Here is a 72,089-nt window from a genome sequence, read left to right on the forward strand (position 1 = left end):
CAAACTAGGACCAACACCAACTAAATTATCCCAGCCAAGGCTTTGTCAAGCCGGGCCTTAAAAACCCATAAGGATGGAGATTCCACCACCTTTCTAGGTAACCCATTCCAGTGTTTCAGCACCACCTAGTGAAATAGTGTTTCCTAATATCCAACCTAGACCTCCCTCACTGCAACTTGAGACCATTGCTTCTTGTTTTGTCATCTGCCACCACTGAGAACAGCCTAGCTCCATTGTCTTTGGAACCCCCCTTCAGGTAATTGAAGGCTGCTGTCAAATCCCTCCTCACTCCCAGTTCCCTCAGCCTCTCCTCGTAAATTCTGTGCCCCAGCCCCCTGATCATTTTCATTGCCCTCCACTGGACTCTCTCCAGTTTGTCCACATCCCTTCTGTAGTAGGGAAACCCAAACTGGACGCAAAAATAATCCAGGTGTGACCTCACCAGCGCTGAATAGAGGGGAATAATCACTGCCCTTGATCTGCAGTCAATGTTCCTACTACTGCAGCTCAGTATGCCGCTGGCCTTCTTGGCAACAAGGGCACACTGCGGACTCATATCCAGCTTCTCCTCCACTGTAATCCTCAGGTCCTTTTCTGCAGAACTGCTGCTTAGCCAGTCGGTTCCAGCCTGTAGCGGTGCATGGGATTCTTCCTTCCTAAGTGCAGAACTCTGCACTTGTCCTTGTTGAACCTCATCAGATTTCTTTTGGCCCAATCCTCCAATTTGTCTAGGTCACTCTGGACCCTATCCCTACCCTCCAGCATATCTACCTCTCCCCGCAGTTTAGTGTCATCTGCAAATTTGCTGAGTGTGCAATTAATCCCATCATCGAGATCATTGATAAAGATGCTGAACAAAACTGGCCCCAGGACTGACCCCTGGGGCACTCCTCTTGATCATAGAATCATAGAATATCAGGGTTGGAAGGGACCTCAGGAGGTCATCTAGTCCAACCCCCTGCCCAGAGCAGGACCAATCCCCAATGTTTGCCCCAGATCCCAAATGGCCCCCTCAAGAATTGAACTCACAACCCTGGGTTTAGCAGGCCAATGCTCAAACCACTGAGCTATCCCTCCCCCCCCAAATACCAAGATGATACCAGCTTCCAGCTAGACATCAAGCCACTGATCACTACCTGTTGAGCCCGACAATCTAGCCAGATTTCTATCCACCTTATAGTCCATTCATCCAATTCATACTTCTTTAACTTGCTGGCAAGAATACTGTGGGAGACTGTATCAAAAGCTTTGCTAAAGTCAAGATATATCACATCCACTGCTTTTTCCATATCCACAAAGCCAGTTATATCATCATAGAAGGCAATCAGGTTGGTTCTGCCCCATGAAATTTGGTTCCCACTCATTTGGAATTGGGCCCACAGCAGCAGCAGTACAGCTGGGTACAGGGGCAGTTCAGTTTTTTTGCCTTCCCCACAATGGGCTCAGGAAGGGCTTTGTTCATGCATGGCAAGAAGTGTGGTAGGCTGTATGTCGCAACTCTTTATATAAGTGTAGGGTGGCTGTTCAGTGCAGGTACTCCATAGCGAAGGTATACAGAGACAGAATAAATGACTTAGAAAAGGACTTAAAAAAGAGGTGGTGGTTAAAGGAATGAAGAGGGGTGGGGGTTGGGACACCTCTGATTGGTATGGCAGGGAGCAACCCCCCACTTTCTTATAGCCCACTTTGACCCTCCTACAATGAGCAGTGGATGGTAAGGTCCCAGCAATGGATTGGCTCAGAGGGAACCGGGATGGAAAAAGAGAGCGAACTGGTGGAAGACCCCCGGGTAATTATGGGGAAAAATGTGGGGTTACACTTGTACACAGCACTGTACACTTTTTTTGCCAGGTAGTCCCAGACATCTAATAATAAAGTTGCAGGCTGATAAAATCCATGTCAAATGTCTCGTACTTCTTTCAGTGTAGCTGGGAAATATATCTGTGACAGAAAAGGTGAGGCAGTAACCATTAAAAGTGGAGGTACTATTCTGGTTGGTTATAGTTCTGCAGATCCCTCAGGAGGAAAAAAAGACAGCAAAATAAAACTAAAGAATGTTAGAGTCAGAGCTAAACTGTTTCACTAGTGATCACTACACTGGCCCAATAACTGTGCACATAAGTTTAAGAGAAAGAGTTAAAAGTCCAGGCTTCTTACAATGTGACAATTAAAGACCAGCATCATTAGTTTAAGAAATTAAATTGTAATCAAAGTCACTATGTAACACCAACACAGCCTGGTTGTTGGCAGGCAGGATTGAACCTGAACTTCAGGAGCTAAATACACTAGCCTCTAATGTATGAGCTAAAGGCCATAGGCTACTTAGCTAAGGCTGTCGGGCAGACTCATTAATCTCTAAGTGGTCTCGTTGCCACTAGCTAGGACAAAATACTGCACCCAGGAGGTGGGTGGATTACATACTTCCCCTAGCTGAGGAAGTGTGTCCAGAGTTTCAAAGACTTCCCAGTTGAAATCCTGGACGAGCCAGGAGGTGTGTGGGTTACAACTAGTCACCATTCCCCCCCTGCCCCCCCCCCACATTCTTAGCACCTACATATTGCCTTCTGAAGACACAGACTGAAAGTACAATATTGTTTACAGAAAAAAAAAAGTTGTTTGCCTAATTTTATGACCAGCCATATGAGCTCTAAAAAGGGCTGCTAAAACTAAGCAAAATACAATACCAAGACATAAGATGGTTCTGTGATAATGGAAATAAATTCATGATTTGTGTTTCATAAGTTCTTTATGAATGTGCTGCCTCAATTTGCTAGACCCAATTCTGTAAGTTTTCTGCTCACAGAGGCCTTGCAGGATTAGGCCCTAAATTTACGAAATGGAACTTTAAAGACTTTTAATTTAGACCCATGGTTTTCAACCTTTTTTCATCAACAATAAATGTTGCATGTGCTCAGCATGGCATTTGACTCAGTGAACTGTGGGCTTTTATGGTAGAGACAACACTTCTGGGTTTTGACTGGTGTCGGGGTTTTCACATACTTTTGATTGATCAAAAAAACAGAATGCCTTTTCTGGGATCTGAAACTTTATTTTCATAGTCATCTTTTTCAGGCACCTTAGAGATAGTCTGCAGACTCACAGGGGTCCGCAGACCACAGTTTGAAAACCACTGATTTAGACCATTTAGCTAGTAAAAGTAAAATACGATTCAGATATTATACTGGCCAAGTAAGAGTTCCCTATGTTACATGCATGCAGAGCTAATAAAAGCACTATACAATATGTTTGAATTGTGAGATAGTAAAATCTTAAGCAACAAGAACAAAGCTTTTTTTTTTTTTTTTCATGAGGAACCAATGAATTACCACAAATTAGAGTTTAAAAGAAATCCAGGGGACAATGATGATGAGTTACATTTATATCGTGATAAGTCTTGACTCTGTTGCGGCCCCATAGTGCTAGTCACTGTACAAACATATAATAAATGAAAGTCCTTGCTAAAAGAGTTTATAACCTAAGAAATAAGATGGGACAGATGAATAAACATACAAGTGGCTCAGAGTCAGTTTGAGACAAAGTGGTAAACAAATATTACAGGATTTGTATTGTTTTTGGCTAGGATTAACAAACTCTTACACTGCTCTATTATAGATTCATAGAACCATAGGGTTATAAGGGACCACAAGGGTCCTTTAGTCTAACCCCTACCAAGATACAGGATTTGTTGTGTTTAAACCATCCAAGATAGAATGATAGAAAAAGCACGCATTCATGAGACTCAAACGTACCACTCCCTGGTTGAGGAAGCTAATGCTTTATCCATTAGGCACTTGTATTGGGGAATGCTCATAATTGTTTAAGAGTACATGAGGTTTTCTTAGGTAGATGTCATGAAACAGAATGTAGTAGTTTTGCACACGTCTAACCAACATCAAAATTAAAGTACCAGATTTTTACAAGTTCTTACCACCCATGATCCAGGCTATATTTTCAAGAGAGTTTGGCTCCAGTTAAAGGGCCAGATTACCTCAAAAGCTCAGCATCTGAAAATTTGGCTTTAGGTTTCACAGTTGGAGCTTCAGAGTCTGTGGGCTCCTTTGAAAATCAGTTCCTTATATAGTTGCCCATGCCAGAGCCAAGTTTTTCTGAAATTCTGATCCCAATTGTGGGAGCTAAGCATTTGGAAATCTGTCAGCTCTTTTGAAAATCTGGCCCTAAATGTCAGTTGAAACAAAACCCCAGAAGGCAAACAACCCACAATGTGAGCTATTTTGAATGTGGTTTGGATCAGAACTTTATGGCTCAAAACCATTCCTAAATAAAATGTCTCGATGATGAACCATGTCTATCCATTGCCAATAATGCTTGCTGCAATGTTTGACATATCTCTGATAAATGTTTTCCTCTCCTGCCTTCTATCACCTGTGGATGTTTAATGAATTTATATCTAAATAAATATAAGTAACACTAAATTATAAAACATGGTGTGTACTGGGACATTCATGCATTTAACATCTTCTAGCTGTGGTAATTCCACACTCAGGATCTATTCAAAGTGCAGCTGGGCCTTCAGACAGAGAAGGTAATATCCCATCGTTTGAAAAGTAGCATATTTCCCACACTGTTATAGTGAGACTAGTGTGGACCCATGCTTGAATCCATAGCACTTCACGTGGACAAGGAATGGAATTAAGGATGCTAAAAATGGCATATATTAAAAACAAACAAACAACTGACAATGTGTTGCCTGCCATTTGAAATTATATTTTAAGGTTTACAAAACTTCATTTGACATTTTCTGCTACTTTCCAATTTGTAGTTCTGCCTGGGATTAGACTCAGAAAATTGCAAATGGATTATTTAACTTTGATGTCTCAATCCTACTACTGGGAGAGGAGAGAGAAGGAGATGAGGTGTCAAGGTTCCTTCCCCACTCTGAACTCTAGGGTACAGATGTGGGGACCTGCATGAAAGACCTCCTAAGCTTATTCTTACCAGCTTAGGTTAAAACTTCCCCAAGGCACAGATTTCTCTCTTGCCTTGGGAACCAGCTTAGGTTAAAAACCTGGTATGCTGCCACCACCAAGCGATTTAAACAAAGAACAGGGAAAGAGCCCACTTGGAGACGCCTTCCCCCAAAATATCCCCCCAAGCCCTACACCCCCTTTCCTGGGGAAGGCTTGATAATAATATCCTCACCAATTGGTACAGGTGAACTGTCAAGGTTCCTTCCCCACTCTGAACTTTAGGGTACAGATGTGGGGAGCTGCATGAAAGATCCCCTAAGCTTATTCTTACCATCTTAGGTTAAAAACTTCCCCAAGGTACAAACTTTTACCTTTTGTCCTTGAACCTTTATGCTGCCACCACCAAGCATCTAACAAAAATAACAGGGGAAGTGCCCACTTGGAAACGTCTCCCCCCCTTCCAAAATATCCCCCCAGGCACTACACCCCCCTTTCCTGGGGAAGGCTTGATAAAAATCCTCACCAATTTACATAGATGAACACAGACCCAAACCCTTGGATCTTAAGAACAATAAAAAAGCAATCAGGTTCTTAAAAGAAGAATTTTAATTAAAGAAAAAGTAAAAGAATCACCTCTGTAAAATCAGGATGGTAAATACCTTACAAGGTAATCAGATTCAAAACATAGAGTATCTCTCTAGGCAAAACCTTAAGTTAGAAAAAGACACAAAAACAGGAATATACAGTCCATTCAGCACAGCTTATTTAACAGTCATTTAAACAAAACAGAATCTAACGCATATTTAACTAGATTGCTTACTAACTCTTTACAGGAGTTCTGACCTGAATTCCTGCTCTGGTCCCAGCAAAAGCATCACACGGAGAGAGAGAGGACCCTTTGTTCCCCCCCGCCCCCCCCCCCAGCTTTGAAAGTATCTTGTCTCCTCATTGGTCATTTTGGTCAGGTGCCAGCGAGGTTGTCTTAGCTTCTTAACCCTTTACAGGTGAAAGGGTTTTTCCTCTGGCCAGGAGGGATTTAAAGGTGTTTACCCTTCCCTTTATATTTGTGACATGAACACAGACCCAAACCCTTGGATCTTAAGAACAATGAAAAATAAATCAGGTTCTTAAAAGAAGAATTTTATTTAAAGAAAAGGTAAAAGAATCATCTCTGTAAAATCAGGATGGTAAATACCTTACAGGGTAATCAGATTCAAAACATAGAGAATCCCTCTGGGCAAAACCTTAAGTTACAAAAAGACAGAAAAACAGGAATATGCATTTTCTAGCTAGATTATTTTCTAACTTTACAGGAGTTGGAGAGCTTGCATCCTTGATCTGTTCCTGGCAAAGGTATCACACAGACAGCCAGACAAAAGCCTTTCCCCCTCCTCCAGATTTGAAAGAATCTTGTCCCATCATTGGCCATTTTGGTCAGGTGCCAGTGAGGTTACCTTAGCTTCTTAACGCTTTACAGGTGAAAGGATTTTGCCTCTGGCCAGGAGGGATTTTATAGCACAGCATACAGAAAGCTTGTTACCCTTCCCTTTATATTTATGACACGAGGGAAAGGGAGAAAAGATGTAAAGAGAAGGATGAGACAAGAATGGAAACTCCACCTTCACCAACCTATGAATTTTCCATGAGTACAAACTAACTCTTTCATACTGCCAGGAGGCAAATTCATATATAGGCATGGGAAGCAGATTTAGAGAAAGAAAAATCTAACCAATGAGGATGGGAGAGAGAGAAATATAGATTCTATTTCAAGGAAGAGAGCAGGCGTATTTGAAACTTGGCTAATGAGAATACTCTATGAAGCACGTACAAGTAGTTCCACTGCTACCCCTTCCATGGAGGGCGGGCTGACAGATCTAGCTGCTGGCTGATATCTGCCGGGAAAGCTGTTACGTTCTGAGTACAGCCTCCTCAGTGGGGCTGTGATTTTAAAGTTACTGTGTAATGGAGTGTATTACCATTTACCATATGATGCGATGGCCTTGTCTGTCAGCCAGAGAGCCATTTGAAGTTATATATGGTTCAAATGAGCCAAAAAGAGAGAGAAAAAAAGAAGATTCAAGAGCCTTGAGCCCTCTAGCAATCGGAGATGGTTCCCCTATGGCAAGAAGCCAGGTCATTTTTTAAAGATCTATTTGGTTCTGAAAATTGATTGAGCCACGTTAAAGAACTTAAGGAAACGGAATTCAAAGGGCATGGTGATTTTCTGCTGAATCAGCCATCGAGAAGCTGAGCCAATTTCCATGAGCTATTTTTATTTATTTATTTACCACTTTACTAATGAACAGACCCAGTGCTTGTAATATCTTGGATCTAAATGCCTTCCTGTGCTGCACAGATATTGCTGCCTCTTCCAATCCCCAAAACAGAACTTGCTTACTATTTAATTAGTCAACTTGCTAAATAAATCATCTATTTAAAATGATAAACATAAAAAACTTTTAATAGCTTGTGCAATTTCAACTTCCCTGAAACTACAGTTAGTGGACTAAATTCAAGTCTTTACCCTCAGACTTTCTGGGACCAAATTCTGTTCTCACATATTCCCTGGGAACTCCATGGATGCAACTGTTAGCAGAATGTGCCCCCACTCTGAGCTACTCACAGTCACTCTAATGGTGTGTGAAACATTGTAAGCTGGTGAAACCTTAAAATATTGCAACCTCTCATATGATGAAATAATAAAAATAATAATAATAATAACAATAATAAAAATAATAATAATAACGTAAATTTAGGTTGGGGAATATATATACAGAGGACCTGAAAAATTTATATCCACTTCTTATTACTAAGCTTGTATGTTACACTAGCTCAAAGTCCTTAGCCCTCTATTCATTTTTATTATATTACACAATCAAAGATAGTGAGTGGGTTTAAATAGGTAAAAGTGTCTAATATAAACGAAGGAGACGAAGTATAAGATATCTCTGCATTCAGCCCAATACCAATATAAATAAACAGTGGAGAAAGCCTTGCTGAGGCTGAAATACCCAGCCAACAAGGAGTGTACTAAGGAATTTAATAGGGATGAAATCGGTAGGGTTTCCTAGAAACATAATAGGAGTCTCTAGAAACTTTTTCTAAAAAAATATAGAATATAATAAACAATGATATTGCTTGGATATAATTTTTATTTGGTAGGATTTCCTAATAGGAGTCTATAGAAAATATTCTAAAAAAATATAGAATATAATAAATAATGATATTGCTTGGATATATAATTTTTAGTTTGTAGGTTGTTTGCCTACTGTTGACTATGTGCTATTCATAATGAGAGATTGGTCACGTTATTGTTTTCTGTTCACTGACTGGATAATTGAAACCTTTAAAAAGAAGCAGAACAGAGGGTTGCAAATGCTCGTGTTTCTGCAGACGAATCCATGAATATTTGCAAATACTGACATACAGAAGGGCCATTCTTGAAACATTTTTGCAAGCAAAAAGCTGTTCAAATGAATCTTTATGCATCGCAAATAAAAGGGACACTAACACAATCAAATCAAACAGTTGTTTAGCATTTGATTGCATATTCCCAAACTATGTTTTGCAATGATCTACTAGCTCTGTTTGACACTGTGAGATCATTCCCATTTTTTACCTGCCAGATCAGATGTAAAATAGAGCGGGTAAATGACCTACATAATTGCAGACACAGCTTCAGTAGTACAGTAGTTCAATGAACTAGTTTACCTCACCTCTGGCTTCAGGGCAGTAATTCTATTCATAGAGTATTTGGCAACTTTGATCTGAAATGCACCAAAAGTAAAACAGCCAGCAGAGTGGGATTCCTTTGCGAGAACAGCATAGTAAACTCAAATAGTACCAGATAGGCAAAACTGCAAGGCAATTAACTGTCTCTTTAGGCCCTAAGATCAATATTTAGGCACCAGTGACATTCACAAAACCACTATTCAGCTGCTACCTAACCCTGAAGGTAACTAAAATCCCTAGGCACCTAAGTTTCTAACAGTGAGCATGCACAAAAATCCTTAAATTCTGATACTGCTGAGCTGCTTGGTGCCCAAAGCCCAGGAGGTATTCTCAAACTAGGTGTTCCCCCACCTATCTCCTTTATGGGCCCGATCTAATAGGCATGCTTAGAGTGTGTCTCACCCACACAAAAGACAACTGGGAGCAAGGATTTTGGGGCTGCCAGGTGTGTGCATAATTACTCCCAGTAGCCCAAGGGTAAGGGAACTTATGTGGCATGTGAAAGAACCCAGCCTGAATGCCCACTTTGCCTGATTTGAAGCAGTTACTTCAATCCAGATCTCCCACATGACAGATAAGTGCCCTCACCAGCAGGGACTAGGTGTGTCTCAATCTCTCTTGTAGAAGCTGTTCAATTTTGTATGAATAATTAAATATTTTTTGGAACAGGAACTAGAACCTGACTCTCCACTGGACTATGGCTATAGTGGGGAAAGAATCTCTCCCTCTCTTTTCCTCTCCCTCTCCCTGAGAGAAAGACCTGACTTGGCTTAGGTACCTAACTCCAGGAGAAGGTTCACATCCGGGAAGCCCAAGCAGAGGGAGATGCCTCTCTCTGGCCCAGATTTACATGTCTAATTACCTTTGAGGGACAAGGCTTAGACTACGACTGCTTAGCACTCACAGCTTCCCACTCAACTTGCCTGGCTTCTGTGAATCCTTTCTTCGGAACCTAACTCTCCCCATGCGTTGTAGAGGGAGCCCAGGTGCCTAACTCGGGGCTGTGAATTCTGCTGGGTGGCAGGGAGACTAGGAGTTAGGCATTGCAACACCTAAATCCCATTTTTGAATCTAGTTCTAAGTATGCAAGCCTTTACTCTGACAAACACCCATGGAAATCACTGGGAGTTTGCCTGTGTAAAAACTTAGTGAGGACTTCAGGAACTGACCCATTATTTACATTAAAACAGTCTATCTGCAGTGTCAGAATACTTTTTGTACCTCTATGGATTCTATTCATAGCCTTTTTCAAATATCACACTAAATGCAGGATTCATCCAGAAGAAAACTATCCTTGTGAGTCAGGTCAGTAGCTCCCTCTTACTGAACGTTGGAATTGCAGCATAGACCAAATCTATACATTACTTTATTTAAATCAACAGAGTTGCACCAGGGATGGATTTGACCCCTAGCTCTAATGTATTTTGCTTTCTATACAGGCTTTTAAAATAGATGCAGGGTTGTATGAAGTATCTACAGTGACAAGTTCAGTAATGCCCTGCATATGTTGTTCTAAGCGGGCTCTCTATATGGTGAGATCTGCATTGTGTCTTATACATAATCCTGGTAGCTTTATCTCAAGCACACTTCTACTTCAAGTATAAAGAAGCCTCTAAACTTATGTTCTGAGCAGATCTAAAAATAACTTAAGACAATAAACAGGCCCTGGAGAAATCTGAAATAGACATGAACTGGAAACAAAACAAGCTGTACTTGCTAATTTCCAATGGATGTTTGCCAAAAGGACAACACACCTGCTTTCGTCCAAACCTGATTCAGTCAGTCTGGTGCAGAATTGCCTTCCTTAGTGAAACCCAATCATATTTCTAAAAAGAAAAGGAGTACTTGTGGCACCTTATCATATTTCTGTCAATCCACCAGCCAACCTGGCAATTCTCACTAAGACCAGAACTGCACCGAGGGGAAAATTGTGCGACATGACTCTCTCACTGGTGTGGGTTTGTCAATACCAAGTGAAAAGCAGACTACAGACCCCAAATCCATTGTGGTCCTGGGATTCACTGGAGGCCCAGGGCCATACACACAAAGATCCTGTGGATTCTGCAACCCCTGCCCTTCCCCCATCCCTCTGTTTTCCTGGGACAATGGCTCCTATTGTTAGGCAGGGAACTAGCTGTGCAGGTTCTACATCTCAAGCTGCAAGAATCCTATCCTGCTCACTTAGGGAAGCTCAATGAAAATGGTAATGATTAACTGAAACCAAACCTTTTGATGGGAAATGGTCCATTTCAATCACATTTTTGAGAAAAAATATTTTTGAACAAAAGGCTTTGAAATTGTCCAAATGAAACATTTTGACATTTCTATTTGAAAAAAAAATCTTTTTTTTTAATTTAAGTGAATTATGGTAAAACAATTAAAAATGGTCAAAACCGAAATACATTTTGAAATTGTCAAAACAAAATGTTTCAATTCACCCAAACTTAAGTTTTTCTTTAGATATTCTGTTCACAAAAATTTTAGAGGTTTCAACTTTTTGTCCCCATTCAAGATGGAAAAAGTTAATGGGATGGAAAAACCATTTCCCGCCCAGATCTAGGTAAAACTTGTTTTCCTTTCTTTGTGTTTCATTCTTTAAGCAAAATTTATGGAATGCTGGATTGGTTCACCAAGAAGTCTGTATAACTGTGTAAAATGCATAATCACAGGAATGGCTATTATTTAGAAGCCCATATAAATGGAGGGTGGCGGGGAGAATAAATAGGCCTATCTATACACTACACGATACAATATAAACACTCTGTCATTTTAATTACTGATTTTATTATTCTGAATATAACAAATGGTGGCAAGTTAAGAAAGTTGTCTGATCTGATAAAAACACAAGTTTTGGATGTGTTATCATACACCTGAGATACACTGTTCCTGTTTAATATTTTACAAGCCATCTTTATTATCCTCTCTCACAACATTAGAGCAAATCTGCATCTGTTAACGTGAATTTTACTTGTCATTCTTGGGTTTAACTGTTCCCTTGTTCTGTTCTTGTATTGAAAAAATAATCCATTACACAACACGTGGTAAATACTTATTAAGATTTATTTTATTTTCATTCCCTTTGCAACATTTGCTTTTTAGCTCCGGTTATAAAATCTCAAATCTTCTTCAGTTGGGAACTTGACATCTTCCAATAAAAGGGCAAAATGAAATACTAACTAGCAGAGAATAAGATTTTATGGTAGGCATATGTTTTCTGAAAAATCAAACAAAAGAAGATATGCTAGTGGCTTTAGAATTTCTAAATTGGGCCACCCAATTACAATTATTCTCATCTAATATACCCAGACCAGTGTCTCTTTAGAGCCAGGTACCATGTTATGTTTATGCATACAGCTTTTCAAAGAAAATAAACTACACAGCAATAAGCATTCTTGTATCCAATTATAATCAGGCCCCAAGCATGGAGCAAGAATAGTGTAAGGCACAAATTTTCATAAATGGCCTCTTATTTTGATTGCCTCAAATCTGGTGGGACTGATTTTCAAAACCTACTACTCCAACTGTAGTCGTTGGCAGCTGTGGAAGCTCAGTGCCTCTGAAAATCATTGGCTCTATCTGTCTAAAGTTGGGAACCCAAAAAATGAGCCCCCAAAATTGGAAACCCCTTTTGACCAGTTGTACTTAAACCTGCATTATTTTTTCTTATAATAGTCAATCAATATTACCACTTTTTTTGTCCCAGGATCTGCTGTCAGATTTTTCCTACCTTATTTTCAAAGAGATCTCAACATGGGTTTCCATTTTGCACCCACGTCTTTTGAGGGCCATTTGTTGTCATGTAGACCTCTAAATATCTTGTTTGTATCTCAGTCAGCCAGTTAGATATGAAAGTGACATTAATTGTGCCTGCAAATCATGGTGAGGGGAAAATTGAGATTGCTTCTCAAAATCACACCTTTAATGTATTTTGTGTTTTGAGAACCAATATGATGTGCACAATTTTTAATATAGCTTTTCAATATTTGGTGCTTTAGCAGAGCAGCTAATCACTGGAGTCTTAGCAAGCTAGCTATGAGAAGTAAAATGGCCACTCAAAATGCAGAAGACTGAAAGAGCAAAAATCCTATAGTATTCCACCAGAATCTACAGAATATATTAAGCACTAAAACCTGCAAGATATTAACATTCCTTGCCTCATTTTTTGACAAACAACTTAATGAGAACAGAAAATAGCACAATATTCATCAATTCTGGTGATAACGCTTGTAACATAAATGGGAACTGGTATAATTTTTATCCATTCTTGCTCATATCTTCAGATGGTAATGTCATGATCCTCTGCAGTTACCTGAGTACAAAGTCATATAAAATATTAGCTTTCAAGTCAAATTTTACTGTTGGCAGTCAGTCCAGTTAACTGAAACTGCAGTTTCTACTTTACTAAAAATAGGCAAATACAGTAAGATACAATGTGCTGAGCAATTTGAATTCAGTCAACAGTAATGGATATTTCATAGTTATATAAGCGTCTCAGTTTAACTATTGCATGGCTTGTGATTTGAAGCTTTATTTCCCTCTGTCATAAATATAAAGGGAAGGTTAAACACCTTTAAAATCCCTCCTGGCCAGAGGAAAAACCCTTTCACCTGTAAAGGGTTAAGAAGCTAAGGTAACCTTGCTGGCACCTGACCAAAATGACCAGTGAGGAGACAAGATACTTTCTAAGCTGGGGGGGAGGGAAGAGAAACAAAGGTTCTCTCTGTCTGTGTGATGCTTTTGCCGGGGACAGAAAAGGAATGGAGGCTTAGAACTTAGTAAGTAATCTAGCTAGATATGCGTTAGATTCCGTTTTGTTTAAATGGCTGATAAAATAAGCTGTGCTGAATGGAATGTATATTCCTGTTTCTGTGTCTTTTTGTAACTTAAGGTTTTGCCTAGAGGGATTCTCTATGTTTTGAATCTGATTACCCTGTAAGGTATTTACCATCCTGATTTTACAGAGGTGATTCTTTTACTTTTTCTTCAATTAAAATTCTTCTTTTAAGAACCTGATTGCTTTGTCATTGTTCTTAAGATCCAAGGGTTTTGGTCTGTGTTCACTAATGCAAATTGGTGAGGATTTTTATCAAGCCTTCCCCAGGAAAGGGGGTGTAGGGTTTGGGGGAATTTTGGGGGGAAAGACATTTCCAAGCGGGCTCTTTCCCTGTAATATATTTGTTAGACGCTTGGTGGTGGCAGCAATAAAGTCCAAGGGCAAAAGGTAAAATAGTTTGTACCCTGGGGAAGTTTTAACCTAAGCTGGTAAAAATAAGCTTAGGGGATCTTTCATGCAGCTCCCCACATCTGTACCCTAGAGTTCAGAGTGGGGAAGGAACCTTGATACCCTCCCAGAGGTTCTGTATATGCCACTGAATATCTGCAATCTCTCGGTTAATTTTATCCTTTTGTAGTTAAGTACAAAGAAGCTCTGTATGACACCACTTATGCTAATTCAGTGATGTGGGATGTAGTGAACATTTAAAAATAGACTATGTAGCTATATGTCACAGGCTTGGTGGATTCAAGGTTATTCCAATACATAGCAAGTAAAGTTCTGCTTAAATCCTGCATTATTACAGGTCAAGCTGATCAGCCCACTGCATGTCTCTAAAGCATTCCAGTTGATTAGATCTGCCCAGCTTTGCTCCCTCACCTACAGTCATTTCTAATGCTTTTCTGACACTAAAAGAAAACCTGACTATTAATCTCCTGTGAATCCCCTCCTACTCTATAGAAAAGGAAATCCCATTTCATAAAATATTCTTATTTTTTAAAAAGAACATAGAGCATTTAGTGTTTTAATTCTGCCCTTCACAAGAAGAAATACTCCAAACATGCATTTTTTAATATTTTCACAGCAGTTCAGCAAAGCATGAAGTAGAGGTAAGTTAGGAAACTGAGTGGGATTAAGAAAAAGAAATATACCTGCCTATTTGAAATATCAGGATTCCTTCAAACTCCTGAATTCATGGGCTGCAATAAAGAAAAAGGAACCCTGGTGCATACGCTATGGGACTGTCCAACAGTGAGGCGGCTGTGGAAAGAGGAGGACACAAGAGTGAAAATAGTGCTTGGTTTCACCAACAAAACCTCACCTGATAATTATATCCTAGGTTATATACCTACTACCCTGGGTTTAAATCCACCACAGAAACTTTGATTCTTGAGGGATGCAAGGATTTCCAAGCACACAATTTTAAAAATATGAAGGAGTAGGCTTATGTCCAGAATAGTGATATTCAGACCTCTCTGGAGTTAGCAGAAAAAGGAAGAATATCTTATTGATGCAGAGAGAAATTATATGAATTTGAAGAAATTTGGACACTGTTTCTTGATATATTTGGATAAAGGATGCTGAAATAGCTTAAATAATGCCAGACTTCCATTCCACCTGACCTCTCCACTTTTCCCTTCTCTCTTCTCACCTCCTACCCCCATCTCTTCTTTTCCATCTTTGTCTGTTTGTGCAATTTTTTTCATTATTAGTATTGTTACCCCCCCACCCTAACTTATGTCTGTGTAATATCTGATTTTGTATTGTCTGGTCTTGCAGCTTTGACAAGTTGTCAAGGTGAGTAACTGCATAATTTTATTGGCTGCCTGCGAAATGTGTGGTGTGTGTTAACATACACAAGCTGTAAGTTGTTTACCTTTTGCTGGTGGCATCCTGCCTAAGTACTGACACTGTGGAGATGATCAGCATCTAACTCACGCCAAAGCTGCAGTGGAGTTCACTAACTAGGCATTTCCCCACCTGTTTACCTCTGGGGCCTGATCCAGTAGGGATGCTCAAAGCATGCCTAACCCATACAAACTATGAAAAAGGAGGTGCCCTTCTTATATGCCATATCTCATTAGTTAGTGCACTTGGACAGAATGTGGGAGACATAGGTTCAAATCCCTGGTCAACCTGATTTGGAATAGGAACTTGAACCTAGGTCCCCCATCTACCAAGTGAACAGATAGGCCATTGGATATCTGAGGTGGGGCTGTTTCAATCTGTCCTGTTGAAGTAGTTCCACTTTTTATAAATAATTAACTATTCAGTTTGCCAAAGAGACAGGAAAAATGATTCTATAGACCAGTAATTAGGACACTCACTTCAGAGATAGAAGACCTAGGTTTTCTGCTCCAAATCAGGCAGAGTGGGAAAGTAACCACTGGGACATTGCATTTAAGGGCAGCGGTTGTAGCAGCACCATTACTGTAATTTTTCATGCCACAAGGCTAACCTGGTTTAGACACTTACTCGAGGAGAGTATTCACAACTGGGAATCCCAAGCAGAGGGAGCTGCCTAACTCCATCGGCGTGGGGCTCAGGCTGCACCCATTTTCTCAGCATTTCCTATGGGCTCCCTGCTCAGTTCGGCTTCTGTACATCCTTTCATTAGGTAACTTAACTCTCCCCATGTACTGTATTGGGAAACTGGTTGCTTATTATTAATGGCATGAGATCTTTTTATGATGATATAACAAGTTTGCTTGATAAAGGTAACTGTGCAGGTGTAATATACTTAGACTTCTGTAAGCCTTTTGACTTGGCACCACACAATATTTTGATTACAAAAGTTGACATGCTACACATTAAACAGATTGAAAAACTGGCTTACTGACTGATCTCAACATGGAATTGTAAATGAGGAATCATTGAACTAGTGAATCTCTAATGGGGTCCTGCAGGTATTGGCTCTTGGTCCTACACTATTTAACAATTTGATTAACAACCTGAAAGAAGATATGAAGACATCACTGATAAAGTTTGCAGATGACACAAAAATTGGGGGAGTGGTAAAAAATGAAGAATACAGTTCATTGACAAAGAGCGAGCTGGATCATTTGGTAAGCTGGGCTCAAGCAAACAGTATGTATTTTAATTCAGCCAAATGTAAAGTTATACATCAAGGAACAAAGAATGTAGACCATACTTAAGTGAGGAGGGATTCTTTCCTGGGAAGCATTGACTCTGATAAAGATTTTGGGGTTGCAGTGGATAATCAGCTGAACATGACCTTCCACTGTAACACTGTGGCCAAAAGGACGAATGCTATCCTTGGTTGCTCAAACAGGGAATCTTGAGTAGAAGTAGAGCCATATTACCTTTGTATTTGGCACTGATATGACCAGTATGGAATTCTGTGTCCAGTTCTGATGTCCGCAGTTCAAGAAGGATGTTGATAAATTGGAGAGGGTGCAGAGAAGAGCCACAAGAATGATTAAATGATTGGAAAACATGCCCTACAGTGAAATATTCAAGGAGTGCAATATGTTTCGCTTAACGAAGAGACGGTTAAGGAGTTACTTGATTAGAGTCTGTATCTGCATAGGAATTAGAAATTTGATATCAGAAGGCTCTTAAAGCTAGCAGATAAAAGTATAAAAGGAGCAAAGGAAATTGAAACCAGACAAATTCAGACTAGAATAATAAGGTGCATATTTTTAACAGTGAGGATAATTAAACATTGGAAGAATTTATCAGTATTGGTTCCATCACTAAAACTTTTTATAGCAAGATTGGATTTTTTTTCTAAAAAAAATATGCTCTGGTTCACACAGGAATTAATTCAGAAATGTTCTATGGCCTGGTTTATACAGGAGATCAGATGAGATGATCACAGTGGTCCCTTGTAGCCTTATAATCTATGAATCCATGGCCACTGGCCCCTCAGAGCAAGAAAAAAGTGGAGTCCAATATTTTCAAAAGTGATTATTGATTTTTTGTGGCTCAATTTTGGGGTATCTAACTTGAACATATTATTGATTTTCAGGGGGTAGGTATTCGGTTCTTTTGAAAATCAAACTCCTTTATGATGGCTGAATCTGGGTATCCAGAAATTGAGACACTGAAAATTACTAGTCACTTCTGGAAACTCTGGCCACAGGACATATACCAGATAGATTAGGCATTCTAAGCTGCCTGGACCAAGCATAGCTATAATGGACTTAATATTTTCTTAAAGAGGTAACCCTTTAAATTTTCACCACTTTCCTACAATCTATAGAAACTTTTGGATGCCTGCTATTTTAACAGCCCCAGAATTTTCTGTTAAATTTTAAAAGTGCCATATTTAATCCACTTTTGGGCTCCTATATTCTTAGTCCAATCTCACAAAGTGATGGTCATTTAATTGGTGGCTCTGGATAACAGAAGGTTTTTACTGACTCCCATGGGCTGGTTTCTTGGATTATAGTTTGACATTCCATTCCATTTATATATGTTGCATGTGACTAGGCCAAATACTCTACTTCCAGCTTTTAAGATGAATGTTGGGCTTATAATTTGCAATTCCCTTCAAACCATACTTCAAATACACCCCTGACCTGTGATATAAATAAAATTGACTGTACTTTTCCTGAAGTGACACATCAATCCTACTGCACCAGCTCAGTGCGTATTTGTAATAAAGTATTAATGAAAATGGTTTGGCACAACTGAGGTTAAAATTAACATATACAAATCCAAAGATAATAGAATTGAAATGGGAATGAAGCATGGCCGTGGTTTGTTTGATGCCATGGAAGAGAGTCGGATTTCCTTTTCTTATCAGTGGTAAGCAGTGTCAGAGCATATATGTAAGCGTAGAAAAATTGAAAAACATGCATGCAAATTTGGACTACTCTTGCAGGTTTCTAAGGCTTACATTATAAATCATCACCCCTGGAAAAGCTATTTTGTAGGCTACCATTTGCTTTCCTCCTTTTCATGTCAGATTTCTTTTTTGCTGATGTTTTTGGCATCTGACCACAGAGCTCACCACACACAATACATCACAGAGGCCCAATCAGTGTGAGGATGGGAATGGGCTGCTTTCATCTTTTTGAAGTCCCGTATAAGATTCATCTTACTCCAGATCAGCTCCTAGATAACAGTATGAGGCAGATATGAAATCAATATTATTAAAGATTAGTTTGGGGGTTTATTTATTTGTTTGTTGGTTGGTTGCCTGTTTGTTTCACTGAGTTTGGTTTCACAAATGTGCTTTTTAAAGTATTTTCCCCTCACACGGAAGTGATTGGGCTACAGCATCAATTTATTCTTGCAAATTATATAGGCAATGTAATAAACCCTTGAAAGAATTATGTTCATGTGACCCTCTAAAATTAACTTCATGGTATTGGTCCAGCCTACTCTCTAGTTTTTGTTTCTTCCTTTGTCTTCCCTCCCCTTACACACTTAATATTTTCTTGCCTGTTTCAGATTTGTGTGGATAAAAAAAAGCTTGCTTTTCTTTTTCTGTTTCTCTTTTATTCGATTACTATCCTTTCTTGAGCTGTGGTAACTTTGGAAAAGCCACCTAGCAGGAAAAATATTTTAAAGCATGCAGGGCCTGCTTTTTCCTTACTAGCTATGCATATTACAATAGTCTTAATTGATTTTCTACCCTATCAGAGCATTAAGCAACTTGTTTCCTAGGGCAATGACACATTCACTCTCTGTTGCTGCCCTTTTCCACAACCTTCATGCTTAGTTGCGTGCAGTTTTTATTTTCCACCTATGCTAATTCTACAGAACTTTGCTGTTTTTCCTAGCGATAACTGAACTTTGTCACACAAAGCAACTTGATCCTCCTGACTTAACATCACTTCCGTTTTGATGCTTTAACTCCTTTTCGTGATCTTAACAGTAATACTGAGGGCTAAGCCTGTTTTTTCTCTATAGATCTAGCAGCTTGTTGGGACTTTAGTGTACAATTCTCCACAGTTTCTGGGCGTTTCTCTTCAATTTGTTCACCTGATGCGATCTGTGTAATTCTGTTTTCATAATTATATTTTAGCATGCAAAAAGGAAGGCTAACAATGGGAGATAAAAGTCTCTTGAGACATTAGACAAAACCTGCAATAGATCTTGCTAAAATTTCCTGCCAATAATGATTTTGCTGATAAGCCTCATAATTACTAAGACAGTATGCCATTTAGCATCATGTGTAGAAAATCATAACAACTTGATTAAGATATTGACAGTGTAGCAATGGTACTCATATTCATTACTGAGGCTGGACAAACCACCTCAGTAACACTTCACACATGATTGACAAATAATGCGATGACCTTTGTCAAGGGCAAGATCATGCAGGGATCTTCTGTGGGTAGCCCTGCCCTTCAGTGCCCGATACCAGAATCACTTATAGTTGTAGTCCCTACATTAGGGGGACTGCTCACTCCATGCACTACTGAGGATACATGTTGTTTCACAAGGAGAGAGCGACTCCCCTTCTCTATCAACCTGAAGAGCAGACAGGCAACTTGAGTATTGTGCAGACTAGCCTCATCACCAGAGTGCTCAGGTAGGGATTGGGTCTCTAAAAGCAGTTGTCATGGCTGCTCTTCCAGTCACCACCTGAAGGACTTAAATAGTGAGGAAGGTCATGCATAAGAAACTTTGCCCAAGCCACAGAGGAGCTATTGACTGTATAAGAGAGCCTATGGTTTTAGTGAAAATTGAGAAAGACTATGCCAGCAGTTCTTAACATAAAGAGAACAGACATGTATAAAATATTGTTCTACCTGAAAACTGACATGAAGCTGGAGGGGGTACTAATTTACTCTGCTTATTTACAGGGTGTAGCATATTCTCCCACATGTAACTAGGTGAAATTTAATGGTGTGTAATATACAAGAGGTCAGACTACATGATCTAATAATCACTTTTGACTTTAAACTATATGGCTAACATGTCAGGGAGTGGGAAATAGTGGACTTGCAGGGTGTTCTTTGGGGCATGGTATGCTCAGGACACATCTATCTGAATGCGTAGCTGATACACTTATTAGAGTGATTCTCTCCTCTGTAGTTAAGGTTCCAAAACATTTTCATTGTAACGGCTTCCTCTCAAGATGCTCATAACTTTAGGAAACATTTACCTTGAGGGCTAACATTTATCATGCCATTCTGTATTCCTTTCTTTTTTTTTTTTCCATTTGAGCAATGTTCCTTTGACTGGGTTTGAATTATATGAGAAGGAAAAAATAGGTATTTTTCCTATTGCTAAAAAATGAAATCTAAACACTTTTTTTTTGACAGATCCATAGCACAAATGGCTGGTGCTTGGCATTTCTACATAGACTTAGATTTAGTTGGGGATTGGTCCTGCTTTGAGCAGGGGGTTGGGCTAGATGACCTCCTGAGGTCCCTTCCAACCCTGATATTCTATGATTCTATGACACTGTCCTCATTGAGGTCTGCAGCTATTTAGAGGATAAATTTTAAAAGTGAAACTATTGTAACCAATTAAAAGAGAGCAATCTTATTAGGCACCCGCTAAGATTTTAGTAGTGTTTAATGACTCTATCCCCATCACAATGAATATTTTCCCAACTAACATAAGCACAAAGAAGGGGCTGGGATGGAGGCTGCTGGAGGATATGAGCTTGTTGGAGGCTGTAAATATCCCAATGAATGACACAGGAAATTGCTCTTTAAAAACTTAACATCTGCTATGGGGAGCGAGAGGGGCGGGAAGTAGATACGGTTGGGAAATGTTTGCACAGGTTTAGTATCACTCTGCAGTTTCTGCTGCATTCTTCAACTTTATACCAACTCCAGCTTTTTTTTGCTTTTTTTTGCTTTTTTTTTTTTTTTTTTAAGAAAAGTTGTCTGTTTTGGATATTTTTCTCCTTTAGAAATATACAGTCATCACTGTGGGCTTGATTGTGGAAGGGCCTAAGGCAGACATGGGCAGTGGGGAGTAAGCAAGGTATGTGTGGCTGTATTTGATCTCTTCTGAATGTGACTCTAGGATCATGGAGAAGAGCAGGGGCTGTGTATCCTAGCCGCTACCTAGACATGAATGGGAAAGGAGGACTGTAGCAAAGGAGTCCCTCACAGAGCAAGGGTGGAGGAATTGTGCTTTTCAGAGCTATTTGCCCTTAGCCAAGGGTGGATTAAGACAATTTGGGGGCCTTAAGTATGCTCCCAGCATGGGAAGCCTTCCCCGGATCTTGGTACTATCCCTGCTTGGAATGATAGTGAGCCCACACACAAGTCATCTGCTGGACTGGGAGAAAGGGATACTGCCTCTCTTCTTTGGATAAGTTGGGTCCCCCCCAATACCAATCAGAGGATCTTGTGAGTATGGCACCTTTGACCCTCTAAGGTGCCTCTCACACAAAGTCCTCTGCTATGGTAGAGTTGGTGGAGGCTTCCAATGCAATCAGACAAATGGGACAGTTCACACAACTTTTACAGCTATTGTTTCAAGGGCACTGGCAAACATCACCTTACCTGTTACACTCAAGTCATGTTCTGAAGCTTTTCTTTGCAGCCATGATGGTTAGATTTTTTTTTTAAACAAATGAAAGCTAAAATTCTGATGTCATCATGTAAGTGTAGTTCCTATGCTTTAAAGTGCTCTTAATCTGTCAATTATGAAGGACATTCAAGAAATAGGGGGTCTCCACCTGCTCTTATAACAGCACCAGGTTCCTGAAAGATCACAAGATTTGGAAACCAGGGACTTCTACACTGTACCCAGTACCTTAAAACATCATTAAAGTACTGAAAAGGGAGCACAAACATTTAAATTATTAAGGAGTTTATTCCCTAATTTTCAGGAGCATTTGCCAGGTAATCTTACTCTATTACAACTACAGTACCATCCTAACTTGTGTGCCGTTGTAACCCCTTCAGCTAGCTCATTGGTACTTCACTGCTTGAGAGTTATGTGCTGCTGTACTACCAGTGTTCTCGGTACACGGGGTGTGTTTTACTCTGCTGTTTTGCTGTCATTTACAAAGTTGAGTAGGCTTTTGACTTTGTGCAATTGTGGAAATGCTCCTACTTCCCTAAGGTCTAAACAGCCTGCACTCACAGCCATCTGATGTCCTGCTTGCCCTGAAAGAAAGGAATGCAATCAAGATCAGAACTGTCTAAAATAATAGCATATTTGATCCAACTTATATGAGCAATCAGTATGGAATTTTCTGTATGGAAAATATTATTGCAAACCTCCCTTGTAGTATTTTATCTGAAGCCAAAGTGTCAATGTTCAGGAGGCTTCTAGACCACAGACAGGAAAGCTTTGTAAAACAAAACAAAGCAAATTAATCCAAACGTGGAATTGGGAACCCCTGCAGCTACTGGTTCTATAAGTGCCTAAAGCTGTTTCTGTCTGAAAATGATATACCTTTTTATTAAACTTGGGGCACAAAGTCTACTTTGTTCAGATTTAGGACATAGTGCTCACACTGAGATGTAGCCACAAGAACTAGATGCATTATTGATGAACAAAAACAGAATATTAATTCACAGAGGAGCATGGTTTTTTTTCTTTTCTTTTTAACTTGTTCAACCCCAAGTCAATGTTCTCTCCGTGGTGATAAAATATTCCATATCATTTTGGTATGAGGCCTCATTAAGTACCTGCATTCCGCGTCTTTCAAAACCTGAGCCTGAATGCTTTCTAGCTCCTATTTAGGCCCCAAAGACCCCAGTGAAGTAAAGATACATGAATTATTAAATAAAAAGAATTTGCTCATATGACTAAGCCCCTCCACCTAGCACAGGCATGTTTTTCTGTTCATTCACTTTCTAACATTACAAAGATTATTACCAGGTATCCGTGACAATATTTGAAAGGTCTAGCTGCTGACTTGGGACAGCACAGTCATGCAAGGAAATAAGAACCTCCACATGATGGCTTTCCAGCCGTGGCTACTTGCCCACCTACTCTCTCCATGTAGCAAGAGGGGGAAGAGTGGGTTGGGAATGGGAAGAATCTGTATTCCACCCCCTTGCTGGCCAGAGTAGTTAAACCAGAACAGGACAGAAAGGAAGTGCTCGTATAGATCAGCAGTATATAAATCATTCCCATAAGAAAGATGGAAATAGTGAAGAAACAGTAACTCAGAGGTGTGACTGAGTAATACTGTCTCTTGGGGCTACCCTGAGGGTAATGGAGTTCACACAATCCTTTGCTCAGTGTTGTATTGAAAGTCATTATCTAGCCCGGCATGACTATAATGCTCAATAGAAATGTTGAATGTTTCCCTCCACAAAACCCTATAAATGAGTGCAAACAAGAGTTTATTTTAGTGTGTGTGACAACAAATTCTGTGCTTAAGGTTTAAACTACTCCCAATTCTTCTGCAAGTCTCCAGCCTACTACTAGATGACACCATGCCACTGCCCCATCCCTCCTTCCATTTTAGCTATTTCTGTACCTTTCACAAGACACCAATTGTATGTCCTCTCAGGTCACACATTTGGAGTCCCTGCAGTTTATTTGCCTTCTAAGCCTTTCTCTTTTAATCTGACTTCTTCTCTGTGGGTCCTAGGGACATTGGGTATAACCTTCTCCAAGTTCCCATTGGCCTTGCAAAGGTCAGAAAGGCCTTCATGCACTGAGGTTTGAGGGGGACAGAGTGCAGTGAACGCTACAATACACTCATGTGGGACAAGAACAAGTTTAAGTTAAATGTGGTTGTGTTGTACATATTGGAGAGAGAGAGAGAGAGAGAGAAAAGAAATCACCATAGTCCATCGTTTTGTGATTTATTAGCTGTTATATAAAACACTCCAAGCAAATGATTTCATTCTATTTTTTCAAGCTTTTTGACAAAATTCTGACCTTACTATGTTAGAGAAAACCATAGCCATTTGTAACACTAATTTATTTTCCAAAAACCTTTTTAATTTAAGTGGTATAATCTTTGGAAAGTAGAAATATTGGACAGTGTAGAATTGCAATGAAAAAGAAGTATAAAATGTGTTCTTCCTTAGAATCTGTTGCTGGTAAAGGATATAAGGTTTGGCTCTGAATTATTAAACAAAAAGTATGGAAGGAAGTGTGAAGGCAGGGAGGAAAAACCATTTATTTAGAACTGATTGCAGTGTTCATTGCCTGATAGAGTGTGGCTATGAATCACATCGACTCCTGTTTACAGCAAAACAAAAGGAGAAGACAAGATTCATAATTATTTTTCCCAATAAAACATTTAAAATGACTAAATTCAAACATCTTCCTTGTCTGGTCACGCCGGGCTAGATTTTGCCTTTAGGAATAACCCTAAGAAAGCACAGTGCTACCTCAGTGTAGCCCTGAGAGATACTGGACCTCAGAGCCACCCTTCTGAAGCAAAGTTCTTTCCTTGCTTACCCTGGCCTCAGGGTGGTGAGAGGTAATAATCCTGTCCAGAAAGAACAGGAGTACTTGTGGCACCTTAGAGACTAACAACTTTATTAGAGTGTAAGCTTTTGTGGGCTACAGCTCACTTCATCGGATGCATAGAATGGAACATATAGTAAGAATATATATATATATATACACACACCCATACATACAGAGAAGGTGGAAGTTGCCATACAAACTGTAAAAGGCTAATTAATTAAGATGAGTTATTATCAGCAGGAGAAAAAAACTTTTGTAGTGATAATCAAGATGGTCCATTTAGGCAGTTGACAAGAAGGTGTTAGAATACTTAATGTAGGGAAATAGATTCAATATGTGTAACACTCTCTGAGATGGCTCAACTGTTCTGGGTGCCGTGTATCATGGGGTAAAAGGGAAGAGCGTTAGTTCTCTTCATTCCTCAGCTGTTCTTGACTGACTCCTGCTTTGGAGTGTAGGACAGAGATAATCATGCACAAACTATTTGAATCCAAAGTCCATGTAGCCCACAAAGTCTTGGTAGCATACAGACAGTATCTTACTCCTTGTTTCTCCCTAGTGTGAACACATCATTCAAGGCATGATGTAGCCCATAATTATCAAGTCAATTTGATATATATTTCTGATGAGATTACAAATTCATTTGATAAAGCTAATAGTGTTGATGTAATATATTTAAGCTTTTGTAAGATTTGATACCACATGACACTTTGATTAAAAAAAACCTAGAACAATATAAAATTAATAAAGCATGCATTAAATGGATTAAAAGCTGGCTAACTGATAAGTCTCAAAATGTAACTGTAAACAGGGAAACACCATCAAACAGGTGTGTTTCTAGCAGGTCCCACAGGGAATGGTAAATAAGGGAAAGGTCATGATATACAATGACCTGGATCAGTTGGTAAGCTAGGAGCAAGCAAACAATATGTGTTTTCATACGGCTAAATATAAATATATACATCTAGGCAGGGCCGGCTCCAGGCACCAGCATTCCAAGCAGGTGCCTGGGGCGGCAATCTTAAAGGGGCGGCAGACCGTGTGTTGTTAGGGCAGCATGGGTTTTTTCGCCATGGTGGCAATTCGGCGTCAGCTTGTATCTTCACAGTCCCGCTGTGGCTATTCGGCGGCAGCCCCCTAATTTGGCCGCCCGCGGCGGCAATTCAGCGGCAGCTCCCTTCTTCAGGCAGCAATTTGGTGTACTCCTTGGGGCGGCAAAAAGTGTAGAGCCGGCCCTGTATCTAGGAACAGGAGCCGGCCCTGTATTACATTTACATAATGGGGAACTCTATCCTGGGCAGGAGTGACTCTGAAAAAATCGGAGGGGGCGCTGGATAGTGAGCTGAACATGAACTCCCATTGTGATGCTATGGCCAAAAACGGTTAACTGATCCTCAGATGTGTAAACAGGGGAATCTCGACTAGGAGTGAAGAGGTTATTTTACCTGAGTATTTGGCACTGGTGCAACTATGGTTGGTATACTGTGTCCAGTTCTTGTGCCCACAACTCAAAATGATGTTAATAATGTAACCCCCCTTTCCTCCCTGGGTTACTCGGGAGCAGGCAACACTCACCTGTGTGCCTGGCCGCTGACGTTGTTGTCATTAAAGAAGATCCTGAGTATTCCAGTGGTGACGTTGGATTGGTGGGAATCCTCTATTCACCCCTCTGCTGCAGTCCCTTTACTCCTAAAAGAATTTAAAATTGGCAGTGCCTCCACCTGGTTGGCCCCTGTTCACACTCAATGGTGTGCCTTGGAAACCTCCAGGAATAAAGCTATTCTAATAATAAATAATAATAATATAATCTGTGGCATGGGTGTAACTAAAAAATACCAATTATAAATAATGTATATCCAATATACTTAAATTAGAGTTAACACACATTTACTTAACTTTAAAAAATCAGGGTATAACAGTCTAAGATTATATGTCACTACTAATTTAAATCCTTTGGGGGCAGTTGAATAAAATCAATTAATAAATATAGTATACAGTAATAAATGAAACTTATTTAACTGGCATTTACACTGCCACCATTTACCCCACCCTAGACTGTACTCTCCTCTGGATTTCAGAATCCTAGACGCTTGCGTGGGTGCATTTAAAGATCTCAAGCTGGAGACAGCACTCTGTTGGTTCTGTGTATCAGTACAACCAAGGCAACAAGCTTCACAACCCCTCTGATGATTGGAGCTGGCCCCACCAAATGTCAGCAGCTCTGGGTCCAAGTTCGGAGGGAAGATCACTCTGCCTCTCCTCAGACTCAGTCTCTCTGCTGTGCCCCTTCCCTTACAAGTACTTTCCCAAACAAGAGTGGGGGTTACTCACAGTTCCTTCACTGCAGGCCCCCCTCAGTCACCTATAGGCACAGTAACAGTCTCTGCCCTGGTTCCAGTGAAGCCAACAGCCTCTGAGGCTCCCTGATTTATCAAAGCCCCTGCAGGCTCCCAGCAGCACCTTCTGGCTTCCTAGCAGCAGCTCCTGGTATGGACAGAACTCCACACCAACAATCTCACTCCTCTCCCAAAATGGAGTCCACCGCCTGCTCTCCCTGCACTGCCTGCAAGAGCAAGTTTCTTACCCTTTCCCCAATCATCATGGGAGTTATAGTCTCTAAGGCGAGATTGCAGCACATAACTGGAACACTCCCAGTAAAGTTCAGAGGCCGCTCTAGAAAAGGGTGCCCACAATAAATTAAAAAAAGTTTAGAAAAGAGCAACCAGAATGATTAAAGGATTAGAAACCTTATCTAATAGTGATTGATCTCTTTGAGTCTATCTATTTAGCTTAACAAACAGAAGGTTAAGGGGGTGACTAGATTACCGTCTATAAGTACCTACTTGGGGAACAAAAATTTAATAATGGGCTCTTCAATCTAGCAGAAAAAAGTATAACATGATCGACTAGCTGGAAATAACATCTAATTTTTTAACAGTGAGAGTAATTAACCATTGAAACAACTTAAGTTTTATAGTGAATTCTCCATCACTGACAATTATTTAAATCAAGATGGGATTTTTTTCTGAAAGATATGCTCTGGGAAATGGGGTAGTTCTTTGGCATGTGTTATACAAGGCTAGATTATCACAATAATCCCTTCTGGTCTTTAAATATATGAATAATTTCTATTATAGTACTACTTAAATACAATGATTTAATAAATAATATGAAACAAGTTTCAATGGCAAATGTACAAAGCAATATAATATTTAAGAAAATAATGTCTATATTTTTTGAAAAACAGAAAAGGATAATTGAACAACTTTTTGGTCATATTAGCAACAAGATAAATATAGTTGAAAATCCAGTGTTGATGAACATATTGTTTTATATTAGATGGGAAGATCCTTGCCATACATATATCAGATAAATCTATTTTAGTAAAAATGGGTGCACTAGAAAAAGTGTGCTGATTCCGTTTGAAAAAAACACTGTAATGCTGAGATTTTTATTTAAAATTGGGGCCTTGTATTGTAACCGTTACTGACTAGATAGTCATTCATAGGAACCCCTTGGACTTCAGTAGGTCAATAGACAGTCAACTCAACATGAACTCCATGTGTGAGGTCGTGGTCAAAAGAGCTAATGCAGTCTTTGGGTGAATAAACAAGGGACTATGAAATATGAGTGGGGAGGTGTTATTATTATCACTGTGTATAGCATTGGTGTGACCACTACTGAAATACTGTATCCCATTCTGGGGTGAACATGCTAAAGAGAATGTTGAAAGTTGGAAAAGATTCCAACTTTCCAAGATTCCAAGAAAAGAGTAATGTCTTTTTTTCTAAAATTGGGGCCAGTGTTGTAACCAAGGCATTTTGTAGAAAAATGTAGGTGGAAACAAACACTATTTAAATTAATAAACTTTTTTGCAGGAAAAAAATACTTTTCCCAACCAGCTCTAATATACCATAAAGAACCACAAGTTTACTGTAAGTATAAATAATATTTTAAACAAAAATAAAACATTTGCAATATATAAACCATGGATATTTATTGTGATTTTTATTTGAAAAGACAACACAAATATTTTCCAGAATATTTCATTTCCCTGGTGATATTGAAAGTATACTACTGGCTGTTCTATTGTACAGTGATCACCATTGCAAATTCAACATTTTTCAAAAGTTACCATATAACAATATGTGAAATAGCATGTTTTCCCCCTAGGCTAGTATAGAAATGTAGTATCTCAGAGTCCGCTGTGTGGTAACAGAAAAAAAGATTATTTTTTTTAGCAACAGTTTTACTTTCATTCTACTTCCTTTTGTCCTACTATATATTTTCAAACAATATAATATTCTTTCCTATATTTGAAAAATCTTTTAAAACAAGCTGCTCTATCAAACTTCATAAGAACTCCTGGAAGTTTCTCACATCATCACACAAAAACATACCAATTTAGTATTTTTGGTGGCTCATAAACAGTGGATATCCTTAGGTGTATATAAGCAGAAAGGGTACTAGAAAGAAAACAGTAAGTTAAATAGACTTTTCAAATTGATATAAGATTAGATCTTTGCAAGCAACCTTTTAAACTAGAATGAGCCAAGGCTCAATATAGTAGGACTATCAGCGAAACCAGAAGATGGATCTATCAGAGATAACAGTTCTTGGTTCAAAAAAGAACTTTCCCTTAAATGTTCCCTTTTTCTGTCATTTTTTAGATCACCACCTGTTCTTTTTCTCTCTCCCTTACTCCTCTACTATCCAATTACATACCTCTCATAGGTATAAAGAAAGTACATATTTACCGGCTAATAATTTATGTTTTATCAAGTATGCTAAATGGAGATTGATATTTCCACTATATCTGGGGACATGTACTTTCAAAATATCCTTTATTGACTGTCATTTATTTTCTTAGTACATTCTTTTCCATAGAAAGTAACAAAATGTTCCTGAACACATTAATTCCTACTGATTTGCTCCTCATTGTACCAAGCCTTTATATTTTTACAATCTGTAATTGGAAAATCAGCAGCATAGAATCATAGCCCTGGAAGGGACCTTGAGAGGTCATCTAGTCCAGTCCCCTGCACTCAGGGCAGGACTAAGTATTATCTAGATCATCCCTGACAGGTGTTTGTCTAACCTGTTCTTTAAAATTTCCAATGATGGAGATTCTACCACCTCCCTAGTTAAATTATTCAAGTGATTAACCACTCTGACAATTATGAAGTTTTTCCTAATGTCCAAACTAAACCGCCCTTGCTGCATTTTCAGCTCATTGCTTCTTGTCCTTCTTCAGAGGTTAAAGAGAATAATTTTTCTCTTTCTTCCTTGTAACAACCTTTTATGTGCTTGAAAATTGTTATCATGTCCCCTCTCATTGTTATCATGTCCCCTTCTCTTCTCCAGACTAAACAAACCCATTTTTTCAATCTTGTCTCAAAGTGCATGTTTTCTAGACCTTTAGTCATTTTTGTTGCTTTCTTAGGACTTTGTCCAAATTCTCCACATCTAAATGTGGCATGCACAACTGGACAAAATACTCCAGTTCAGGTCTAATCAGTCTGGAGTAGAACAGAAGAATTACTTCTTGTATCTTCCTTACAACATTCCTGCTAATACATCCCAGAATAATGTTTGCATTTTTGCAACAGTGTTACAAAAATACGAGTTAACTCATATTTAGCTTGTGATGCACTATGTCTCCCAGAACCCTTCTAAGGCAGTCATTTCCCATTATGTATGTGTGCAACTGATTGTTTCTTCCTAAGTGGAGTACTTAGCATTTGTCCTTATTGAATTTCATCCTATTTACTTCAAACCATTTCTCCAGTTTGTCCAGATCATTTTGAATTTTAATACTATCCTCGAAAGCACTTGCAACACCTCCCAACTTGGTGTCATTTGCAAACTTTGTAAGTGTACTCTCTATGCCATTATCTAAATCATTGATTAATATATTGAACAGAACCAGACCCAGAGCCTATCCTTGTGCGACCCAACTTGATATGCCCTTCCAGCTTGACTGTGAACCACTGATAACTACTCTCTGGGAACAGTTTTCCAAGCGGTTATGAACCCTCCTTAAAATAGCTCCATCTAAATTGTATTTCCCTAGTTTGTTAATGAGAAGGTCATGTGAGACGGTATCAGAAGCCTTACTAAAGTCAAGTTATATCACATCTACCACTTCCCCCCATCCACAAGGCTTGTTACCCTGTCAAAGAAAGCTATTAGGTTGGTTTGACATTATTTGTTTTTGACAAATCCATGCTCATTGTTACTTATCACCTTTTTAAGTTCTCTGTGTTTGCAAATTGATTGCTTAATTATATGATCTATTATCATTCCAGGTACTGAAGTTAAGCTGACTGGTCGATAATTCCTTTTTTATAGACTGGCACTATATTTGCCCTTTTCCAGTCATCTGGAATCTCTCCCGTCTTCCATGACTTTCAAAGGTAATCCCTAATCATCAATCCCTAGTGGCTCAGATACCTCCTTGGTCAGCTTCTTGAGTATTCTAGGATGTATATCATCAGGCCCTGGTGACTTGAAGATATCTAACTTGTCTAACTTGAATTAAGGTGATTTATTTGGGGTACTAGATTTCATATTATTTCATTTTTTATCTCACTAAATAAATAAAAAATTAAATTACAAAATGAAAGTATACTTGAGGTGTATCAATGACATTCATATGTACTCTTCTCAACTGTACTTGAGTTTCATTCAGAATAAAGTATTTTTCATTGGGCCTATTTGGAGATGTCAAAATTTATCTAACTTATCTATAGTTTATATTTTAACTACCAAGTATGGAACATAATGTGTACTTACTAACATGTAAACAAGTTTTGTAAATAGTTGGCCACTATGTGTCTCCAGAACATATTGATCATGTACCTTAGAGGAACATCTGTATTGTGTTAACACAGGCAGGAGAAATAATTTCAATGAAGACAATATCAAAGAATCTAAGGCATTAGACAATAAAATGCATATTTACTAGGCAATATCATTCTGAGAATTTTGCAGTGATGTTTTCCAAAGGAATGAATTGCCTACATGGAGTGCAGTGATGTTAGCTAAAAGGCAACCCATGACTTCTATTGTGCAGTCAGCATCAGCTTGTATTTAGCTGTGAGTGTTTTGATTTGTGCCAATAACTCTGTGGTGCAATAATTTTAGTTATGTAGTGTCAAACAGGATTCAAGTACTAAGCCGTGGTACCATTCTTATATTCTAAATAATTCCCAGAAGAGGAGTGGGAGAAGGAGGATGGCATGTTGGTTAATGATTTATCAGAAGAAGGTTAGCCATTTCAGAGCAATACTGCAGCCTCTTGGCAGAATGGTAAGTCCCTAGACTCTTTGCAAATAAATCTAGAACTCTAAGCTAGAAATGGGAACAATTTGCTCATGTAAATGATGCTCACAGTGCAAGGAAAAGAAGGCACTGGCTGTGTTGTGATTCCAACTGGTATTAATTGGCATATGCCAGAACTTCTGTGATTGTGGAGTTTTCAGTATACCTATAATGCAAGTAGAGCAGTAAAAATTATTCACACTGTACAATACTGCACATGTTCTACATCCCGTAGCTTAATTAAATGTAAGTATCTACTTGAGAATATTGAAGCACTGGCAAATTCAATTATTCCAAAAAAATGACATGAAGTACAATGAAAACTCAAACTGCAGGTTTTCTCAGATAAAAAAAATCAACTTAATAAATCCCTATTCAGCAAAAATTGTGTTTAATTATTCATACTTTGAGCTTGTCTGTTGCATAATGACACATTGTCTTGCACTGTCAGTCATAGCTGTATTTCATAATTATATCAGACTGATGGAACCCAAGGTGATCTGTTAAAGGGCCTGATCCCAAATCCCACTGATGTCAATAGAAAGTCTCACATGAATGTCAATAGGCTTTGGATCAGGCCAATACTGCATGGGAGGTTTTTGGTTTTTAAAAGGACACCTGATGGAAGTGTTGAAAAGTCAATATTTATTTGCCCATAGATGGCCGACAGTAGCAGGTGTGCCCTTAATCCAGCCTATCTGCACATATGAGAATGCATAATGGCATTAAATGGCAGTCATGTAACCTCTTCCATTGCTTTCTGTGAGTAGTCATCAGGCTGTTAGATACTCCAGCCTTCTCTTTAGACCATTCTGAAGTCATGGTAAGTTATCAGTCCTCCTTTTTTTCTTCTTCTTCTTCTTCTTCTTTTTTTTTTGCCTCAGTTGTTCTAATTCTAAGGAAACCATCATACTCATTGTAATTTCAGTCTTTGTTTTTCAAAGAAAAAGATGAAATTGTCTTAGCTGTTTTGCAGCAGATGCATTATTCAGAAAAGGTTGCTGTACTGCTTCCAGCTGAGCCACAATACCCAGTCTTGTTCTACCTTGTAAAAATAAGAATACATAAAGATTTCCCCACTGTACTGCACAAGTCTGCCGAACCCATACAGACTGCAACACATCCTCTGTACCCTTCCTAATGATTCTGTCCATAGCCAGACCAGAAACTTAAGGTTCTTTCATATTCCAGCTTCATTATTCTCATTTTCCATAATTTAACAACTTCTCATACGATACTTAATGGAAAAGTCATGCAATATTGAGCAGTAACTGCTGTTAATTTCCTGCTGTATATCATTTGCATTTTTGTTGCAAGTGGAGAGTAATTAACATGCTCTAATTATCATTCTGATTGTCTTCTTTAGCTTACGAGAATATAGTCATCTCAACCCTCATTGATCTTACAGTAGTACATTTTATCCTTTCAATAACAGTATCTAGGGATACTCAAGACTTAAATTTTTACTGAAAAATGGTGTGATCTAGCAGTAACAGGTTCCCTAAATGGTTCAATTTGGAACAGAGTAATGTAAGTTTTTATAGTGCCTATCAAAAAAATATGGAGTCTTATTTCTGCAGTAGTACAATGCTACCTTTTTAGTGAAGACAATTGCAGTGATATTATATTATTATCACAAGAAAAAATGTTTTCTTGTATTCCATTCAGATTGTCTTTTATTCCTCTGCCTCCACAAACATTCAGCTGTGGCTGTGCTTACCATCAGTAATGAGTAGCATTTCTTGCAAGACTATTTTTAGGGGAATAGACTTTTTTCCCAAGAGAACAAAAGTTGTTTTCTTTAATCTAAAAGTTCTACCTAATCAAAGCCCTTAGTCAATTTTATATTAATCTACAACTGATTTACAAAATATAATCTGGAGAGGAAAAGCTGAGTGAAATCTTGTAGGCTTTTGAAATGTCCTACAGTAAAACACTACGGCTAGATTTATTTTAAGATGACACTTTAAATACGGTGAGTTGCAATTACACATGCAAATAGGTAGTAATGTTTTCACAAGATCAAGTTCAAACAACTGGTGCAAATCTGCAGGCATCAGCTGAGCACTGGCAAATTCATAGCTGGAAACCACACCAGTTTACCTATATGCTAATACAGGGATCGGCAACCTTTGGCCCATGGGCCGCCAGGCTGTTTTTTTTACCTGCCATGCCCACATGTTTGGCCGATCGTGGCTCCCACTTGCTGCGGTTCGCTGCTCCAGGACAATGGGGGCTGCGGGAAGTGGTGGCCAGCACATCCCTCGGCCCACGCCGCTTCCCGCAGTCTCCATTAGAACAAACCAGCCCGGCTTGCCAGGGGGCTTACCCTGGTAGGCCACGTGCCAAAGGTTGCCGATCCCTGTGCTAATATTTTGCAAGATAGGTGTTAGACTTATAAGGATGTGTTTAGTCTCTATAAAATGCTTGTAACTTGCTGCATGCATTAATCTAACTTGTAATGTCTGTATTCCATGCTGCAAGATAAAATACAAGTTTCTTTTATAATTGTAAAAATGCCTGTTTTGAACTTGTGAACTCGACAAGAAGAGTGGCTCCCCCGCCCATCCAGGAAGACTATCAAAATTAAATGGGCCATCATAGGGCAAAAGCTTTGTTAATTGCCCCATCCACCCATGGAGAAGTATGAGCAGAAGGCCTTGTCCCATCAGTTGGAATGCCAGAAGAGGGAAATCAAAATAGCTAAAGTGAATTTTTTTCATCTCTATTTACAGTTTGAACTCTTACAAGAGTTGGAACTAGGTAACATAAAGCAGAGATCCCCAGGGTCAACCTGGATTAAGCCCTAAAAGACATTCAGTGCTGACAGATTACTACATCTCTGTCTCCTTTTGAAACTCATATATATGCTTGCTAGCTTTAACCTGCAAATAACTCTTTTTTTCTAGTTAATAAAACTTTAGTTAGCTTATCACATGATTGGCTACAGACATTGTCCTTGGTGTGAGATCTAAGGTACAAATTGACGTAAGGTAAATGACTGGTTTCTTAGGACTAGAAACAACTTGAACATTTTATGATTTAGGGATAAATGACCATTTACGACTAAGTCCAGCATGCCTGGTTGCCAAGCAAGACTGGAGAGCCCAAGGGGACTGTCTGTGATTCCATGGTAAGACTGTTACAATGATCTAGGAGTTCACATTTGTTACTGGATTGCTGAAATCTAATTATAGAACATACCATCAGTTTGGAGTGCCTGCCTCCTTTTGACAGTCTGTCCTGAGCTTGGCACTCGTGGTCCTGACCCACTTCAGACAGTGTGACAGGGGAATTGTTGCCTCCTGTGGATCTCCCCTTTCTCACGTCAGCTGCCTCCGCAGCACCAATCCTGCCTCCAGCCATTTCAGGTTCAATAGGTCCAGAGTATGTGCAGGCAGGAGGTGAGAATGGAGTAGGCCAGGGTAGATTTGGTGCTATGCATATTAAATGAGCCGGTGCTGAGAACATGTGGAGTCAGTTGACGCTATGCCCGGCTCATGAAACAGCTCACGGTGTCCAACACCATCAGGTGGTCCAGAGATATATACATGGAGCACATCACGGGACACCATCAGTACCAGGTCAAGTAATCAAGAACGCCGGTCAGGGAAATAATCCACTTCCTTCCTTCCCTGACTAACCAAGGTACACACTCCACCCATGTACTTATTCACTACACAATACTGACTTGGACTCTAAATACATTCTGTGGTGGCATACCTGAGATCACTTATCCACTGACATCTTAAAAACTCCCGTACCCCAATCTATGCTGGTTATGTACTATGTATATATCTTATGAACCCTGTAACCAACACTTGTAATCCCTCATAATCCAAGCCTGACCCCAGATGTACAGTACCTTCCTTCCTAACCCATGTAAATTTGATTTTAAACATCAACTTTAATAAAAAAAATATTTTGAGCTGGCAAAGCCAACGCTGCAGCAGGGATCCCTGTATATGCTATCCCAGGATAGCCATGACCAAGCAGAGTGGCTCTAACAGTCCTAATGGCAGCACATGTGGGACAGATGTTAGGAATAAAAAGCTGGTGTGAAGAAAAATAAAAGAAATCCCAAACCCTCACATATAGGCACCTTCTGTGAGCCTGCCGCATTCATGATATGGAATATGCTCCAGAGAGAAGCAGTACAGTGCTATGTACAGCCCAACGACCTCAAACATGCTTCATGCAATAGCCGCGGTTACAGAAGTTGAAGTCCCAGGGAAGCAGTGCTGAATAAATACTGAAGCCTTCCACAGAGAAAACCTGAGCACGTTCCAAATCCAAGACTAAAGAGGGAGGCAGACACAGCTATGGAGGGATGGGGCAGTCCTTGGCAAGTGTCACTCTGTTTATTCTTACTAGAAGATATATTACATAGTAGAATCATAGGACTGGAAGGGACCTCGAGAAGTCATCTAGTTCAGTTCCTGCACTCGTGGCAGGACTAAGTATTATCTAGACCAGTGTTTCCCAAACTTCGGACGCCGCTAGTTCAGGGAAAGCCCCTGGTGGGCCTGGCCGGTTTGTTTACCTGTCGTGTCTGGAGGTTCGGCTGATCGCAGCTCCCATTGGCCACGGTTCGCTGTGCCCGGCCAATGGGGACTGCAGGAAGTGGCGCGGGCCGAGGGACATACTGGCTGCCACTTCCCGCAGCCCCCATTGGCCGGGCACAGCGAACCGCAGCCAGTGGGAGCCAGGATTGGCCGAACCTGTGGATGCGGTAGGTAAACAAACCAGCCCGGCCCACCAGGGGCTTTCCCTGAACAAGCGATGTCCCAAGTTTGGGAAACACTGATCTAGACTATCCCTGACAGGTGTTTGTCTAACCTGCTCTTAAAAATCTCCAGTGATGGAGATTCTACCACCTCCCTAGGCAATTTATTCAAGTGCTTAGCCACCCTGACAGTTAGGAAGTTTTTCCTAATGTTCAATCCAAACCACCTTGCTGCAATTTAAGCCCATAGCTTCCTGTCCTATCCTGAGAGGTGAAGGAAAATATTTTTTTTCTCTCTCCTCCTTGTAACAATCCCCGCTCAGTCTTTTCTTCCCCAAATTAAACAACCCCCCCCTTTTTTTTCCATCTTCCCAGATCGTGCATGTTTTCTAGACCTCTGATCATTTTTGTTGCTCTTCTCTGGACTTTCTCCAATTTGGCCACATCTTTCCTGAAATGTGGTGCCCAGAACTGGACACAATACTCCAGCCAAGGCCTAATCAGCATGGAGCAGAGCAGAAGAATTACTTCTCTTGTCTTATTCACAGCACTCCTGCTAATACATACCAGAATGATGATTACTTTTTTTGCAACAGTGCCACACCATTGACTCATATATTTAGCTTGTGATCCACTATGACCCTCTAATCCTTTCTGCAGTACTCCTTCCTAGGCAGTCATGTCCTATTTTATATGTGTGCAACTGATTGTTCCTTCCTAAGTGGAGAACTTTGCATTTGTCCTTACTGAATTTCAACCTATTTACTTCAGGCCATTTCTCCAGTTTGTCCAGATTATTTTGAATTTGAATTCTATCCTTCAAAGCACTTGCAACCCCTCCCATCTTGGTATTGTCCTTAAACTTTATAAGTGTACACTCTATGCCATTATCTAAATCGCTATGCCATTATCTATTGATGAAGATATTGAACAAAACTGGACCCAGAACTGATCCCTGCAGGACACAACTTGATATGCCCTCAAAGCTTGACTGTGAGCCACTAATAACTAATCTCTGGGAATGAATTATGACTATACTTGTAGTAGCTCCTTCTAGGATGTATTTCCCTGTTTGTTTGTTTTTTAATGAGAATGTCATGTGAGCATTGTGGCATCCCCTAAAGGCCTCAGTCATCACTGGCACCCCATTGTGCGAGATGCTGTCAAACACATAGGAAGACATGGTCCCCAGTGACAATCTGGGAAGTAAGAGAGTGGGGCTGGAAGACCTTAACTTAAGTTTTGCACTCTCAGCAAAACTGGTTCTGGCTACGGTGAGCCCTAGGCGATTTCCATAGTTAACTCTTGGAAGCATTTCCTGCATGCTAATGTTCTCCATGTGAACTGAGGAAGCCTTTAACCTTCATGCTCCAGGCTTCTGGGACCAGTAGTGGGAGCAGCATAGGCTAGAAGGTCTACAAGGTCCTGACATAAGAGGATGTTATCTGTGAAGTCTCTGTCTCATTCTGTCAGCCTGTGACCTACCTGATCTGTCAAGAGCTGATTTAATTACATAAGTTGAGCCTGTTAATACTTAGACACAATGTCACTCTGGTAGCTGTTGCCCTCAAACTGCTTTGCCAATAATAATATCATTCTCATTCCTGGACAATAAAAAGATTTTACCCAATTGCTTTTCTATATACAAATCTGTGTCATTGGCAAAGGATGCTTTACAGTTAATATCCTTTTAGGTTGTGGAATAGTTTCGTAATATGGACGAGTGGCCAAATTCATTTCACAGAGGAGTAGAGGTTAAACACAAATCATGGTTTCAGATGTGAAAGGCCATGTTGTTCAACCACAAAACCTCAATTGAAACTGTGACTTTATGACATCTAAATCTTATTTCCATTCTGAATTATTCATCAAACTAATGTTTTATTATCTGAAGTTTTCTTGCCCTTTATAAGCAAAAAGCAAAGTTTGGATGGTTATATTTATAAAAAGTAATCTATTAGAGTGAAGTATCACAAACCTAACCTGCTTATGGTAGAATGGAAAGAAAAAAAACCCACTAGTTTTGAAGTAGAGTGCTATACAAATTCTATTCAATCAAAAATATGATGGTAGATGAAACAGCAGCAAATCACTGTTTCAGATATTTTAGCAGTAATTGCTTAATACTAGGACACATACTTTTATAATGTTAGTTTATAAAATAATCTGCTTAGTGATTCCAGAACATTTTTGCATGATATCATCTATAAGTCAGAAGAAAAGGTTTTATTCTGGATGTCTATAACGTGCTCATTTTATAGATGAGAAAGATGAACAGAAAATACTATGCGGAGGCCCAGATTGAACAAATAGTCATTTTTATAGCACATCTCATATCTTTCTCTGGAATACGATTCTGTGAACTGGTGGAATATCACCAGCCCCAGAGAGTTTGACAGATAGCGACTAAGGTTATGTGGCCTCTGGCTAAGCCCCAAATCACACAGCACCAAATGTCACCAACCATTGCCTGGTGGGCCAGGATGACCTGACCACTACAGAAAGGATTGGGGGACAAAGGACACTAGAGAGAATGTAGGAGAACTTATAAAAGGGATGTATGAGTGTTTAGTTTATTGTTATCTACCCAGTATCTTTAGTCCCAGTTTCCCTATGTTCCTTTCCCTCCCAAGCAAGTTCACAGTTTCCTAGAAACCCAGGCCCCAGCCTGTGCCCAACAATCCCCAGACTCAATAGAGTAAAAGGTGTGTTATTCGGCACTATCAACCAGAAAGCTCTATTAACAGGTATTTCTGATATCTCCCAATACAAATTTTCAGTCTAATAACATGGATTAGTACACAGCCCAGGAGGTTATGCAATTCCATATTCTGCACTCTACTTTTATGCAAAAGAGGCAGAATACAAGTAGGATGTGCCAGCAAGTAAGCAAGCTATTATCAGGGATTTATTCAAAAAAAGCAGCTTCCAAGGTGTGTCATAGGGTCATTACAGATTCAGCCCAATCTCCTACACCTTCTACATTTACAATGATAATTGATGTTGATAATTATGATCCTGAGGCACTGCAAGATCTTGAAGTGCTTTCTGAATCATCAAAGAGAGATTACATTATGTTCAGTATAATTTTACTGTTAAGTGTATTTTAGTGACCTGGGTGTATGCCATGTGCTGCCCATAGTGATATGTAGTGTCATAAAATAACGTACTGTATAGAAAACTTTATCTGTATACACCTAAGGGCCTCAAGAAACCAACCACACTGCAGTACAGTACTACTACTAGATTGGTGAGTATACTATTTTATACTTTATTCATTTTACTGTATTCTAATTCTTTGAAAATTGGTATTCTATTAGTAAGTATAACTCTTATTTAACTGGAATTTTTGACTATCTGGCACTCCCCATTCCCTCAATATGTCAGATAACAAAGCTTTTTCTGTACCTTCCCCCACTCCCCCAGGTGATTTCTGCCCCCTTGCCCCTTACTGGAACTGTTTTCCCCACTGGCTCTCATTCAGTCTGCAAAGTTACCTCTCCTCCTCTCAGGGTCTGGCTTATATAGACCTCAGATCCCTTCTATTTCCAGCAGCCTCTGAGAGGAATGGTTAATTGGAGTCAGCTGCTTTTGTTTTTTTTTCTTTTCTCCTGCATGTGATAGTTCACTCTGTCACAGGTTCCCCAATAAGCTACAGACAAACATTTTTTTTCCTAATGGCTTATTCGTATGATGGGTGAGAAACAAGAGAATGGTAGCTCTGAATGAAAAAAAAACTCCCTCATGTAAATATGCAATTATGTCATTATTAATGATTTCCAACTCTTTACTAAACCGACACATGATAATTTCGTAGACACTCTACCAAACCTATATTGACGCAAAACAAGCAAATGAATACTTGGAAAAATTGAATAAAGTCAGCTGAATATAAATCAATAGATCCAGATGAGATTAAACACTAGGATCTTAAGAGAATTAGATAATTAACTTATGGAACCACTAGCAATTCCTTTTTGTTTTAAATAAACAGATGATATGTTCAATGTGCTGGTGTTAAAGTTTCTGTAGGAACCTTTAGTGAAATCATGACACCACTGAAGTAACTGGTTAAATTTCCATTCACTTCAATAACTATTCCTGGGGGAATTCTGTGACAAAATATTGAAAATTCTGCGCACAGTATTTTAAAATTCTGCATATTTTATTTGTCAAAACAACACAGTATAATCATACCAATTTCAATTATGTTTCAAAATACAATTTATTTCAAAATATGTGCCAGCAAGTATGTCTGTAACAATACAGGCAAAAACAAAGATTCAGGATTTTTTTTTCACAAATAAATAGCAGATTAATTTGAACAATAATTCATTTAAACTACGATACAGAAACATATTTCCTGCACCCCTAAGAAGCAATGCAAAGACTTGGGAGAGTCAAGGGTAATGGAGGAGCTAAGGGAGAGGGAAGTAATTGCTGGGAAGGAGCCTGGGAGTGAACCTGAAGGGTTGTTGGGTGTGGGTGGGAGAAGTATGGAACAGGTTTTTTGGGGAAGGCGGGATTGTTAGGGAGTTGGGGAGCCTCCCCCATGCAGACCCTGGCTGTCCCCTAGCCTTTTCCATTTGGTCAGGCACATCTGCCCCTGTCCCTGTGTGTTCCTACAACCCCCACCCCGGTCTCCCTATGTGTCTCTGCAGCCCCTCCCCATCCCCATGTGTCCCTGAATCCCCTCTCCCCTACCCCCATGTTGCCCTGCAGCCCCCTCCCATTCAGCACAGGATGAATGCTGTCACACCACTAGCTTCTGAGCCCATGCCCCAGTCTGTCCCTCCCACTAGCCCTTCTAAATCCCAGTCTATGACACCCCCCCAGCAGCTCAGTGTGCCCCGTTCTGTCAGTCCCATGCCTCCTCACCTGGCCCTCCCCTCTCTTCTGGCACCTGGTGGGCAAAAGGAGTAACTGCAGTGCCACTCCAGCAGAAGCTATATTCTGTGCAGAAAAAATAAATCTGGGGACATGAATTCTGCATAAGTGCAGTGGTGCAGAATTCCCCCTGGTGTAAATAGGGCTAGGATTTCTTCCCTGACTTTTCTGATGTGATTATAAATGAGCAACTTATTGTTGTATTATTGGATAACTATACATATGAAAATATCAGAGCTGGGTGAGAAATGGTTTTCCTCTCCCAGGAAAATTTTTGACATTTCTTTCCCATTCAAGAGAGGATGAAAAAAGTGTACTCTTGAAAATGTCCTTGAACTAGTAATCTGAAAAAAATGTTTCGAATATGTTGACATATTTTGTTTCAGTATTTTCAGTTTACTATAAATTACATTTCAAAACAAAAAGTTGTTTTGAGTTGAAAAAAAAAAACAGAAATTTTCATTCTGAAAATATCAAAACAGGACATTTCAATAGTGTTGAAACTTTTTTCCCAAAATGTTTTCAAAAGAGGCACCTTGTGAAAACTCCCTTTCATGCAAAAAAGTTTTGGTTTCAATGAATCACCTTTTTTGTAGTTGTTGTTTTTACAGAAAAAAACATTTTTCTGTATTTAGCCATTCACTTTGTCATAAATTCCTTAATTAGAAAACATTAACATATAGTGGAATAAGCAGCCATCAAGTGTATATCTAGGTGACTTTTCGGGGAGAAAGAATTTTCAAAGCGAAAGAATTTTTGTCAAAGTCAAAATTCCTTCCACCATGTCTTGTTCTTCCCCAAGTCATTCTTGTTACCTTGGCAGAATACTTTTCCTGTTAGACAAGGAATGAGAAACAGCTGTAGCTTTATAAAATGTATTAGAGGACATCACTATTTCATAGAATCATAGAATTGCAGGACTGGAAGGGATCTTGAGAGATCATCTGGTCCAGTCCCCTACACTCATGGCAGGACTAAACTAAGTATTATCTAAACTATCCCTGACAAGTATTTGACTAACCAGCTCTTAAACATCTCTAACGATGGAGATTCCACAATCTCTTTAGGTAATTTATTCCAGTGATTAACCACCATGACAGTTAGGAAGTTTTTCCTAATGTCCAACCTAAACCTCCCTTGCTGCAATTTAAGCCCATTGCTTCTTGTCCTATCCTCAGAGATTAAGGAGAATATTGTAACATTTACATGAATATTGTAACATATTGTCCTCCTTGTAACAATCTTTTATGTACTTGAAATCTGCTATCATGTCCCCTCTCAGTCTTCTCTTCTCCAGCTAAACAAACCAATTATTTTCAATCTTCCCTGATAAGTCATGTTTTCTAGACCTTTAATAATTTTTGTTGCTCTTTTTTTTTAAATGTCTAAGATATTTTTGCCCCATTAGCCAGAGGAAAGAATGTGTCTGTATCCACAAATGTCAAGTATCTTATAAAGGTGAGAAGATATAGCCTAAAAGACAGAAATACATTATTAGAGCCTGGCAACATTTTAGACAACCTTTTAGCCTCATGGTTAGAGCACTCATGGATGATGTGAGAAACCTGGGTTCAATTGCCTCCTCTGCATGGTGTGGAGAAGGAATTTGAACTTGGCTCTTACGAAAGAGTGCCTTAACTCAAGACTATGCCTGCTCTCTCTCTCTCTCTCTCTCCCGTTGAAGCTGTTCAACTGTTTATAAATAGTCACTAGAGGAGGACTTAAATGTGGGCCTTCTGCATTGCAGGGGAGTTTCCTAAACACCAAAGTAAGTGGTATGCTTGGGCAGGACTCTCTCAATCTCTTTCGCTGAAGGTTTTTTCCTATGTATAAAAATTAAATAATCACTGGAGCAAGGATGTAACAATCACATTGGCGTGGGATCACCCTATGGTTTTGGGGGTTATTGAAAGGATTCTCAGGGATAAACACTAAATTTAACTGATTCATTTTACATGACTGTGTTTGAGGGACTTTTTAAAATATAAAAATGATAAAAAAGTAAAAGCAAGGGGGAAAGTGGAGCAATTCAGTTTGCAGTGCTTATAAATTCTGCCAGATTTACCAGTAGAGCTTGTAAACTTCTAGCTCTACTATTTGGTTAGTAGTCCCAATAATCTATGCCAGCAGTTTGTAACTTCCTTGTTCCAGAGCACCTCACCTTGTATATTTTACAGTCTTCATCAACAAAGCTTGTAAGAAACAAAGTATACACTCAGACTTCACTCCGCAAGGACTTGTGCACAAGCAACTGTTTGCTTCTGAATAGTCTCATAGAATACAGTGGGACTGCTCCTATGCATCTTGTTGCATAATCAGGCACAGGGACCCTCTGAAATCAGGACATCTATTTATATGCCCATCTAATTTCTGGGTGTTGAACACTTGCAGCTCCCATTAATTGGAATGGGTATTATGGGTGCTCAGCACTTCTGAAAATCAGGACATTTATTTATTTATATAAAAATGGATTCAGGTCCCTAATTTTAGGCATCCAGTTTAAAACTTTGACAAAAAAACTTTGACGTAAATGACTTGTCAGAGACTATCAATATATGCTAACCACTGGACAAGTCTCCTTTCCTCTAGCATGCCTCCTTGATACCCCTGTCACACCTCTTTGCCACTCACTAGACCGGGGTCAGCAACCTTTGGCACACAGCCCCTCAGAAAATCCGCTGGCGGGCTGGGATGGTTTGTTTACCTGCAGCATCTGCAGGTTCGGCCGATCGCAGGTCCCACAGGCCAAGGTTCACTATTCCAGGCCAATGGGGGCTGCGGGAAGTGGTACGGGCCAAGGGTTGCCGATCCCTGCACTAGACTGCTGTGAGGCAATCCAGACTCTGAATTCCCAATGTCCTTTATGCCTCCAGAGTCTGAATAGAGTTCCATAGGGAGTTATATTTTTAAGAAATCTATAGAGAAGGTGGGGGAAAATTACTGACCCCCCGCCCCCGCACTTGGTAAGGCAACTTCCATCTTTTCATGTTCTGTATATTTATACCTGCCTACTATATTTTTCACTCCATGCATCAGATGAAGTTGGTTATAGCCCACAAAAGCTTATGTCCAAATAAATTTGTTAGTCTCTAAAGTGCCACAAGGACTCTTTGTTGCTTTTGTTGATACAAACTAACATGGCTATCCCTCTGAATACTATACTTAATTGCTTAGAAGGAGATAGTCTGTGTATTGAGGCACTCCTCATTTGCTATGTGCCATAAGATTCTTTTACTCTCTTACTTCAGCTAATTCTGCATTTTTATACTATTTACAATTACTTTTACTTCTCATTCAATACTATTTATACGTATTACATGTTTTATTGTTCATAATACAATCAGCACAGAGACAGCTCTGCCACTCAGCTTCAACAATGTCTGAGTGGTGCCAAAGCTGCCATTTTTCTTTGAAGAATAAACAGTTAATCTAAATATAATGAATTTAGTTAATGTATTCACTATAGCAGTGGTTCCCAAACTTATTCCACCGCTTGTGCAGGGAACGCCCCTGGAGGGCCGGGTCGGTTTGTTTACCTGCCGCGTCCGCAGGTTTGGCCAATCGTGGCTCCCACTGGCTGCAGTTCGCTGCTCCAGGCCAATGGGAGCTGCTGGAAGCAGCGGCCAGTAAGTCCCTTGGCCCGTGCCACTTCCAGCAGAGCCCATTGGCCTGAAGCAGCGAACCGCGGCCACTGGGAGCCGCAATCGTCCAAACCTGCGGATGCGGCAGGTAAACAAACCAGCCCGGCCCTCCAGGGGCGTTCCCTGCACAAGCGGCGGAACAAGTTTAGGAACCACTGCACTATAGTAATGCACATTTTGCTTGCATGAGAAACAACTTATGGCATGTGTTTCATTATGTTCCTTGATCATGTCTACCATTTGTCATACCAGATAGATGAGTAAACAAATTGCATTTATAGTCCATGTCCACTAAAGAGCTGTTACAGTAACAGAGAATGGAATGACTGATATCTGTTGCAAAAAAAATTGGCTGAGCGTTTGGGGCCAGATCCTCAGTTGTGTAGATCAGCAAAGAACTAAGCTGATTTACATTGGCTGAGAAAATGGCCCATTTTTCTTCAGAATCCAGGTCAGATATGCAAGATTCTGTAACCTTTGTAAGTACAGTTGGTAAATGTCATCCTTCATTCCTTTTCACTGACCCTGAACTCTTTGTTTCCTATATTACAAATGAATAAATATATTTAACAATGAAAAAAATACTGTAAATACAATTTAGAAGTCTGTATCCAACCCATCTCCTTTAAGAGCACACACAGTCACTAATTACTGAGGGCCCTATACTCCAAACACTTCCTCTGTAGAACTCCTATTGAAGTCAGTAGGAATGCTACATGCAGAGCGCTTTCAGGAAAGGATTCTTTGATAGGATTAGGCAATTATGAGTTATTCTGTCCAAGGTTATTGGATCTCCTAATGAAATCCCTTTGTTTTATACAGCCCCAATTGCTACAGAATTGCCCCATCATTTTGCTCTGTAGTATCTCCATTACAAGCAACCTCACCCTGTCGGCATGGAAGAGAATACCTTTCCCCATCACCATTCCTTTCCCCATCCTTGGTCTGCACGGAAGTCCTTGAACTTTAAGGATGAAATACTGAATCTACTGCAGTTGATAGGAAGCCTCTTCCCTCTGTCCTGGTAGCCTCCAAAGACACACCAGATTTCTATGTGGAGATACGGGAGACAGTTAATTCAGAGCTGAGCTATATATTATATATCAAGACTGGAGGAACTGTTTACCAGTGGGAGGATCCCTTTCCTGTTTATTCCAGGATCTACTGGGGTTCGAGACCTCTCATCCTCCAAACCCCATGGTTCCAGTAGTCTCTTTCTGTAGATGCCTCAACAGAAGCTCTCAGCTTTTCCTGCCTTTTAGTCTCCTCTGCTCCCCTCCTTAATTTCTCCATGAGATGGGGCATACTGGCCATTGTTCCCAATGTACTCAACATTGATGGCTGGGACCCTGATACAGCAAAACACATAAGCATGCATATAACTTTATTTCAACAGGACTCATCACAAGCTTAAAGTTCCACAGGTGCTCAAGTGCTTTGTTAGATCAGGTCATAGTGTTACCCGGGGTTTTGCTGAACCAAAAGTTTATGGTAACTTTACTCTTTGTGAGGTGATGGCAGGAAATAAATCATGGGACACAGCCGTCTGGCTGATTGATAGTTGATGCAAGGAGGCAAACAAAAGTGCTTTCACCCAAAGCTTCTATTTTATTTAGTCTCCAGCACTTACACACATCCACAACAGGTTAGTATAGCACCCCAGGGTCTTGAGGATGTCATGCTTGGATAACTGTAAACAGCCAGTGGCCAGCCTTTCATCTGCAGGGGAACTTGAGAGGTATCCAAATATTCAAGTGTCCACCGAGCTCAGATTTCTTCCTCTTCTTATGTCCAATTGGTTAGTATTACATAACTTGTTCATGTTTACTCCTTGTGGTCACTCACTTTACTCTCCCATCCTGGTCTGTTATTTGTGCTAAGGCTGTTACAAAGCTCTTACAGCCACTTTCAGCAATGACCATAACAATTGGTATTCCAGCTGCGGGCAGTTGTTTAGGCATGTTTTCTCCTTACACTAGGACACTACACGGTTGCTGAATGTTAATTAGAAAAAAAGAGCAGAAGTATTTATTGGAAGCATAATAAAAATTATAGTGATCTTTTACCTCCCCCCCCACCCCATCTGCCTTATGTTCCAAAACTCATTTCAGGAAGCTCCACTATAAATTTATTTCCTACACATATATCATATACCACATTAGAATGTTTGTGAGCTTGGAGATGCTGTAATGTCCCGTACAGGAATTTTAGAGCTTGCACAATTCCATTTTATAACCCACAGGAAGTGTTGACACAAAGTATAATTCTGATATGCAGGCAAATCTCTCCATAAATAATAAATAGAGGATATTAAAAATAAACAGCACCACAATGACCACAAACTCTTTTTCATACATGCAAAAAGAATAGCATAAAAATGACTTAAGATATAATAGGCCGTTGCAAAGTCTAGACATAGATGTTGGTCTTACAGAAATGTAAATGACATGAGTTGTTTTGTGGTGGTTTGTATTCAACTAAACTTTCCCTAAAGGCTTCATCTAACCCCCTGAAATATCTTTTGCAATTTTAAACTTTAATTCATGATGCTGATTAGCTGCAAGCTTCCCTAACATAAATTAAGTTTCTTTTTCTCTAGGGGTCAGTAGATTGTGAGTGGCACAATTCAATGCACTAGTACCAGGAGACAAATAACTGAGAGAAACTCTCATTCAGGCGATTCATGTGCCTGTAATTAAACAATTAAATCAGCACTGGAAGAAACAGGCATCACAACAGTTACAGGGTGAGCATAAAAAGTTTGTGGTTTGGCCCACATAGTTATTCTTAAATTCAGATCCTAACCATTCCAGCCTTTGAGGCTCACCCAATCATCACAGCCTTCATACACAATTAAGTCCACCCATCTCAGTAATCTTTAGGAAGAGTCCTAACACCTTGCCAGAAGATGTTGTGAAGGCCAAAACCATAACAGGGTTAAAAAAAGAAGTAGATAAATTCATGGAGGATAGGTCCATCAATGGCTATTAGCCAAGGTGGGTAGGAATGGTGTCTCTAGCCTCTGTTTGTGATAAGCTGGGAATGAGCAACAGGGGATGGATCACTTGATGTTTACCTGTTCTGTTCATTCCCTCTGGGACACCTGGCATTGGCCACTGTCAGAAAACAGGATACAAGATTATATCAGTCCGTCAATTTAACAAAAAAATTGATATGAACCAGGCTTGTTATCCCAAGGGGAATCTCTGATACGCTTAAAACCAAGCGTACTGCTTCAGGTAGAATAAACAAACAAATTTATTAACTACAAAAGATAGATTTTAAGTGATTATAAGTCAAAGCATAACAAGTCAGATTTGGTCAAATGAAATAAAAGCAAAACACATTCTAATCTGCTCTTCACACTTTCAGTGCCCTTAAAAACTTAGATGCTTCTCATCACAGGCTGGCTGGTTGCCCTTCAGCCGGGCTCTCCCCTTTGATCAGCGCTTCAGTTGCTTGGTGGTGGTGTCTGTAGATGGAGGAGGAAGGGAGAGAGCATGGCAAATGTCTCTCCCTTTTATCATGTTCTTTCTTCCCTCTTGACTTTGCTGCACCCCCCTCCCTTAGAGTCAGGTGAGCATTACCTCATCATAGTCCCAAACTGACCAAGGGAAGGGGGGTAACTCCCTGGAGAGTCCAACAGATCCCTTGTTGCTGCTTAGGCCAGTGTCCTTTGTTCCTGTGAGGCTGGGCTGGGTTTGTCCCATACATGCCCTGATGAGGTGTGGACTGCCCCTCTGCTCCTGGAGCATTTTGCCTGAGCTTGTTTAAGCCATGAGGACACATTTTCAGCCTCATAATTGTATACATGAAATTACAACCTATAACATTACTATAACAACAATGCTCAGTGCATCATGAGCTTCTGAAGACACCTGACATGACAAACTTTTCATTGGATACCACACAATTATATTATAAGGATGAACATGGGGGTGCAAGGTGTTCCTCCGAGGTACAGAGTGTCACACCCTCCCCATCAGACCTCACACTGCAGTCATCTTGTCTTTCTTTGGACAGTGGTGGCCTGCATCTTTCTCCCTTCATTGTTATGAGGTCACCATATGGCCGTTCTCTCCAAACTCAGAATTTTAGGGGCTGAGGCTGCCAGGAAAGGGCCACCTTACCCACAGAGTCTTATGAGGAGAAAGTGGGAGGGCAGCATAGCCAGTTATCCATTTCAAAATTGCTTATTCTGGGCAGGACAGTCAAACCCTGTGAGGTAATGGTGTGCAGCATGACCTGTGCCATCATAAAAGGCACAACACTGGGCATTAGCTGGCATAAGTGCTTTAAGCTTCCTTTTTGACCTCCTGATTCTGGGCTGATCCAGTGTCTAAAACACTTCCTAATGTAACTTAGACAGCCCTGGAGGCTGCTCTAAGATATAGCAGCTTGTCCAAATTTGCCTGTGGCTTGAGAGCACAACCTGGAATGGCTGTAAAATCCTGTGTATGGGCCAAACCTTGACACTCCCTCTCTGATGCCCCAGCCATGTCCACTGCACACTGTTATAATCTGTATAACAAACCAGTCACTAGAGGGAATAGGCACATAGCTAAACAAGCAGATGTGTAGCTGTTCCCGGGTTGTGACGTTGGCAGCAGTGACTATTGCCAAAATGTGTGTGTTTCCTGAATAAAAGATTGTTAATACTCAAAGAAATTGCAGTACATCTGGTTTACACTACAACACACAGCCTGTTCCAAGGCCTGTAGGAGGCCAGAATGCCCCTTGGCCTTATGCACAATATTTATACAGCATGTACAGGCCAAAGCAAGGTGAAGAGGGAGGACGAATCCCACCCAAGTATTTCATTTTGTCTTTATTTATCCACTACCTAGGTATGTATCAAACTCAATAATAATGTATTTGAAATAATGGAAAAATAGGGAGAAATATTTTTTAAAAACCCCTTGAATTTACAACTGAAAAAAACCCCACAAAACCAAGAATTAGCATAGTGTGAATAGATCAAGGTAGATATAGATATTAAAGTAGGAAGTGAAATTATGGCCAGGGTAGTTAAATTCACACAGAAGATGAAGAGAACATAAAATCCTATTTCCAATCCATTGGGTCCTGGTAAGAATGTAGAAAGTAGGCACATAACTAAATGCTGGACAGGTGAAGAAATGAATGGTGCATTAATATACGTATGATGGTAGAGTCATCCTCTGAATTATTATTGGGCATATGTTCTATATAGTCTTATTTGAATTCTGGATTTGGGCCTGCCTACAGATCCAATAATCTTTGTTGCTGGCTATGACAGGAACCTAACTGAGATATTCAACCTTGATAAAAGTTCCCGTTAATAGCAGAACTACTTGCAAAATGAACTGTCCTCCAGAAACAGAAAAATCCTGTGTAGATCTCTCTGCCTCTTTCTCTGGTACATTATTCCCAGTGTTTTAGTGAAGAAATAAAATATTTTCAGCATTTGTAAGTTTATCAGTGTTTCAGAATGTTTTTGGTCAGCATTTCTAGAAATACAAGTGTCAGTACAGAAGTCACATCCCCTTCCAGAATTTCAAGTGACGTCATTCACCTCATTCAAATTTCAACATTTTAGTCTTCTACCTCATTGCCATCCACTCCAACTGTATCCCCTTGTCAAGGTTCCTTCCCCACTCTGAACTCTAGGGTACAGATGTGGAGACCTGCATAAAAGACCCCCTAAGCTTATTCTTACCAGCTTAGGTTAAAAACTTCCTCAAGGTACAAACTTTTACTTGTCCTTGAATCCTATGCTGCCACCACCAAGCGTGTTTAACAAAGAACAGAGAAAGAGCCCACTTGGAGACGTCGTCCCCCGAAAATATCCCCCCAAAGCCCTACACCCCCTTTCCTGGGGAAGGCTTGATAAAAATCCTCACAAATTTGCATAGGTGAACACAGACCCAAACCCTTGGATCTTAAGAACAATGAAAAAGCAATCAGGTTCTTAAAAGAAGAATTTTAATTAAAGAAAAAGTAAAAGAATCACCTCTGTAAAATCAGGATGGTAAATACCTTACAGGGTAATCAGATTCAAAACACAGAGAATCCCTCGAGGCAAAACCTTAAGTTACAAAAAGACACAAAAACAGGAATATACATTCCATTCAGCACAACCTATTTTACCAGCCACTTAACAAAAGGTAATCTGATGCATTTCTAGCTAGATTACTTACTAATTTAACAGAAGTTCTGAAGAGCATTCCTAATCTGTTCCCAGCAAAAGCATCACACAGACAGACAGATCCTTTGTCCCTCACCCCCCCTCCAGCTTTGAAAGTAACTTGTCTCCTCATTGGTCATTTTGGTCAGGGAAGGTTATCTTAGCTTCTTAACCCTTTACAGGTGAAAGGATTTTGCCTGTGGCCAGGAGGGATTTTATAGTTCTGTATACAGAAAGGTGGTTACCCTTCCCTTTATATTTATGACACCTCTCAACACACAAACACACACAAATTAGAGCTACCAAGATTAAGAAGAAACAACAGTAAGACAAATATTTGCAGTGTGTTGTAACTGTTGGTCCCAAGATATGAGGGATCTGAAGGAGAGCTCTGTGAAGCTTGAAAGCTTGTCTCTTCCGCCAACAGGAGCTCGTCCAATAAAAAACATTGCTTCACCTACCTGATCTCTCAGATAAAACAAATCACATGGAGGGCTAAATGTTAATCCATTCTTTTTAATGGAGTTACAGCAGAGTTGAATTTGGCTCATTTTTAATCACTGTAATTAGGACTGTCAAGCAATTAAAAAAATTAATTGTGCTTAATCGCGCTGTTAAACAATAATAGAATACCATTTATTTAAATATTTTTGGATGTTTTCTGCATTTTCAAATATATTGATTTCAATTACAACACAGGACACGACCTGTGCAGTGCTCATTTTATATATATTTTTATTACAAATATTTGCACTGTAAAAATGATAAAAGAAATACTATTTTTCAATTCACCTCAGATAAGTACTGTAGTGCAATCTCTTTAACATGAAAGTGTAACTTAGAAATGTAGACTTTGTTACATAACTGCTCTCAAAAACAAAACAATGTAAAACTTTAGAGCCTACAAGTCCATTCAGTCCTACCCCTTGTTCAGCCAATCACTAAGACCAACAAGTTTGTTTACATTTATGAGAGATACTGCTGCCTGCTTCTTATTAACAATGTCATCTGAAAGTGAGAACAGGTGTTCTCATGGCACTTTTGTAGCCGGCGTTGCAAGGTATTTATGTGCCAGATACGCTAAACATTCATATTCCCCTTCATGCTTAGGCAACCATTTCAGAGGACAAGTCACTGATACAGATTGATCTGAATCACTTTGTAAGCTAGGTGCAAGCAAAGATGTGTGTTTTAATATGGATAAATGTACAGGTATACATATAGAAACATACAGAATATAGTCCTCACTTAAAGCATGGGGGACTCTATCCTGGGAAGCAGTGTTTCTAAAAGATACTTGGTTGTCATGGTGGATAATCCACTGAACATGAGCTCCTAGAGTGATTCTGTGGCCAAAAGGGCTAATGAGGTCCTAAATGCATAAACAGGGAAATCTCAAGTAAGAGAAGAGAGGTTATTTTACCTTTGTATTTGGCACTGGTACAACCATTGATGGAATACAATGCCCAGTTATGATGTCCACAATTCAAGAAGGATACTGATAAACTATAGAGGGTTCAGATAAGAACCACAAAAAATGGTTAAAGGATTAGAAAACATGCCTTTCAGTGATAAATTCAAGGAGCTCAATTCACTTAGCTTAACAAAGAGAAGGTTAAGGGGTGACTTGATTAGCCTATACGTACCTACACAGGGAACAAATACTTAAGGATGTACTCTTCGGACTAACAGAGAAAGGTGTAACACGATCCAATGGCTGCAAGTTGAAGCTAGACAAATTCAGATAGGAAATAAGGCCTACATTTTTATCAGTGAGAATAATTAACTGTTGACAGGTTCTTTCCCTGCATAGGTTCACAAACAGACTCTTGAGCAAAAGAAGTAAGTGCTTATTTGCTGTTTCAGTGAGTGATCAGTCCACCAAAACAGGGCACAGCACAGGGTTAAATGCAAGTGCACACCCAGATCCAGGTGCTCACTTTATATACATTGTTAGAAAGTTATTATATATATATTGTATAAACTCTTTCTCTACCTAGCACCAAGATTAGCTTGTCAACTCAGTTGGTTACCTGATTGAATTGCTGACTCAGCATTTTACTTGACTCTTCTTTCCTTACCGAACAAGCAGGTATCTTTTCACATGTCCCAACAGCTAAAATATACATTCTACACATTACACCCTACATTAACTATTGGCACAATTTACCCAGTGATGTGGTGGATTCTCCATCCATGGTAATTTTTAAATCAAGATTTTTTCTAAAAGATCTGTTTTAGGAATTATTGTGGGGAAGTTCTATGGCCCCTGTGTGATATACAGGAGGTCAGAATAGACAATCACAATAGTCCCTCTGGCTTTATATTCTATGAAAATAACAAAACTTTACTTTCAATTTTCCTTCCATTGAGCTATTTCCCCCCCTTGCTTTCCCCTCCCCCCTTACATTTATAAAATTTGGTGCTATTAACGTTGTCAATGCTTGTTATTATGTCGCTCTTGGAGGATTGTTTATTGGAAGTAAATGTGTCTTCATGCTTTCATAGTTTTGAAATTCAAATACAAAATAGTAAACCATATAACACATAACAAGACTGGCAGCTGGCACTTCAGGTGTGGCTGTGAATAGGATCACTGGAAATCTAGGGGGAGCTTGTGCCATTTTGTGCAGACTTTTCCTTGCACATTTTGTGAGAAGTTTTGGAGAAGAGGATTTTTTAAAAAGTAAATTCAACCACAACATATTCAAATAATCTAGCTATCTAAAGAATAAGAAGTTGGTTAGTACAGCTGCTCAATAATTTTCCAACAGAACAGTTTTCCATCAGAAAATGTTGATATGACAAAACTGAAACCTTACACAAAAACATGTTGATTTTGACAAAATTCCATGCAGAAATAAATCAAATGATACATTTTGATAAGTGTCAAAACATTTTATTTCAACTTTTTCATTTTAAAACACGATTTTGTTTTGACTTTATTGCATTATATTATGAATTATAATACAATATAATGTAATATCAAAGTCAAAATCAAAATAGAATAATTCCAGTAATCTGAAATGAAACATTTTAAAATCAAAGCCTCTTTTGAGATAGTAATGGGCGCCACGAATATATATTGCTGCCCCACTGTATATCCAGAAAATACTGCAGTAAATATTATGGGCAGAAGACTTGTTTGTTTTCTTCTAATATTGCCCACCTCTAAACAATGTAAAGGATCTAACACTGGGGTTGGCAACCTATCGCATGCGTGCCAAAGATTGCACGTGAGCCGATTTTTAATGCACACTGCTGCCTGTCTGGTCCCAGCCGCCGGCCCCACTCAGCCAGGCCAGGACCCCGGCAGGCAGCAGTGAGCCATTAAAAGTCTTGCCCACCCTGGCCCGCTCTTCTCTGCCCCCGAGCGGGGCAGGGTGAAGAAGCTTGGTCCTACCGGCTGCTGCTGCAGGGCAGGCAAGTTCCCCCTCCCCCACCTCTTCCCCCAGAGTGCTGGGTCCCTGCCCCTCCTCCGCTCCCCCCTCCACCGCCTCTTCCCCCACAGTGCTGGGGTCCTGCCCCTCCCCCTCTCTGCCACCCATCAGCTGATGGCCCTTGCGCAGGATGGGGAGAAGCGGAGCCACAGCATGCTTGCTGCTCTGGGGAGGACACGGAGACGAGGTGGGGATGGGGCCGTGGGGATGCGGGGTGGAATCAGGGCATATCCCCTCCAGCCTCCTGCCATGAGCTGCTCTGGCCAGAGGGCTGGGAGCACCCCCATGACCCCAGCCCACACTCCCAGCCCTCTGCCCTGACCCCTGCACCCCCCCCCCCACACACCCCAGCCCTCTTCCCTGATCCCTGCACCCCCACACACCCCAGCCCCCTGCTCTGACCCCTGCACCCTATCACACACCCCCAGCCCTCTGCCCTGACCCCTGTACCCCCCCACACACCCCAGCCCTCTGCCCTGACCCCTGCACCCTACCACACACCCTCAGCCCTCTGCCCTGACCCCTGCACTCCCCCAAACTCCAGCCCCCTGCCCTGACCCCTGCACCCCCACACACACCCCAGCCCCCTGCCCTGACCCCTGCACCCTCCTCACACACACCCCAGCCCCTTCCCTGACCCTGCACCCCCACACACACTTCCAGACCTCTGCCCAGACCCCTGCACCGCCCCACAACCCCAGCCCTGACTCCAGCCCCCGACACACCCCATGCCCTGACTCCTGCACCCTCCTCACACACCCCCAACCCCCTGCCCTGACTCCTACACCCCCCCACATACCCAGCCCCCAAACACCCCATGCCCTGACTCTTGCACCCCCCACATTCCCAACCCCACGCTAAGCAGCAAACAGGAACTCCTGCACCCCCTCCCCCCACATTTCCACCTGCACCCCTCGCACCAAATGGGAGCTGCCCAAGTAAGCACTCCACACCCAAACCTCCTGCCCCAACCCTGAGCCCCCTTCCTCATTCTAGCTCCTGGCCAGACCATACACCCCAACCCCCAGCCTGCTCCTTCACCCCCAGCCCTGTGCTCAGTGCACTTCCACCCTCAGCTCAGTTCAGAGAGAGAGAGGAAGAGAATGGGCTAGAACCAGGGAGAAGGTAGGTACCCACTCTGTGTGGGCAGGGCTGGGATCCCAGACTGGCAGCAGGCTGAGCGGGGCCAGCAGCCATGACCCTGGTTGGCAGGAGCCAGCGGACGGAATCCCAGACAGGTAGCAGGCTGAGCCGCTCAGCCCGCTGCCGGTCTCGGGTCCCGGCTGCCAGCCCCTTGCCAGCCAGGGTCCTGGCTGCCGGCCCCTTGCCTGCTAGGGTCCCGGCCGCCGGCCCCGCTCAGCCTGCTGCCAGCCTAGGTGAACGGAACCCCAGGCTGACAGCGGGCTGAGCAGGCCGGCGGCATAAGATCAGCATTTTAATTTAATTTTAAATGAAGCTTCTTAAACATTTTGAAAACCTTGTTTACTTTACATACAACAATAGTTTAGTTATATAATATATAGACTTATAGAGAGAGACCTTCTAAAAATGTTAAAATGTATTACTGGCACACGAAACCCTTAAGTTAAAGTGAATAAATGAAGACTCGGCACACCACTTCTGGAAAGTTGCCGACCCCTGGTCTAACAGCATTGAGTTTTTATTGAATTAACTTTAAAAATATTAAAAATATTTCTCAGGAAATTATGTATGTTTATATTTTGTTCCAATTTGGAACAAAAGCAAATTTTGGCATCACGGACTTTCAGTGGGATGTACATTTGAGGTTTCATTCAGCTCTACTGAAGAGTTTATTATTGTGTCTTTACTGTATGTTTTAAATAAAATTGGTGTTTTATTTTGTTTAGTTTGAAGATAAGCCTTCCACTCTCCGAAAGATCATTGATTTTGCCTAATGATCTTCCCACATATCTGCCAACTACATGCCACCCCTAGATATTTCCATTTCCCTAAGTTTTCTCTATCCCTCTCCGATTTGAGAGACCATTTTAAATCCTGAAAATATATTCATGCAGAATATTCCTCCATAATGAATCAAACAACTTGTATGAAGTGCATTAAATGAATGCTTCTGCTAGAATTTACTATTGACAATTAATTGTTACCATTTAGGCTTCAGAGTAAAAACACCCATTTAGATTAATGGGACGTTTATACTTATTAAATATATCACTTCATTTTGTATGCTGACTCAGGAAAACAGCAATATACTGGTTTGCATATGAGAGGATATCTACCCAAGAAAAATAGATAGAAGATTTAATTTTAATTTAGGTAGAAGTTTTCACTTTGGAGAAAATATTATGAATACTAATATCCACAGAGACCCTAAATCGGCTCTATAGTGCAGAATTTCCACATCACATATTTCCATTGGCTCTTGCTATGAGTCCATTCTAAGCCAATTTTCTTTTTTACAATTATATATTAATTTATAATACTTGTCTTAGCTGTACTATAATTGAAGTTTCCACAGGAATGATTCCATTCCAAATTGGCTTAAAAAGTTAATTCAATAAAAACTCAATGCCTGTTAGACCCTTTAAATTGTTTAGAGGTGGGCAATATTAACACAAAACAAAACACAAGTCTACTGCCCATAATATTTACTGCAGTATTTTCTGGATATCCTGCAAATACAGTGGGGCAGCAATATATATTCGTGGTGCCCATTGCTATCTCAAAAGAGGCTTTGATTGTCCTGATTTCCAATCATTATTTATCTACCTAGCTGTATCTCCTGACTTGGTGTATTTTATTGTAAATGACTCTTGTCAGTTTCTCAGTGTCTTCAGTGTCACTATCTTTCTACTTCCAAATCTCTTGAACATGTTGATAAACGCACTTTTGGATTCACTTCATCCTCATGTTACATGATTTTCTGTCTTCTCAGATTGGAATTTTTTGAAAATGAAACTGTAGGGCTGCATCCTCAGGTATGCTCAAAGTGTAAGTCAGGGGATAATACACAAAATAGGCTTAAAGCTCCCACTTGCACTGCACTGATCCTGGTACTGCTCTGTGAATGTCTTTCATCTTGAGCTGTGCTAACTTACAAAGACTTATAATGGGCACAGGACCCTGAAAAAACCTAATGAAGGGTCAGCATAACACAGGACAGCTTGACCAAATGTCCCTTTTGCCACAATGAGTTGCAATCTGGTCCCAGGCCTATTCCTGAGCAGCTATGCACTGCCCCTTACACAGGTTTTGTGCCAAAGCCACAATGTAACCCTGAGATAATATTTTATAGGAAGAGCTGGTAGCCTTGCCTATTATTAAGGTTGCCTGACACTTCCCGTTATGACACCATTTTCAATATCTTATAACTTTGCTAAATTTTAATAGTTTGAGATGAAATTTTCTAGGCTGGGTGCCTAACTCGAACTGTAGTATTCTGAAAATTTTCAGCCAAACAGCTTATCAGTTTCCAAGAATAAGACTAGGGAATAACATGTAGTTTTGCAACTTCAAAAAAAAAAAAAAAAAACCTGGAGACCTTTTATTAGAAAAGCTTTTGTTCTCTAATGCTTTGGAGTAGGGACTTGAAATTTGGCAGAGGATTGTGTCAAAGGATGTGTTTTTTCCGAGCTTACCCTTCTCTGTGTCTGTGGAATCATGCTATTTCCAATGCAGTTTGCTGCTTTTGTGGAGCCATGTTTAGTGGAGCCATGCTCTGCCCAGCCTGTTCTGAGTGAAGAGGGAGAGGCCCCGTCCAGCAGACCTTTTAAACCCAACATTCCTACGTGGTGAGTCATTTACCACGCTGACTACTCTTTCCAGCAGATTTACGTATTCCCTCTTCCCCGAAGCCAGAAAGCATTGCCTTCTTCTCCCGGCCAGCCAGCCCGCCAAACGCCTCCCCGCTTAAGTGCAGAGTGGCGAGCCTCTCACAGCTCTTAGTGCTGACAAGACTGCACATGCACCCCCCCCACAGAGCAACTGAGTATGCTACGTTTCAGAGTAACAGCCGTGTTAGTCTGTATTCGCAAAAAGAAAAGGAGTACTTGTGGCACCTTAGAGACTAACCAATTTATCTGAGCATGAGCTTTCGTGAGTTGTAGCTTTTCTTTTTGAGTATGCTACGTTTCCTATCTTTTGGTTGCTTGATTTTGTGACCTTTATAATGTTCTTTTAAATTGGTTGGGGGGTGTCTGTGTGTGTGTGAGAGAGAGAGCAAAACAGATAATCAAGTTTCTAGAGACTTGTGTGGGGTGCTATCAGGTTTGGTATTAACTTATTCACCATTTATGAAAGAGAATGATTGGCATTTGTCTGCTTCTGTACATTAGTCTTGTACAGACCAATATAGAGTAATTTTCTTCTAAAGCAAATACCAGTAAAAAGGACAAATCTGCTGAAAAATTTCACTTAAAGTGATTCAAACATTATATGTATTATATAGTTTGGTGTTGCAGCCGTTACCGATGCTGGGTAGCATTTTTTTCATTCAAGTAATTGTATTGGAGCTGATTTTGATCTAATTTACATCAATTTAATGCAAAGAATCTGCACTGAAGTCAGAGGAACTGGTACAAAACTGGTGTAATTGAGAGGAGAATCAGGTCCACTGAATTTAATATGACTAATCACTTGAAGAAGTGCTATAGAAGTTGCAGAATTAGGCCAAAATAAATTCTACCTGCAATTAACTTTGTCTCCCTGACAAAGTCTGGCAAACAATGACTTCAAAGTTCACCAGCTTAATGCTCTTTGCCCAGAAGCAAATGCCATGTTCACATATTTTTTCAACATCCTTTTCCCAGAGGACAAAAAAAAATATCATCAACTTTCTTATGAGGGTCATTCCTCAGACTTTTAATATCAGGAAAAGAGCAGAAGTCCAGTTCCAACACCCTCTAGGTGTGAGAGAAGAGGATTCAAAGTGCTTGAGTGAGTTTTTGTTTATTCTAAACAATGACATTAATTGCTAGAGTTATTGACCTGATGGAGTGTCCAGTTAATGCCCCTGTGGTTTAAAGTTGTTTTTGAACCACTTTTTAGCAGTGCTTCTAAAAAGGCTGTGCTAGTGGTAAGGAACTGGCTGTTGAGGTGCAGGTTCAGGCCCAGCTCTACCACAGACTTCCTATCGAAGCTTGGGCAAATCACTCAGTCTCTCTTGGTACCTCAGGTCCCCACTGTAAAAGGGGGATAACAGTACTTCCCTATCTCACAGGTCTGTTGTGAGGATAAGTACATTTACAAGAGACTGTGGTAAGTACCTAAGATAGAAGAATATTTCCTATGGGAATTACTTTGTTACACTATTCTTTTGCATGAATGTCTAATTAAAAACACAATGAACAGTAAACCAATCAACTGTGTAGAAGTGTGTGATCAAGGAAGAAGCGGTGAAAAGCAAAGCTTTAAAGCTAGTTGTTTACAATGGGTCTACACACAATATTTTACTGATTTAACTGTTGCAGTTAGAGGTGTGATTTTCTACTGAAATAGTGTGGGTGCTGTTATAGCATTAACAGGGCCTCATAGTTTATTTGTCTTCCCTTATAGGAATATGCTAAACAGCCATAAGCATCTTTATAATGGTATATCTGTGTCCACACTTCATGTGTGTGTTACTGCTTAAACTATACTGATGTAGTTTAAGTAGTACAATTTATGTATGCAGATAAGCCTGTAGTAAGAATATCATGAGAAAGAAGGAAGTATCTGAAACCTCATGTGAAAAATCTGTTTATTAAATCTCTAGCCCAAGGTTGGATAATTCAGATTAGATTTGGAAATTCACCCAAGCTTTGAAAATGTCTCTAAAACTTTTGAGATTCTTCTATGATTAAGTGTATGCATTCATTATCCACTGAATGCATCCGATGAAGTGAGCTGTAGGTCACGAAAGCTTATGCTCAAATAAATTGGTTAGTCTCTAAGGTGCCACTAGTACTCCTATTCATTATCTGATATTGGTGTCCCATATTAGCAAGATGGTTTTCATGAAGAAAGACCCAGAAATATCAAACTACCTTGAAATGAAATTTGAAGATTATAAATACTAAGAGCTACATTTTATCATAGTAACTTTATGATCATTGAGAGAATTAGGTGAAATTATTTCCACTAATTTTGGGAGGTGGGGCAAAAAGTACAGATTTGGCTACACTGAAACACTTCATGTATTTGTGCTGATTTTGCTGAATTGTTTTAGTCAAAAAAGTCTTTTTAAAAACCCCTGCAAAAAATCAAAACATTTAATGTTTACATTTTCAAAATGAAACCTTTTGAATTTTTGGTTCAAAACCGATTATTTTGTTTCAAATTTTTCTTACATTTCATTTTTGAAAAATCAAAAACATTAAAAAATGTTCATATCTGCATATGACATTTCATTTTGGGTTGAATAAACTTTTCATTGACAAATATTTTTGTTTTCTTACTGCTTTCCCAAAGTTGTTTTTTTTTTAATTGTTTTTGGTTCAACCCAAAACACTTTTTTTGAATGGCCAGTGACCTAGGTGTAGTTGTTAACACAAACCAAATGAGTGTAGTTTTCTTTTAAGTAGCTGTCCTTTTCTTTTGCACTAGTTTTGTTGCTGAACAGATTTTTTTACAAATGACAAACTTTCCATTTTGAGACAAAGTTCAGCATATCTGTATGCAGGTCTGTCTATTTATTGCATATGACTGACCCTCTTATCTGTAATTGTCTAAGAATTGGCTACCACCTTATTAAAAACTCAGACAGAAACAGGTTGGGAAAAGAAATAAGATACACAGCTTCTGATGAGGTTTATAATTACATGTGAATATTATCTTTATGGGGTAAGAGCCAGAAAGAGATACATGTCTTTTAAAACCTCTGTGGCATAGAATCCAGCAAGCTTTCAAATGCTCAGCAGGGTTCCAGAAAGAGATTCACAATCTTAAATGCACGTGGTATGACCTTGATGAAAGAAAAAAAATCAAAAACCTTATGCTTTCTTGTGGCAGCAAGAAAGAAGTACGGAAACATCATCTGGAAAGTTCACACCTTTCAACTTTTATGTTTACTATGGACAACTTCCTACAAATGTTTCTGAAGGCATTTTATCGCTGCCTTACCATATAGCGTTAGGGAAAAATTATAATTAGATATTTAACATCTTAGGCAGATGTGTAGGAGATCATTTGAAATTACTACATAATAACATTCACCATAAAACTATATTCTGTCTCAAATGTTTGTTTCATTTTTCTGTTTAATGAAGTATAAAAACAGTGATAAATTGTGTAATTCTTTGTAAAGAATGTTCATATTATTTGTACAATGCAGTTGATGAAATAACTGGATGGAAATGTAGGTTCCTGGTTAAAGATCAAAAAGCAAGGCAATAATGTGATATATCGATAATTAATTAAATGGAAATAATGAGTATTTCATTTTAAGCAGTAGCTACTGTACAGTAATATAATTATCCCACCCTGTAGATCTAATCCCAAGGCCATTAAGACAGATGTTGAAAGCATGAATGCTACAGTCAGATCTCCACAGGCAGATCCTTGTGTCTATGCAGAGCTCCACTATCTTTAGCAAGACTCTTTTTGTGTCTCTGAACTTGGAGCAGATTCCAGGATTGTGACATAAGCAGAAACTATATATTCCCATTATAATGGGTCAGATTAAAAAAGAAACTAGGCAGAGAGACTCCAGAATCCCTTGTGCTTTGCAGATGCAATTTTTGCAGCTGGTTTCCACAGAAGATGTGCAGGTGATAATGGGTGTGTGACTGACAATTTGGGAAATTTGTCTGTGTAAAATTTACAAATTCTGTTTGATTTTCTGTAATAGGTGTATCATTGAATGCCTCTGTGTTTCCTGAATCAGCCAGTTCTAACTGGGATTTTGTCACATACTTCCCAGACCTGAGAAATCCGAAGCACCATAGAACAATGAGATGGATTAGGGAAAACCAGTTCTCCCAAATTGTCTGGAAGGCATGGGGGAAATGGAAAAGGCAAAAGATGTTAGTAGCTGCTGTTAAAAGGGGGCATGAGCTAAAGGAGAACTTTTTGGTCACAGGACCCGAACAAACAAAGGGGAGCTTGTTGAAGAACTCAGGGAAGAGTCCAAGACCAGGAAAAGAAGTCTGAATCAGAGGCTTGGGATCCAAAAGATGTACCCAGAGGCATATCATTTTGCCTAGATCTGTGTATGTCTTGTGCTTTGTCCATGGATACATCTAGACAGAAAAAAAAAAAACACCACAGCAGTGAGTCTCAGAGGCAGAGTCAACTGACTCAGGCTCATGGGGCTTGCACTATATGGCTAAAAATAACCACAGAATCATCTAATCATACAGAATTTGTTGTGTCTGAACCATCCAAGACAGATGGCTATCCAGCCTCCTTTTGAAACCCTCCAGTGAATGAGCTTCCACAACCTCCTGCGGCAGTCTGGTCCATTGTCCTAACTTCTTACAGTTAGGAAGTTTTTCCTGAGATTTAATCTAAATCTGCTATGCTGTAGTTTGAACCCATTGCCTCTTGTTCTACCCTCCGAGGCAAGAGAGAAAAACTTTTCTCCATCTTGTTGTTATTCTGGCTGAGGCTGGAACCCTCGCCCTGAAACCCAGTAAGTGGGAAGGTTCTCAGATCCCGGGCTCCAACCTGACCACAAGCATTTACATGGCTATTTTTAGCCATGAACCACAAGTCCTGTAAGCCTAATGTCAATTGACCCAGACTCAAGACTCACAGCCATTTTGTTTTGGTTTGGTTTGGTTTTTTGCTGAGTAGGCATATACTAACAGACAAGTGTGCTCGATCAGAAATTTCTCCTCAGACTCCCTGTATGTTACTTGCTTCAACTGTCACATGTCTCTGAAGGGTTAAACTGTAAACTGGCAAATCCTCAAATGTGGAGATTCAGTGAGGGTGTGCTTGAGCAAGTAGGTGTCAGCACTGGTCCTGGGGATGCAAGGCAGCTAGACCATAAGATCCCCATTTCCTAAAAATGGTACCAGACAGAAAATCTGTGTTAGAAAGTGTTCTCAAGATGCTAGAGCCAGAAACTGTGACTGGAGCCTGCCCAGTCCTTGGGGAGCTTAGAAGAATGCAGATCCAGCATGCAGGTCCAAACACATTTTACTCATATGTTGATTGCTATCTCTGGACTGTATCCTATGTTTTAAAACCCATGCCAGAAATGTTATTGGAGGGGTGGAGAGAACTGTTCGTTAAATTTACCTTTATTTGGCATCATATTTATATTTTTTACAAGGAAGATTTTGTTGAACAAAATTGTAATTTGTCATGAGTCTAGGGAAATAAATACAAAGTGCCATATTCTCAGCTGGCATACATTTTCTGAAGTTATCCAAAGTGAAAGCCCTCATGGCTATGTGACTCCATACAACTAAAGTGTAATCACACCTGGTATTTTGTGTTCACTTTTGGGCAACATATTACCAGATTGAGATTGACTAACTGGAAAGAATTCAGAGAAAAGCAACAACATTATTAGAAGTCCAGAGGGACTATTTTAAGAAGACACATTTTTAAAATGACGAATATATACAATTAAACTGACTAAGCGTAATATTGTTCAGTAAACCACACATACAGGCCATAGGATGTACATGTGGAAAGAAGTTATTTAAGTTCATGTACAAGCATAAAAGCAAATTAAACATGGGAAACTTTAGGTTGAAAAATACAGGGAAAACTTCTTACAGTGAAGTGCATTGGGACTGTGGAATAATCTCCCACAAAACATACTGGAAGCTTCATTGCTTGGAACATACAAAACTAAGCCTGGACAAGAATTTCTATAGGGAACAATCTTTTGACATCAAGGAGGTTGACTGAATGCCCTAATATGACTTTTCCATCTGCTCTCTTTCAATATTTTACTAGTTATGGATAACTGTATCATTCTATCCAGAAGACACCTTCCACTCAAGCTGACTTTCAGTGATTACAAAGAACACAAGTTTATTCATGGATGTGATCAGAGGTTGCTGATTAACATTCGAGCAACTTGAACTCATATTCAAGTCACAGTTCTTCCTGTTCCTTCTTTTCCGCTATTATCTCTTATCAGGTGCCCCCCTCCCCACTCCCAAAGTCCTGCTCTTCACTAATTGTATCAGCTTTGTTTGCTAATCAACTTATCATATAAACATGTCTGTACCTTCTATCACAGTTCCGGAATAAAGTGTCCCTTCTGAATACTTTCTTCTTCTTGGATAGCCCCTACTTCTAAGAGCTTACAATGTTTTCATTTGTGTTAATGCAGCCCATGCCAGATCCTGTTTGTGGCCTCTGATGTGACATAAAATTAAATATTTGTTCTAATCTGCTGCAGACATAACTCTCAAGGGTGGGTACACTAATTCTGTTGTCTTTAGATAATAAGTGGCACACTTAAGAACTAGTGTGAAGGTTTTTATAGAATCATAGGCCTGGAATAGACCTCAAGAGGTCATCTAATCCCACCCCCTGCACTTATGGTAGGACTAAGTATTTGGTGGAGTATTTGTTGTGATTGTATATGATATATGCATGGGATTCAGTAAAACTTAGATAAACCATGCCATGAGTTCTTGCAAATACCTCCCAGAGACATCCATGCCCTCAACTGAAAAAAAAAAAAGTGAACCCAAATTATAGGGGACTCTTATTTTAAGCTGCTCCCTCAAAGGTATCATGATATGCTTATTCTACATATTTTATGGTAGGTTTCACCCACCACATTCAGTTTCTGTTGTGTTTAAATGAATACTACCCAGCATGAATTATCATCAAATCTGTTCAAACTGGAGACAGAAAAGTTATTAATTTAGGAAAGTATTTTCTCCCAGGCCTCATTAGAGAAAGATGCCAAGGATCTGCTCATGCTTTTTTAAAAAAAATGTTATTAGTATTAACATCATAACAAGATAAGTGTCAAAAGTGTTACATCCATCTCATATCCCAATCTATGGAACAAACAAGCTTAGCTACTAAGGACAAAATAAATGCCCAAGGGAAAAAACTGTATGCGAGCGTTAATGTAATTTCTTAATTGTGACAAGGCCAAACATTGATTCTTTGGGAGGTCATGCCTTGTTTGCAGCTACTCAGATGATAGCAAAAGATTCCTTTAATACATATCCAGTAAACAAAAGGCACCATCTAGAAGTTGGTATGAGTTTAACTCAAAGGTGGAATTTGACCCAATTTGTCCTTGTCTTTCCACTGCTGAAAGATTAAGACTGGCCCTTCAAAACAGAGGAAAATGCTATTGTGGCTTTAAGAGAAGGGATTCCAAAATGACCATTAACCTTTGCATTTCCATCTAAATTCATAAGAAAGCAAGAAAAAATGTGAATCATACTTAATGCAGTCTGGTATGTTTTCCTTTTAGAACACAAAGAGGCCACTTAAGGGCTTAAAGTTTAAACTGTTTCAAGAAGCACCCAATGTTTGTCGTATTAAAAATTACCTCTGCTTTGTGCAACAAAAGTGCTGGGTGGCTAAATGGATTAAATGTCCCTTTATTTGTATAAAATTTCTAATTTGGACAAGAAACATCTGTAGCAAATACCTGCTTTCCATTGTTTTCAAGCACCTTTTTCTCTTTTCTTGATTCTGACCCTGAGTAGTTATAGAGAAAAGATGGAACTACAACTGTCCTGAGTAATTATATCATATGGAATTTAGACTGCATGTTCTTCAGGGCAGGGGACATATCTTTACTAGTTTTTGTGAGCCAGTTAGCAGCTTCTGGGAGACTCAAAAGATAATAGGTAATAGTAATAAAAGAAACCATGGACTACTCAATCAGACCAATCAAGTAGTTGAAGGGGGCCAGCAGTTCCTAAGAGATATAATACTAGAGGCTAAAAATCAAGCTATTCCAACACAGAGGAAAGATAAGAAGAGCCACAGGAGGCCAATGTGGCTGCACAAGGAGGTTTTTAGCTATCTAAAAACCAAAAGGGATACATACTGGAAATGGCAAGAGGGGCAATTCACCAAGGAAGTACACATGGGAATAGTGTGTGCGTGTAGGGTCAAAATCAGGGAAGCCAAGCCAAAGAACGCATTACAGCTGGCAAGGAATGTTAACAACAACAAGAAGAAAAGGAGTACTTGTGGCACCTTAGAGACTAACAAATTTATTTGAGCATAAGCTTTCGTGAGCTACAGCTCACTAACAGCTGTTAGTCTCTAAGGTGCCACAAGTACTCCTTTTCTTTTTGCGAATACAGACTAACACGACTGCTACTCTGAAACCTGACAACAAGAAGGGGTTCTTCAAATATGTCAGGAAAAAAAAAAGAAAGATCAAAGATGTGGGTCCACTGGTCAGTGGAGAAGGTGAGCTGGTAATGGAAGACAATAGGAAGGCACAGTTACTCAATGCCTACTTTCCTTAAGTTATCTCACAAAAAATAACATGTGACCAGACGACTAGCAAAGTTACCATAGACAATAAAGGGGAAGTGATAGAATCATAGAATATCAGGGTAGAAAGGGACCTCAGGAGGTCATCTAGTCCAACCCCCTGCTCAAAGCAGGACCAATCCCCAATTTTTTGCCCCGGATCCCTAAATGGCCCCCTCAGGAATTGAACTCACAGGCCTGGGTTTAACAGGCCAATGCTCAAACCACTGAGCTATCCCTGATGCAGATTGGGTTAAGTAAATAACATTTCAGAGACCTTCTGACCCATTTGAATGAATTCAAATCAGTGGAGCCTGATTCTATTCACCTGAGTGTACTGAAAGAATTACCTGAAGAAATCTTGGAGCCACTGTCAATAATATTTTCAAACTTCTGGATGACAGGAGAGACCTGGAAGACTGAAAAAGGGCTAATGTAGCACCCATCTTTAAAAGGGGTAAACAGGAAGAGCAAACAAACTATACACCTGACTTTGATAGCTGGGAAGCTCGTAGAGCAATGTATAAAGCATTCATTTTGCGAATACCTGGAGGATGAAGGGGTAATCACTAGGAGCCAGCATGGATTTACCAAGACCAAATCACACCAAACCAGGTTGATTTCCTTTTTTGACAGGGTAACTGGTTTGGTGGATAAGGGGAATGCAGCAGACATTATATACCTGGACTTCAGCAAGGCTTTTGATATAGTCCCACATGACATTATGATAAGTAAGCTGGAGAAATGCGGGTTTGGCAGAACTACCATTAGGTGGATACATAACTGGTTAAAAAAAAACAAACCAAAAACAAAGATGTAATGATGTCATATTAGAGGGAGGTCTCAAGTGGGGTTCCACAGGGATCCATTCTGGGTCTGGTATTGTTTAACATCTTTATTAATGACCTAGATGTAGGAATACTGAGCATAATGATCATATTTGCAGATGACAGAAAGCTAGGAGGATTCCCAACACTTTGAAAGATAGAGATAAAATTCAGGGGGATCTTGATAAATTGGAAAACTGGCCTAGACAACAAAATGAAATTCAACAAAGACAAATGTGAAGTGCTACACTTAGGGAAGAAAAAACAAATGCACAAATACAGAATGGGGGATACATTGACTTGGTTGCAGCACTGCTGAGAAGGATCTGGGAGTAGTGGTGGATCACAACCTCAACATGAGTCAGAAATGTGATGCTGTTGCAAAATTAGCAAATGTAATTTTAGGTTGCATTAACAGAGGCATAGCATGCAAGTTATGGGACGGTGATAGTACTACTCTGCTCAGCATTTGTTAGGCCTCATCTGGAGCACTGTGTCCAATTTGTTCACCAATATATGGAAAGGATCCAGAGGCAAGTGACAAAGAGGTTCAAAGGGATGGAATGCAAGCCATATGAACAAAGGCTAGAGGAAATGGGTATGCTGAGTTTGGAAAAGGGTAAACTAAAGGGGGGCATGATGGTGATCTCCAAATATTTGAAAGTTAGCAATTTTTCTCCATCTTTGTATGGTATTCTCTTGCCACAGAGGGCAGGACAAGAGGCAGTAGGTTCAAGCTACAGCATAGTAGATTTAGATTAAATCTCAGGAAAAACTTCCTAACTGTAAGAACAGTAGGACAATGGAGCATACTGCCTTGGGAGGTTGTGGAAGCTCCTTCACTGGAGGTATTCAAAAGGAGGTATTCAAAACCATCTGTCTTGGATGGTTTAGCCACAACAAATCTTGCATCTTGGCAGGTCCCTTCTTACCTTTTGATTCTATTATTCTAAATTAAGATGGATGAACATGTTCACTGTTCCTATTTCTCATATACCAACAAATGTAGGAGGTCAGCTGGAGTTTAAGGGAATGAAAAAGTTGTCATATCAACTTTTTAAATCATACAATTGGCACAGCTTCCATTTGGTGTGAAATTTGAGTTGTTCAGACCAGTTCTATTTGAAACAAGACAGAGTACTCATCCCAAATACACTATGGTTTTGGTATAATCTCCACTACCCTCCCTCAATGCCTCTGTTAAAGGCTCAGATACTGATAAAGAAGAATAGTGTTTAAGGGCATTTCAGATAAACTGGGGCCATAGGCTCTTAAGAAAAGGTACCTAATTTGACCCTGATCTAGAAAAAAACTCAAATATGTGATTAATTATGAGCGTAAGTCTATACCGATTCAGGAAAGCATTTAGGAATGTGGTAAGTTTTAAGCATGTAAATAAGTTCTTTGAGCCCCAATTCAACAAGGTCCTTAAGCATTTCCAAAGTTTTAAGTAGGTGACTGACTGTATTCAAGATCTATTACATTGAAGTCAGGTGGATTAATCATGTATATAAAGTTATACACATGCTTAAAAACTTTGCTGAATCCTGATTAATTAATTAATCTTAATTAAGATCTTAGATTGGGATCCACCTGAAATATGATATATATTCCTCTGTTCCACTCAACTAAATTTATATCAGAACTCTATGAGGTCAGATAATGACTTCATATTATATTCAAAGAGAACTGGATTGCATGGGTTATAATTCTAAATAATTCTATCCCATAGAGAGAGTTCATGAAAGGCAGTCTACTTGAATTGAAATGGTTGTGTATTTTAATCATAATGTAAAATAGTTGCAATATTATTAGCTAAAGTTCTTATAAAATAAATCCAGCTTTGAGAGAGAAATGGGACAATGGATAGATAGTTTTATACAATTTTTGGACATAAGACATTGTTATGAAAGCTGGGTTCTATTTGATGTATTTCTTTTATCAAATTTTAAGAAGTACAGTAGTTCTTGTTCTGGCATTCTTTCACATATACATGAGTGTTTGAATTGAGTCAGCGTGCACACACACACATAGTCATCTTTTGGATTGTTCCTCTGACATAACTCTAGAAAAATATGCGGGTATCAGGATATGATTGAAAACCTTTACCTACACTTGGAAAGACTGCTTTATGGCAAAAATATTAAGAAAACAATCCACATTGTATGACTGCATATCTAAATGGGAAAACTTTGATTTTATTTTTAACAACTCGGTTTTAGGGGACTGGGTGGTTTAGGCAACTGTTAATAGGCTATGGAGCCTTTGAGGTCTAAGAAACAAATACAAATGCAACTCAGGTTAGTCACAACAGAACATTATTTCCACCCAATAACCCCTTCATTAGCCCACATGAAATTACTTGGTGTTCTAATTCCTGCTTTACAGTTGTCCACATTAAAATGTACATTCATGTGGCAGTCTCATCAGAGACACCAAGTACAAAATGGGCCATAAAGAAGTACTCAGATACCTCAGTCTGGTTCTTCCACAAAAAGGTTGAAGCACTTTTATAATTACTAAAGAGGATGGAAGCTGGAGGAGGGCAGGAACTGTGCAATCCTGCTGCCCATAATATGTGTGTTCTAACCCCATAACTTTTCAAAGACATTACCAGCAACTACGCTTTTTAAAAGAAAAGATATAGAGAGGATTCAGGTTCTCCCTGCAAATTTGTAGTCTGTGTTCTAATGACGAATGTTGAAAGTTTTCTTTTTGAGACTGAAAAACTAAAGGGCATCAATCATTTCAACTTTAAAAACTCACTTGTGTCCTGCAGTTCAATTTTAAAAGGTAGCCATAGAAGGAAAAAAGGCTGCAGTTCCATCGTTTTCCCCCTACTTTCTGATCAGTTTGTGGTAAGTACAAACATTCTGAACAATTAGCATAACACTGACAAAATACTGTCTCTAGAATTATGTATCAGTTTTTTTTTTTAAATTAAAGTATTTTTAGCATTCTCTGTTCTTATGTTTATAGTTTCTGTTACAGTTGTTTCTGCTTTCTTATGTTTGTACAACTTTGTGGACCTTTGTTTACTGCTACAACAAATTGGTTTATTTAATATTCACAGATTTTGCTATCTGATATTTATGTGATCATCTCAGAAATAAAGAGGGATGTCTATTCTGGTCATTTGCATGATATTATCCAGAATGCATCAGAAGAGGATAGCTATTTCATGACAAAGCTGTGAGCTTTTGGAACAAGTTAACATGTCCTTGTTTAGGTATTTAATGCTTTTGTGTTATGGTTATTCCTATATAAGGAATATTTTCTACTACAATTCAGAATTAATAAAGCACCAAAATAGAAATCATCATGAAAACCATTTGATAAAATTTGAAAATAGATAAATTACAGTTACAAAAAATATGGTGAAAATTTACAATGCAAAAGACCTACAATTAAAATTTCTTCTGTTTATCCCAGATTCCCATGTGAGACATAGTTGTTGTTTCTAATGATAAGAAAGGAGCTGTCTTCCTTGAGGTCTCTGCTAATCTAGAATGCTAGTGGATAATTACATGTTTTTGACAGTACCTCAAAGATAAATGGAGTCATGTACTTATACAATTTTTCTCTGTAATCATCAGAACCTGAAGCCTTCCTGTTCAGTCCTTGTGTGGTCCCTAATCTTGGTTTCAGGAAGACAGATACACTCGAATCGTCCCTGTCCCTATCTGGATGGAGTAAGAAGCTTTAGGCTTCCCAGAAAACTTTCAAGGGCATCAGTATTTTCACTTTCTAAAGGTGTAAAAATGTAGATAAGAGGCTGTGAATGTCTAACAATTTTGCTAAAATACATTTATCCCCCCCCACACACACACACAGAGAGTCTTAAATGACAGGTGTACAGATGGGATTACAGCAACCTTTTATATATTTTGCAGGTGGCCATCTTTGTCTACTGCTTTCATCAGAAGAAATGAG

The sequence above is a fragment of the Chelonia mydas genome, chromosome 3 (genome assembly GCF_015237465.2).
Source record: "Chelonia mydas isolate rCheMyd1 chromosome 3, rCheMyd1.pri.v2, whole genome shotgun sequence".
In the NCBI taxonomy this organism is placed as follows: Eukaryota; Metazoa; Chordata; order Testudines; family Cheloniidae; genus Chelonia; species Chelonia mydas.